The following is a 72089-nucleotide window of genomic DNA, read 5'->3' as shown; positions in this document are numbered from 1 at the left end:
TGGAATGACAGGCTGCAGGATGTAAGGATTGCCCTTGTCAATGCCACATCCCCCATGTTTTCCTGGACAGTGGACAGTCACTCAGCTAAATAACTAACACATGCATCAGTGTGCATTTTAATAGCTTTACTGTACTTAGAAACAGAACAAACATCATGCTGCTGCACACTCAGCACTTTTCAGGTTTCTCCATGCATGCAATGCATACACTGTTTCATATGTTACTCATACCACAGCTAGACTGACTGCCCAGTGCCCAAGAAAACAAAGGACAATGTGGTAAGAACTGGACAGCTATTTTCATTTCAATTAGCTGTGTGTGTGTTGAGTTCAGTTGTTTGTATTATGTATTGTACTAGTTACTCTAACTATAACTGGTGTTCTACTTCTTACTGTGTTCTGTACTACAGCTATAGCTGTAAAAATTAATGTAATATGACAGGCTGCAGGATGTCAGGATTGACTTTGTCAATGCCACATTCCCCATGTTTTTATGGACAGTCACTCAGCTAAATGACTAACACATGCAGCAGTGTGCTGCATTGTACTACCTTTACTTAGAAACACAAATCATGCAGCTGGAGCTGAATAGTCCTCAGTCAGCACTTTTCAGGTTTCTTTCTACATGCTGCACACACTGCTTCATATGTTACTCTTACCACAGGTAGACTGACTGCCCAAGAAAACATGGGCAATGTGGTAAGAACTGGCCAGCTAATTTAATTTAAATTAGCTTTGTTTGTATGTGTTGAGTTAACTTGTTATTTACTACTAACCTCCTGTATATAACTGTGTTGATGTGTTCTACTTCTTAGTGGTCTTTTATATAGATCTACTACTACAGAATAGCTGTGACTAGTGTGTGATGTATATGACAAGGCTGCAGGATGTCAGGATTGACCTTGTCAATGCCACATCCCTCATGTTTCCCTGGACAGTAACTCCTAAAATGTATAACACATGCAGCAGTGTGTGCATTCATTGTACTTACTTTACTGCATTTATATTTATTTACATACAGAACTTTACAAGTCATACTGCTGTTAAGACAGCAATTTTCAGGTTTCTCCATGCTTACACTGCTTCATATGTTAATCATACCACTGTGTCCACACTGTTAGAATGACTGTCCAATAAAACATGAAAATTTTATTGTAACTGTTTTTTGTTTTGTCTTTTTATGCTCAAATAGTGTATTGGACATTGATAAACATGTGCATTAAGATTCTGTAGTGTTAAATAAATTGTTTAATGAAGGTGTTATAGTCATTTTTAATAAAATCGCAATTAAATTTTTGGTTATATCACCCAGCCCTAATATATATATATATATATATATATATATATATATATATATATATATATATATATATATATATATATATACACAGTCATAGCCAAAAATATAATGCACCACTTCGCCCAAAAAATTGTTGCAATTACAACTGTTTAGGCATTCTCATGTTTATTTATTTTGTTTGTATTGATATGACACAAAAAAGGTTAGAAAAAATTCCAAATCTGACACATTCCACACAAAACTCCAAAAATGGACTGGACAAAATTATTGGCACCTTCTCAAAATTGCAAGAAATAATTGAATTCCAAGTTTGTGATGCTCCTGTAATTTGTAATTAAACTCACCTGTATCAATATAGAAATCACACCGGCAACCAGTTAAAATGGTGAAAAATTGTCTCAACCTTTCTGGTGCGTGTTTCTGTGTGCCACACTGAGCATGGAGAAGTGAAAGAGCAGCAAATAATTGTCTGAGGATCTGAGAACAAAAAATTGTAGAAAAGCATGGACAATCTTAAGGTTACAAGTCAATCTCCAGAGATCTTAATGTACCTGTGTCCACTGTGAGCAACATTGTCAAGAAGTTGGCACTGTAGCTAATCTCCCTGGACATGGACTAAAGAGAAAAATTGATCAAAGATTGCAAGGAAGGATTGTTCCAGTGGTGGATAAAGACCCTTGATCAACTTCCAGACAAATTCAAGCTGACCTTTAGGCACAGGGTACAAATGTGTCAGCTCACACTATACGTCGCTATCTGAATGAAAAGGGACGCTATGGTAGGAGACCCAGGAGGACCCCACTGCTGACACAGAAACATAAAAAAGCCAGATTGGAGTTTGCCAAAACTTACCTGAGGAAGCCAAAATCCTTTTGGGAGAATGTTCTGTGGACAGACAAAACAAAATTACAGCTTTTTGGTAAAGCCCATCATTCTACTGTTTTCAGAAAGAGACATAAGGCTTTAAAAGAAAAGTATACAGTCCCTACAGTTAAACATAGTGGAGGTTCAATGATGTTTTGGGGTTGCTTTGCTGCTTCAGGCACTGGATGTCTTGACTGTGTGCATGGCATTATTAAATCTGAAGACTACCAAAGAATTCTGTGGTGCAATTTAGGGCCCAGTGTCAGAAAGTTGGGTCTCCGTCAGAGGTCATGGGTCTTACAGCAGGACAATGACCCAAAGCACACGTCAAAAAGCACCCAGAAATGGTTTAAGACAAAGCACATGCTAGTTAGGTTTATTGGAATGACCTGTAAGTCGCCGCTTATATCTGCCAAATCTTCCATCCTGTAGTTGAAATACTCTGAGACCCTCTCCCAGGGATCATCCGCATCCCACGAGGTCAGGCCATTCCATGTTGGATCGATGTGCCTAAAAGCAAGCGTCTGCCTTTCCGTATGTATCAATACTGTTGGAGATGGCTTCAGTAGATCGGTTGTTTGCATCCTTTCAGATTGCGGTAGCAGTTTTAAGCGGTCAATGTTTCGGAGCATTCTCACCTCAAAACCAGCGAGAAGGGCTTGTAGCTTTTGCAGGAGATCCTCTATATCATTGACAACTAGTCCAACCATGCAGGCCGCACTGCCAGGAAGCTCTGTCTATGGCTGTAAAGTTTTGTTGAATGGCATATAGGTCGGGTAGGAGTTTGAAGAACAGGTTCCCCAATTCCTTTAGTATATTTATAATATAAAAGCTTCAGAAAGTTTGAGGAATTAGCATTAAAATAAACATTGAAGTCAGGAGCTTTTCTAAAGCACGTCTTGCCGCTTCAGCAACTTGCTCAGTCCCCCCTTTTATATTTTAATGCGCAATAGATACCTCCAACACAGGGCCTTGCAGCAAAGCGCTTGAAGTCTACTATGCATAACGACTACTGCCCTATATGAGTACATGATCCTCCTGAATGCAAACCTCTTTCACAGAATGAAGCATCTCTTAAAAGTGGCAAAAAAAGCGGAACTCATACTGCTAAATACATCATGGGATCATACCTCCCTAACAGACTACTCGGCACCATTATGTCATCACAGTAATCTTCAGCATTAACTTATGCTTAGCCAAGAATAACCCAGGTAGCTGAGGATCCCTAAAATACTAAATCGAAATATTTGAAACACACTCACCTAGATTTAGAGTTTTGCGTTAGAAGGGGTGCGTTAGCTACGCGTGTTTTTTTCCCCCGCACCTTTTAAATAACGCTGGTATTGAGAGTTCTCTGAAGGGCTGCGTTAGGCTCCTAAAAGGGAGCGTACAGGCATATTTACCGCCACTTCAACTCTCAATACCAGCGTTGCTTATGGACGCGGCCAGCTTCAAAAACGTGCTTGTGCACAATATCCCCATAGGAAACAATGGGGCATTTTGAGCTGAAAAAAAATCCTAACACCTGCAAAAAAGCAGCGTTCAGCTCCTAACGCAGCCCCATTGTTTCCTATGGGGAAACACTTCCTAAGTCTGCACCTAACACCCTAACATGTACCCTGAGTCTAAACACCCCTAACCTTACACTTATTAACCCCTAATCTGCTGCCCCCGCTATCGCTGACCCCTGCATATTATTTTTAACCCCTAATCTGCCGCTCCGGACACCGCCGCAACCTACATTATCCCTATGTACCCCTAATCTGCTGCCCACAACATCGCCGACACCTATATTATATTTATTACCCCCTAATCTGCCCCCCCAACGTCGCCACTACCTAACTACACTTATTAACCCCTAATCTGCCGACCGGACCTCGCCGCCACTATAATAAATGTATTAACCCCTAAACCGCCTCTCTCCCGACTCAAAAACCCTATAATAAATTTAATTAACCCCTAATCTGCCCTCCCTAACATCGCCGACACCTAACTTCAAGTATTAACCCCTAATCTGCCGACCGGACCTCGCCACTACTCTAATCTAATAAATGTATTAACCCCTAAAGCTAAGTCTAACCCTAACACTAACACCCCCCTAAATTAAATATAATTTTTATTTTACTAAATAAATTAACTCTTATTAAATAAATTATTCCTATTTAAAGTTAAATACTTACCTGTAAAATAAACCCTAATATAGCTACAATATAACAAATAATTATATTGTGGCTATTTTAGGATTTATATTTACAGGCAACTTTGTATTTATTTTAACTAGGTACAATAGCTATTAAATAGTTAATAACTATTTAATAGCTACCTAGTTAAAATAACTACAAAATTACCTGTAAAATAAATCCTAACCTAAGTTACAATTAAACCTAGCACTACACTATCAATAAATTAATTAACTAAACTATCTACAATTAAATCAACTAAACTAAATTACAAAAAAAACGAACACTAAATTACAAAAAATAAAAAAAGATTACAAGACTTTTAAACTAATTACACCTACTCTAAGCCCCCTTAAAAAAATAACAAAAGCCCCCCAAAATAAAAAAATGCCCTACCCTATTCTAAAATAAAAATTTAACAGCTCTTTTACCTTACCAGCCCTTAAAAGGGCCTTTTGCGAGGCATGCCCCAAAGAAAACAGCTCTTTTGCATTTAAATAAACATACAATACCCCCCCAACATTACAACCCACCACCCACATACCCCTAATCTAACCCAAACCCCCCTTAAAAAACCTAACACTAAGCCCCTGAAGATCTCCCTACCATATCTTGACCACGCCGGGTATCACCGAATCAGATTCAAGTTCAATCGGATTGGCTGATCCAATCAGCCAATCAGATTGAGCTCGCATTCTATTGGCTGATCGGAACAGCCAATAGAATGCGAGCTCAGTCTGATTGGCTGATTGGATCAGCCAATCCGATTGAACTTGAATCTGATTGGCTGATTCAATCAGCCAATCAGATTTTTCCTACCTTAATTCCGATTGGCTGATAGAATCCTATCAGCCAATCGGAATTTGAGGGACGCCATCTTGGATGATGTCACTTAAAGGAACCTTCATTCATCAGGAGTTGCCGGAAGAAGAGGATGGATCCGCGTCGGCTGCTTCAAGATGGTCCCGCTCCGCGCCGGATGGATGAAGATAGAAGACGCCGCCTGGATGAACATGTTTACCGGTCCGGATGTCCTCTTCTTGCCGGAGAGGATGAAGACTTCGAACCCTCTTCTGGACCTCTTCTTGCCGGATAGGATGAAGACTTCGGACCCTCTTCTGGACAGATCGGTGATACCCGGCGTGGTGAAGATAAGGTAGGGAGATCTTCAGGGGCTTAGTGTTAGGTTTTTTAAGGGGGGTTTGGGTTAGATTAGGGGTATGTGGGTGGTGGGTTGTAATGTTGGGGGGGGTATTGTATGTTTATTTAAATGCAAAAGAGCTGTTTTCTTTAGGGGCATGCCCCGCAAAAGGCCCTTTTAAGGGCTGGTAAGGTAAAAGAGCTGTTAATTTTTTATTTTAGAATAGGGTAGGGCATTTTTTTTATTTTGGGGGGCTTTGTTATTTTTTTAGGGGGCTTAGAGTAGGTGCAATTAGTTTAAAATTCTTGCAATCTTTTTTTATTTTTTGTAATTTAGTGGGGGTTTTTATTTTGTAATTTAGTTTAGTTGATTTAATTGTAGATAATTGTAGATAGTTTAGTTAATTAATTTATTGATAGTGTAGTGTTAGGTTTAATTGTAATTTAGTTTAGTTGATTTAATTGTAGATAATTGTAGATAGTTTAGTTAATTAATTTATTGATAGTGTAGTGTTAGGTTTAATTGTAACTTAGGTTAGGATTTATTTTACAGGTAATTTTGTAGTTATTTTAACTAGGTAGCTATTAAGTAGTTATTAACTATTTAATAGCTATTGTACCTGGTTAAAATAAATACAAAGTTGCCTGTAAAATAAATATAAATCCTAAAATAGCTACAATATAATTATTCGTTATATTGTAGCTATATTAGGGTTTATTTTACAGGTAAGTATTTAGCTTTAAATAGGAATACTTTAGTTAATAATCGTTAGAATAAAATTATATTTAACTTAGGGGGGTGTTAGTGTTAGGGTTAGACTTAGCTTTAGGGGTTAATACATTTATTATAGTAGCGGCGAGGTCCGGTCGGCAGATTAGGGGTTAATACTTGAAGTTAGGTGTCGGCGATGTTAGGGAGGGCAGATTAGGGGTTAATACTATTTATTATAGGGTTTTTGAGTCGGGAGTGAGGCGGTTTAGGGGTTAATACATTTATTATAGTGGTGGCGAGGTCCGGTCGGCAGATTAGGGGTTAATAAGTGTAGTTAGGTAGCAGCGACATTGGGGGGAGGCAGATTAGGGGTTAATAAATATAATATAGGGGTCGGCGATGTTAGGGGCAACAGATTAGGGGTACATAGGGATAATGTAGGTTGCGGCGGTGTGCGGTCGGCAGATTAGGGGTTAAAAAATTTTATTAGGGTGGCGGCGATGTGAGGGGACCTCGGTTTAGGGTTACATAGGTAGTTTATGGGTGTTAGTGTACTTTAGAGCACAGTAGTTAAGAGCTTTATGAACTGGCGTTAGCCCAGAAAGCTCTTAACTCCTGACTTTTTTCTGCGGCTGGAGTTTTGTCGTTAGAGTTCTAACGCTCACTTCAGCCAAGACTCTAAATACCAGCGTTAGGAAGATCCCATTGAAAAGATAGGATACACAATTGACGTAAGGGGATCTGCGGTATGGAAAAGTCGCGGCTGGAAAGTGAGCGTTAGACCCTTTCCTGACTGACTCTAAATACCAGCGGGCAGCCAAAACCAGCATTAGGAGCCCTTAACGCTGGTTTTGACGGCTAACGCAGAACTCTAAATCTAGGCGACTTTACCTACAACTTAACATTGCATGACTCACTATACAAAAGGTGTTCAAATATACACCATTTATTGTCATTGGTTTGGGACAGCAGTCACCAACCGGTGGCCCGTGGACGACTGGTGGTCCGCGAGAATATGTTGGTGGTCCGTGACACCATCAAGCAGGAATTTATCTTCTCCGATGGTGTCACCGCCGTCGCGCCGTAACTCCCTGCAGTGCCTGGCTGGACATCAGTGAAAACCGACGGAGGAGGAGTTAAATTACAATCTCCCTACGCACATGGTGTAGTACTGTGCAACTTGCGTAGCTAGATTGTATTTTTAACTCCTCCCACCCAGCGCACTGCTCAGAGGAAGATGCTTCCATTTTAAAGCCAGCAGAGGATGGTCTAATAATTTTCCCACGCACAAAGCCATTCCACCTGAATTACAGTAATTGCCAGTAGCATCAGTCGTGGTTAGCTCACATCCATATTGAGAGCTTTCTGATATAAACTTAATTTATGACTTCAATGTCTGTCCATGATCATAAGTAGATTTGCTATGAGATTTTTGCTATGAGAAAAGATGACAGCAGTAAGACACAGATCATAGAGGAAGCAAAAATCAAAGCTACATACTCCAAGAGGTGGTTGGCATATTCGAATATCCTGGGAGGAAACTACTGGATGTGAATTTCTCTCTACATACTTCAAGAGGTGGATGAGATCTTATAGGCACCCTTTGTCACTCCGGACCTACCTACATCAGTATTTGAGTACCCCTTTCAGTGCGGCAACTTACCTCATTAGATTGAGGTAAATTCTGGTAAGGGGATTCACCTCACTAAAGATTATTCAAGTGGACTTGTACTATTCTGACATTCTCCTTACAACTTATAATACTGTTTTATTACATCTTATCACTGTTCCGTATTTAAATTTTAATCATATCCATTTATTTATCTATTTATGCTTACTGTTAGAGATAAGGAATTTTTAGCGCTGTTAACCTCTTGCAAATATATACATATATATATATATATATATATATATATATATATATATATATATATATATATATATATACATACACACACACACATTATAGAGGTTTGTACCTTTTAAAAAAAAAAAATCATGTTAGTAAATTTGTGAGTCCAGTGGTCCCTGAGGTTGGCGACCCCTGATTTGGGAGACTCCAGCTACTCACTACACATACTGCAATTATCTCTACATGCAATCAATAAGATCAATTATTCTCACACAAAGAAATAGTAACCCACAAGTGGATTTTACCTATCTGCTAACTTTCTACACATGGCAGTAAGGAGGTCTAACAGACCTAATACTAAAATATTGACAAACATAAAAACTCCTCCTGTCCTGTAAGTTTCTTTTTTCATACTGCAGAACAAGACATCTACTGACCCAGATTCAGCTAAGCAGGCGGCCCAGATTCAGCTAAGCAGGCGGCCAAAATGGCAGCGCAACCTCCCACAGCTCTACCTCCGTCATCATTTGACCAACTATCAGAATATGATAGCTGCTCTTCCCTCAAAAACAGATATCGCCGACTTGAAAGTCTTTAATAAATCTGAAGATCGTCCACAGCACTCCAAAGTCTCTTTTAGCACTTTATTGTGATATGTAAAACAGCGACGTTTCGGGGTCACAGCCCCTTAGTCATGCTTGATACATTATACATTTTTACAAGACTTTTTTTTTTATTTTTGTAGTTGAACATAATTTAAAAAAAAAATACATGATACAGCTTTTGCTTTTTACAGTTTTACATTTACATTTGCATTACATTGCATATAACAATATTAAAACATCTATATGAATTTCAGTTCATCGTTTTCATCATTTTCCAGAGAAGGTTAAGCTTATCCTTCCACCCTTAGATCTAATACAAGTTATCAGGATAATTTAGGTGATGTAACTCCATTCTCCCAGAATTTGTAATTCTATGAAGTATTCTGTATTTTTAAAAACACTTAAAATAACTTTTTGATTAACTTCAGGCAAGGTTTTTATGTATAGAGACCATTTTTCCAAGAAAACTTCAATTCTATTATTAATATCTATTAACGCATCAATTTTTTCTATATTTATCTGGTGCCATATATTTCCCTTGAGTACACTAATCGTGGGCTTTTTTTTTATATCCAAAATTTAAATATAAGCTTTTTGGCCAATAAGATAATCATTATAATAAATCTTTTTTTGTGACTTCTCTCGGTAGATCGAAGAACATTTTAGCCTCGTAATGTTTGATAGCAAAGAGGATACCTGGCACCAGAATTGCCGTATTTTTAGACAAGACCATATGTAGTGTGTTATGTCAGGAGATAATTTACTGCATTTAACACATATTGGATTAATACTATTATCCCATTTTGCCCTTCTTGTAGGGGTTATATAGTCAGAATGAAGAAGTCTCATATTGCATTCCCTTAGTCCCATATTCAGGGTCGTATACTTTACGTTTTTAATGCAACTGAGGACCATGTCTTTAGTTATTTGTGTATCTATAGCTTTACCCCATCCATCTACTATTCCAATTAAGCATGTTTTGGATTCTTGTTTATTAGTTGTTTATATAATACTGCTAGTTTATATTTCACTTTTTGACTTATTTCAGTAATATTTAGCATTATATGTTCTGAATTTTGTTTATCTCTAATTAAGTTTTCAGATTGGATATAATGCTTGATCTGTAGATATGGTAAAATCTGTCCTTGAAAAGTTTCTTACTGGCTAGATAGTTCCATTTTTTTTAAAATTTTATTTTAGCTTTTCCCATATTAATTGCATCTTTTATATATTTAACTAGTCCTAAAGCCCGTTCACACGGGCCATTATTTGCAGTACAGCGGTCCCACCCCTTGCTCTCTCTCTCCTCCTCTCTTTTGTGCTCTCTCCCCCTCTCTTTTGCACTCTCTCCCCCTCTCTTTTGCACTCTCTCCCCCTCTCTTTTACTCTCTCTCTCCCCCCCTCTCTTTTGCTCTCTCTCTCCCCCCTCTCTTTTGCTCTCTCTCCTCCTCTCTTTTACGCTCTCTCCCCCTCTCTTTTGCGCTCTCTCTCGCTCCACCTCTCTTTTGCTCTCTCCCCCCTCTCTTTTGCTTTCTCCCCCCCCCCTCTTTTGCTTTCTCTCCCCCCTCTCTTTTGCGTTCTCTCTCTCTCTTTTGCGCTCTCTCTCTCCCCCCTCTTTTGCACGCTCTCTCTCCCCCCTCTTTTGTGCTCTCTCTCTCCCCCCTCTCTTTTATACTCTCTCTCTCCCCTCTCTTTTGCGCTCTCTCTCCCCCTCTTTTGCGCGCTCTCTCTCCCCCTCTCTTTGCGCTCTCTCTCTCCCCCTCTTTTGCGCACTCTCTCTCTCCCCCTCTTTTGTGCTCTCTCTCTCTCCCCATCTTTGGCGCTCTCTCTCTCCCCCCCCTCTTTTGCACTCTCTCTCTCCCCCTATCTTTTGCGCTCTCTCTCTCCCCCCTTTCTTTTGCGTTATCTCTCCCCCCTCTCTTTTGCACTCTCTCTCTCTCCCCATCTCTTTTGCTCTGTCTCTCCTTTTTTTGTTCTCTCTCTCCATCCCTCTCTTTTGCTCTCTCTCCATCCCTCTCTTTTGCTCTCTCTCCCCCTCTCTTTTGCTCTCTCTCTCCCCCCTCTCTCCCCCTCTCTCCCCCCTCTCTTTTGCTCTCTCCCCCCTCTTTTTTGCTCTCTCTCCCCCTCTCTTTTGCTCTCTCTTTTGCTCTCTCTCCCCCCTCTCTTTTGCTCTCTCTCTCTCTCTCTCTCTCTCTCTCTCCCCCCCTCTCTTTTGCTCTCTCTCTCCCCCCTCTCTTTTGCTCTCTCTCCCCCTCTCTTTTGCTCTCTCTCCTCCTCTCTTTTACGCTCTCTCCCCCTCTCTTTTGTGCTCTCTCCCCCTCTCTTTTGCTCTCTCTCTTGCTCCACCTCTCTTTTGCTTTCTCTCCCCCCTCTCTTTTGCTTTCTCTCCCCCCTCTCTTTTGCTTTCTCTCCCCCTCTCTTTTGCGTTCTCTCTCACTCTTTTGCGCTCTCTCTCTCCCCCCTCTTTTGCACGCTCTCTCTCCCCCCTCTTTTGTGCTCTCTCTCTCCCCCCCTCTTTTGTGCTCTCTCTCCCCCCTCTCTTTTACACTCTCTCTCTCCCCCTCTCTTTTGCGTGCTCTCTCTCCCCCTCTCTTTTGCGCTCTCTCTCTCCCCCTCTTTTGCGCACTCTCTCTCTCCCCCTCTTTTGTGCTCTCTCTCCCCATCTTTGGCGCTCTCTCTCTCCCCCCCTCTTTTGCACTCTCTCTCTCCCCTCTATCTTTTGCGCTCTCTCTCTCCCCCCCTTTCTTTTGCGTTATCTCTCCCCCTTCTCTTTTGCACTCTCTCTCCCCCTCTCTTTTGCTCTGTCTCTCTCTCCTTTTTTTGCTCTCTCTCTCTCCATCCCTCTCTTTTGCTCTCTCTCTCCATCCCTCTCTTTTGCTCTCTCTCCATCCCTCTCTTTTGCTCTCTCTCCCCCCTCTCTTTTGCTCTCTCTCTCCCCCTCTCTCTTTTGCTCTCTACCCCCCTCTCTTTCGCTCTCTCCCCCCTCTCTTTTGCTCTCTCTCTCCCCCCTCTCTTTTGCTCTGTCTCTCTCCCCCTCTCTTTTGCACTCTCTTTTGCTCTCTCTCCCCCTCTCTTTTACGCTCTCTCCCCTCTCTTTTGCTCTCTCTCCCCCTCTCTTTTGTGCTCTCTCTCGCTCCACCTCTCTTTTGCTCTCTCTCTCTCCCCCTTCTCTTTTGCTTTCTCTCCCCCTCTCTTTTGCTCTCTCTCCCCCTCTCTTTTACGCTCTCTCCCCATCTCTTTTGCGCTCTCTCCCCCTCTCTTTTGCGCTCTCTCTCGCTCCACCTCTCTTTTGCTCTCTCTCTCCCCCCTCTCTTTTGCTTTCTCTCCCCACTCTCTTTTGCTTTCTCTCACCCTCTCTTTTGAGCTTTCTCTCTCCCCCCTCTTTTGCGTTCTCTCTCTCTCTCTTTTGCACTCTTTCTCTCCCCCTTTTTTGGGCTCTCTCTCTCTCCCCCTCTTTTGCGCGCTCTCTCTCTCCCACTCTTTTGCGCTCTCTCTCCACCTCTTTTGGACTCTCTCTCTCCCACTATCTTTTGCGCTCTCTCTCTCCCCCTCTCTTTTGCTCTGTCTCTCTCTCCTTTTTTGCTCTCTCTCTCTCCATCCCTCTCTTTTGCTCTCTCTCTCCATCCCTCTCTTTTGCTCTCTCTCCCCCTCTCTTTTGCTCTCTCTCTCCCCCCTCTCTCCCCCCTTTCTTTTGCTCTCTCTCCCCCCTTTCTTTTGCTCTCTCTCCCCCCTCTCTTTCGCTCTCTCTCCCCCCTCTCTTTTGCTCTGTCTCTCTCCCCTCTCTTTTGCTCTCTCTCCCCCTCTCTTCTGCACTTTCCCCTCTCTTCTGCTCTTCCCCCTCTCTTTAGCTCTTTTTTTATCTCTTTTTGTCTCTCCCCCTCTCTTTCTGTTTCTCTCCCCTCTATCGTGCTGACCGTGCCCAGCCATGCCCCGTCACACCCCGCCACACCCACACACCCACCGGCCATGCCCACTTTTGCCGCAAACAGCATGGATTGTCAGGTAAGGCCAGCTGTGTTTGTCCTTGTGCTGTCTCTACTGCTCATGACAGCTTCGGACAAACACACTTGGCCTTTTATGTAATAGGATTATTGGGTTTCCTTCTCATTAGAGAAAGGGGAATTAATTCCCTGGCATAAAATTGGGGTTGCCTTGTATAGGGCATATAAAGCTTAAGCTCTGATCCTATTGTTATCTGTTTATTTACTTTTTTCCATGCCCATATTGTGTCATTTATAAGGACATTATTTTTTTGAACTTTAGTAAACTCCTTTTTTGTCTGCATATGGGAGATAAGACAAAGCTACCTGATCTGCCATTTTCTGTTCTAGCTCTTGCTAAATTGTCTGTCCACTTCCTGTGATCCATTCTATTACATTTTACAAGACTTTTAAATCTTTTTTTTGGCGCCAAAGAGCCTCTGGCTATACACATACTCCATCTACTGATCATTGTGTGAAATTACCTTGTTACTTACATTTACATTTGTTTTCTCATAGTGATACATTTAAAGGGACACTCAAGTCAAAAACTTTCATTATTCAGATAGAGCATGCAATTTTAAACAACTTCCCAATTTAATTCCATTAACAATATGTGCACAGTCTTTTTATATTTAAACTGTTTGATTCTTGTGTAAGAATTCACAGAATAAAACGTGTATGCTTTTGTGATTGACTGATGACTGTCACATGGTACGTGTATGCATTTGTTATTGGCTGATGGCTGTCACAAGGTACAGCGGGAGTGGAAATAGACATAACTTTTAAAATTGTCAGAAAAAAAAACTACTATTCATTTGAAGTTCAAACTAAGTGCTATTGCATTGTCTTGTTATCTTGCATTTGTTCATTATGCAAATCTACAGTAATGACTGGTCCTTTAGCTACATGTATGATACATTTATTAAAGATGCCACATCTCATTCTAATATCATTGTGGTTTATCCAAAACAGGAAACTGATGAGGATATTAAACACGGGAGTTGAATGAATACTATTTACAAAATGACTAAACATACATTTTAAAAGAAACAGGTCAGATCATATTCTTTAAAGGCCCCTTGGGGCCAGGGTCTCAAGTTTGTGTATCCACCACATTTCCTTTTGTCTCCGCAGTTTTTTCCCTGTCCATACCATTCCTGGGAGGCCTTATGTGGTCAATGACCTGCCATCTTAATTGGCTTATACCATGGCCTTTTTACAAGAAGTGTTTGGACAGGGGAGCCTCCAGGTTTTTGCATCTAATATTAGAGCTGTGTTGGCTAATTCTCTCGCTTTGCAAGTAGTTTCCCCTAAATATACCATGATACACCCCCCCCTTTCTAGAAAAATGGGAAGAACTAGGAATAATAATTTGACCACAAACTAGTATAACCCTCTTCCTTAATATAACCAAAACTTCAATCTCACTATCACTACAGGAAAATGTTTTTAAACTCCTGCACAGATGGTATCTCACCCCAACCAAAATCCATTGCCTTTTTCACAGCAAGTCTAACCATTGTTGGAGATGTTGACACGGATGTGGCAATATGGAGAAATATCATTGCAGAAATAGAAGTAATATTAAACACTCAATTCCCATTAGACCCTTTGATATGGCTTCTGAACAAACTCCCTAAAATTAAATCTAAACCTTGTCTAAAATTATTTCACGTCATGACAAACAGTGCTAAATATCTACTAGCAAGAAATTAGAAAAGTAAAGAGGCCCCATCTCTGATAATGTGGACACTACGTGTCTCAGAATTCCTAGAACTAGAAGAATACTTCTATATTAAAAACGCTAAAATGGATATATATGCATAAATACTGAACACATGGGAGCAATATCTTAAAAAAATAAAACCACACTTACACATGATAGATATAGGTCCTTATATTGAACATTTTATTAAGTAATATTAAATCAAATCGTACAGGTTTTTGTCAAACAATTAAACCATGGATTCGTAGCTAAATAGTCTCAAATATCAAATGAGGTTGAGTCGTCTTACATATTTAATTCATCAGTTTGTTATTGTATAATCAATGCAGCAACTTTACTTCTTTTCCTTTTCTTTCTCTTCTCTTACCTTCGTAAAACGAAAACATTTTGTATAATTATAGCACATTGACTTATACATTTCTTATACTATACAATTGGTATTAAATAACACGTCAATACAAAAGAAGGGTTCTCTATCTTCTCTGTTTTCTTCCAGATTTCATTATATGAAATTTACCGACCACTGTATGTTACTAACAGGGTGCAGCGCCTCCCACATTGTACTTGTACATGATTTCAATAAAGTTGGGACTTACATTTTTTTTATTTTTTTTTTTATTGCATGCTCAAGCTGAATCATGAAAGAAAACATTTGGGTTTAGTATTCCTTTAAGTATGAAGTAATTTAAAGGGACATTAAACCCAAAAAAATCCTTCATGATTCAGATGGAGAATACCATTTTAAATAACTTTCTAATTTACTTCTATTATCTAATTTGCTTCATTTTCTTGATATTCTTTCCTGAAAAGCATATCTAGATAGGCTCAGTAGCTTCTGATTGGTGGCTGCACATAGATGCCTCGTGTGATTTGCTCACCCATGTGCATTACTATTTCTTTAACAAAAGGTATCTAAATAATGAAGCAAATTAGATAATAGAAGTAAATTGGAATGTTGTTTAAAATTGTATTTTCTATCTGAACCATGAAAGAACATTTTTGGGTTTATTGTCCCTTTAATAATAACTGAAACATTTTCTGAAACCTTAATCTCAACTGGTCTTATAATAAGACTAAGGACTCCTGCAGTAAAGTTATAGTGGGGGATTCTTATAATGCAGAAATATTATCAGCAAGTGCAGGCTATAGGATGTGGATAAATGCTGGCTGCTAAAAGATCTATCACTTAAAAAAATACTTAAAGGGACATGACACTCCAAATATTTTTTCACGATTCAGATAGAGAATACATATTTAAACAACTTTCCAATTTACTTAAATGATCTAATTTGCTTAGTTTTCTATGTATCCTTTGTTGAAAAGCATATCTGGGTTTGCTTAGGTGCTGGGAGCAAGCTGCTGATTGGTGGCTGCACATTTATGCTTCTTTTTATTGACTTACACTTAGCTCCCAGTAGTACCTTGCTGCTACTTTAACAAACGATACCGACAAAATGATGAAAATATGATAATAGAATTAGAGCATAGCTTTTTAAACAACTTTGCAATTTATCTGAATCATGAAATATTTTTTTGGTTTTAACATCCCTTTAAATTGTGCAAACAGGCTAACTTAGGTTAATGCAACCTGTTGGATCACTGGTTAACTTAAAAGCACCTGGTTTTGACTAGATTAATGTCTAAATTACACAAAACATATAATTGATCTGTTTTTAAATTCACCTTTAATTTATTTAATCACACCCAGATTGTGCTCAATCCATGTCAGATTTATACACATTTTTAATTACTTATCTCATTAGAAATTTTACATAAGGTTATATGAATACCGTTTTATAACACTCTACTATAGTGAGGATTACAGTTTACCCTGTTCTAACAAACGTTCAGACACTTCAAGATTAAATAATTCATATTTATTTTAATGTATCTCTTACAATGTCAATGGGACTTACACTGGAAACCACACATCTAGTGAAACATACTGGGATGCTGCTGCACCCTCATAAATGATAGATTTTTATTTCACAAAGTCACTGCTGGGTGATTGATGATTGATACCTGGATTTACAATGTTAAACACGTTCTACAAATATAGCCTGAGACATAGTGACAGAACAGATTCTGTAATTATTTCCGCTACTACTCTATCTGCTTTTTCATTTCCATCTTCTAGCTGGTACTCTCTTTCTCTGCTCCTTCCTTTTCATCTTCGTCATCATTTTCTCCTTGCAGCTTCTGTCGAGCAAATTCTTCAATCACCACATCTTCAGCACTAGAAAAAATAAAAGACAAATTTGAGAGAAAACAGGAGTAAAAGTCAGTGGAGGGACAGCAAACTAAAATTATTAATATTTATGCAGTACATAAATTCCTCCACAAGTTTTTTTTTACTTTGAATAACTCAGGTTAAGAGAAAAATTTGAGATTAAACAAATGTAAAATTTGCCTTGCTACCTTTTACATTGAGTGGACTATTATCTTATCTCCCCGACTAATAAACTATAATAATATTTTTACACACACACCCTGTTGCCCCAACTAAGAAGTGTATAGGTGATGTCTTTTTATTGTAAATACATATTTATATGTATATATCTATATATACAGTGGGGCAAAAAAAGTATTTAGTCAGCCACCAATTGTGCAAGTTCTCCCACTTAAGAAGATGAGAGAGGCCTGTAATTTTCATCATAGGTATACCTCAACTATGAGAGACAAAATGTGGAATCAAATCCAGACAATCACATTGTCTGATTTGGAAATAATTTATTTGCATATTATGGTGGAAAATAAGTATTTGGTCACCTACAAACAAGCAAGATTTCTGGCTCTCACAGACCTGTATCTTCTTCTTTAAGAGGCTCCTCTGTCCTCCACTCATTACCTGTATTAATGGCACCTGTTTGAACTTGTTATCAGTATAAAAGACACCTGTCCACAACCTCAAACAGTCACACTCCAAACTCCACTATGGTGAAGACCAAAGAGCTGTCGAAGGACACCAGAAACAAAATTGTAGACCTACACCAGGCTGGGAAGACTGAATCTGCAATAGGCAAGCAGCTTGGTGTGAAGAAATCAACTGTGGGAGCAATAATTAGAAAATGGAAGACATACAAGACCACTGATAATCTCCCTCCATCTGGGGCTCCACGCAAGATCTCACCCTGTGGGGTCAAAATGATCACAAGAACGGTGAGCAAACATCCCAGAACCACACGGGGGACCTAGTGAATGACCTGCAGAGAGCTGGGACCACCGTAACAAAGGCTACCATCAGTAACACAATATGCCGCCAGGGACTCAGATCCTGTACTGCCAGACGTGTCCCCCTGCTTGAGCCAGTACATGTCTGGGCCCGTCTGAAGTATGCTAGAGAGCATTTGGATGATCCAGAAGTGGATTGGGAGAATGTCATATGGTCAGATGAAACCAAAGTAGAACTGTTTGGTAGAAACACAACTCATCGTGTTTGGAGGAGAGAGAATGCTGAGTTGCAACCAAAGAACACCATAGCTACTGTGAAGCATGGGGGTAGCAACATCATGCTTTTGGGCTGTTTCTCTGCAAAGGGAACAGGACGACTGATCCGTGTACATGAAAGAAGGAATGGGGCCATGTATCGTGAGATTTTGAGTGCAAACCTCCTTCCATCAGCAAGGGCATTGAAGATGAAACGTGGCTGGGTCTTTCAGCATGACAATGATCCCAAACACACCGCACGGGCAATGAAGGAGTGGCTTCATAAGAAGCATTTCAAGGTCCTGGAGTGGCCTAGCCAGTCTCTAGGGCCCCTATTTAAGAAAGTCTGGCGGACCTGATCCGACAGTGTGGATCAGGTCCGCCAGACCTCGCTGAATACGGAGAGCAATACGCTCGCCGTATTCAGCATTGCACCAGCAGCTCACAAGAGCTGCTGGTGCAACGCCGCCCCCTGCAGACTCGCGGCCAATGGGCCGCCAGCAGGGGGGTGTCAATCAACCCAATCGTACTCGATCGGGTTGATTTCCGGCAATGTCTGTCCGCCTGCTCAGAGCAGGCGGACAGATTATGGAGCGCTTCATAACTGCTGTTTCTGGCGAGCCTGCAGATAGGCCCCCAGATCTCAACCTCATAGAAAACCTTTGGAGGGAGTTGAAAGTCCGTGTTGCCCAGCAACAGCCCCAAAACATCACTGCTCTAGAGGAGATCTGCATGCAGGAATGGGCCAACATACCAGCAACAGTGTGTGACAGCCTTGTGAAGACTTACAGAAAACGTTTGACCTCTGTCATTGCCAACAAAGGATATATAACAAAGTATTGAGATGAACTTTTGCTATTGACCAAATACTTATTTCCCACCATAATTTGCAAATAAATTATTTCCAAATCAGACAATGTGATTGTCTGGATTTGTTGCCACATTTTGTCTCTCATAGTTTAGGTATACCTATGATGAAAATTACAGGCCTCTCTCATCTTCTTAAGTGGGAGAACTTGCACAATTGGTGGCTGACAAATACTTTTTTGCCCCACTGTACTTATACCTGTATATCTGGTCCAATAGGTATCTATTTTACATTATCACATATATATAGAAATATATATTTAATAATAAAAATTAAAGTATTATCTATGTGAAGAACATGGGGATGTAAAATATGCGTATTGTTCTTCATGTTTTGTTGTTATTTAGGTCTAACGCAGTGTCGGGTTAGCGCACATGAAGAATTGCTAACCTCATTGCACATTATTAAAATATTACATATAAAATATTAATAAAAATTATTATACATACTGTAAACAATTCTAAATAATCCATAGAATATACTGTGTGTGTGTATATATATATATATATATATATATATATATATACTGTATATATTATTTTTTATTTTTTTACAGTGTATATAATAATTGAAAAAAATATTTTATATTTAAATTTTTTTATAATGCGATGTAAGATTAGTAATTCTTCCTATGAGCTAACTCGCCACCGCGATAGACCTAAAGCGTGAACTCCTATGCATATTTTACGTTTCTGTTCTTCACGTAGAATTTTTATTTTTATTTATATAATTGAATATATATTTCTATATATATCTGTTAATGTAAAATAGATATCTATACCTGTTTATCTATAGATACCATAAAGAATACAATACAACTAATTGCAATAAAAAATACATTATCCTGTAAGTGAAGAGCATTGGAATGTTAAATATGCACAGTAAATATACAGTAAAAACACAAAAATACTTACATTTATCTGTACACACACACACATATATATATATATATATATATATATATATATATATATATATATATACACACACACATATTTAAACATTTATATGTATGTATATATACAATATAATCCTTTTCAGTCAAAAACCTTGTCATATACCATATACCTTGTAACCCTTATACCTTTTTTTAAATATTTAAATGAATATTTTTTTTATCAGATAGTGTTAATATAAGTATAACTGTAATTTTGAATGTATTTATGTTGTGTTTAGTGCAACTTTTTTTTTTATGCACTACCCTTTACACAAGGGTTTAAGATGAGCTAACCCGACGAGTGTAAACTACGTTTGCGCTCTCTCAATCCCATTTACTTTTAACTTGTAATACGATAATATGCTGCTGGAAATAACAGCAGTGCAGATAAGAAGCCACTTTATGGGCCCTAAACAATACTTTACCTGTAGTTTTTATAGGAGACAAGGGAGGTTTGCAGCCACATGGCAGATTCCAAAATGCCAATTTAAAACTGGCAGACCAGGCACATATTTAAAGAGACAGTAAATATAATAAATAACTGCAATACTTTAAGTATTAATGATATTTATTACATTTAATGTGAATAAAGTGAATCTAGCCTAGTGTTACTTTATTTACTCTGATACTGATATGTTATTTCCTAGAATCATGTATTTAATTTAGCACTTCAGAATCAAAACCCAAATCATAGACTGACCGGAAGTAATTTGGTTACTTACACTCTTCCTGTATTGGACAGATACATTAGTGCCTGGAAGTTAAGTCTTTGACACAGAAAAAAGCAAATAATCTCAGAACACCAGACAAGTGCTTCATATATAAAAAATAAAAGGCACATGATGGAAACAGACATTTGTAAAATGGTTTTTTTCTTAATAAATCTGTGGCTATTTTAACATTTGTAGTGGGGTTCATGATTTAACAAATAGCAAGGAAATGTACTTGAATTATATCTGCTTTAAGAATAAAAAAAAACAGCTGGTCCTATGTCATCTTAAAAACAGCATAGGTTGCTACATATTGAGATTAGATGTTTGATTATTGTATAATTTTAATATGAATTTATATCATCAGTAAAGCTTTGTCTTATTTTAAATATGTTAAATGTTATGTAAGGTGTATGGCTAAGATAACTCTTTTAAGAGGGCGATATTGGATGTAATAGTTTTTTGTTTACTATAGACAGTTCAATAAAGGGATATGAAACCCATTTTTTTTCTTTCATGATTCAGATAGAGTATGCAATTCTAAGATACTTTCTTATGAATTCCTATTATTACATTTTCTTTGTTCTCTTGGTATCTTTATTTGAAAAAGCTGTAATGTAAGCTTAGGAGCAAGCCCATTTTTGGTTCAGCACCCTGGGTAGCGCTTGCTGATTGGAGTCTAAATGTAGCCACCAATTTAGCAAGCGCTACCTAGGTGCTGAACCAAAAATGGGCCGGGTCCTAAGTTTACATTCTTTCTTTTTCAAATAAAGATACCAATATGCAAAGAAAAAATGATAATAGGAGTCAATTAGAAAGCTGCTTAAAATTGCATGCTCTTTCTGAATCATGAAAGTTTAATTTAGATTAGACGATCCCATTAAGATAGTGTAGGATGCACTAAGAGTTTTTGTTTTTCCTTACTTCAGACATTTTAAGATATCTGTCTCAGGATTTGATGGATGCACTAAGGTGTTCTCTTTTTTTTATTGGCACTAAGGCTTTGTTTTCACTCTGGACTGTTTGAATAACTAATTATTTTTATTATATATATATATATAATATTATTATTATTATTATTTATAATATTAGTGTTGGATGCAGTAAGAGTCTGTTTAGTTTTTTGCAATGACAGACATGCACATTATTTTGTTTTATCTTTTGCATAGTGTATCTGAATGTAAAGTTTATTTTAATTGTGAAATTATATATGCACTAAATTATGGTCGTCTGAAGTTGTTGTTTTTTTCTTTTTATGAACCCTTCCTTAATAAAATGAATAAATAAATGGCATAGAAAAAAATGCAGTTTAAGTGTAAGTCAGTGGCTATCAGTGTACACGTTTACTCCATATAGCTGCACCTGTATGCAACCTCTTGAGTAACAATATTGATAAAACTCAGATTTTTAGCATGCATCTTAAAAACTAAACCCACATAAGAAAGTACAAACATTACATTTGCTAATACGCTCCATGATGCAGTCATTTGTTTATTGCCACTTACCTGGCCAAGTCTGTAGAATTTGTTTTATTTGAAGCATGGAAAAGAGGAAAATGTATACAACATGAGTTTGAATGATGAACATTGCTTACGATTTTTTCAGACTACATTTAACGTTGTAAAAATTCTACATTACAGTAGTGTACACTTTGTAATAATCCTGGGCTAAATGACAAATCATTGCAAAACAATGAGTTCCAGGTAGATAGTATTAAGCAACAGTGTGGTCAGTAGTTTCGATTAAGATCTAGGTTAAAATGACATTCCAGTCAGTATTTAAATACACATAGATGAATTACATCTTTGAATAGAAACATGTTTGCAATATACATGTATTGGCAAAATGCCTCTAGTAAATGTAATCACTGTTTTAGGGGTCTATTTATATACAGTATGTGCGGACAGACATGATCCGCTATAGCGAACCATGTCCGCCGCACATCGATAAATGCCGACAGCATACGCTGTCGGCATTTATCATTGCACCAGCAGTTCTTGTGAACTGCTGGTGCAATACCACCCCTGCAGATTCGCAGCCGCTAGCAGGGGGTGTCAATTAGCCCGATCGTACATGATCGGGCTGATTGCTATACGCCGCCTCAGAGGCGGCATATGAGTTTAGGAGCAGCTGTCTTAAGACCGCTGCTTCTTAACTCACGTTTCCGGCAAGCCTGAAGTCTCGCGCGGAAACAAGGGGAACAGGGGCCATACGGCCCTTGTTAAATAGACCCCTTAGTGTTAACATTTTTCTCTGCACGTGCATGAGAAGTATAGTTAGATATTCTTAGTGCACCAGCATTCTAAATACTGTAGCTGCTTAGAGCACCAGTGGGGCTTGTATTATGTCAGCAATTAACAAATTGAGTTATTACCAGATGGTACAAACACCTTAGGCTCTCTGAGCAAGTGCTGTGTTTAAAATGCTGGTGCACGGTGGATACTTAAATACACATTTTAAGCATCTATAGCTTTTATTAGAAGCATTTTTGCTAATACGTTTATTACAAAATGCTTCTATTCAAAACTGAAATGCATCCATGTGGATTCCAGTTTTGGCTGGAATGTCTCTTTAATGTTAAAGTATAAAAAGTATAACTTTTATGCCACCAGTGTAAATATAAAAATGCTTGAAAATGCTTCATTCATAAGTAGTAGAATGTGATTTATGTTAATGACTCAAATTTCATATCCTTTTAAAGTGTAAGGAAATGGACATTAAACACTAAATATGTGCTAGACAGTAGTATCTATTCAAAGCAAAGATTAGCCTGAGAATATTATGCATTTAAAAAAAAACAAAAAAAAAACACATGATTAACCATTTTAGAGTATAGTCTCAAGGTTTTTAATGTCCCTTTTGAATATTTTTTTTTTTACAAGCATTTATTTTATGTGCATATATTTTGTAATGCAGTGATGAATATATGATGCACATATAAACATTACTTTTAATGTCCCTTTAAGCTACATACTACATTTTAGCAAGCCACAAGTACTTTCTGTTGCAATTCCAAGATGTACCATCTTATAGTAGCCAAACACATTACAATTTTCTTTTACTATTAACAAAATGTCTGCTTTGGCCTACCGCATGATAAGCCTGAGCTAAAGTGCTCACATTTTTTATAAGACTGGGAAAGACTTTATTATGATGTACTTGGTTTAAAGTAACATATGTCGACAGTAGTGTAGCAATTCACAGTGAAGACTTCAGCCTATAAAAATGTTTAGCGTACAATGTAACCGTAATGAACAACTTTGTGAGCAGCCCTGACTAGAATGATGGAACTGAAAGACAATAGTCTGGAATCACAGTCAGACTCTATCCCCTCAGCTACAGAAGAGATTAGCAAATCCAGTGCACTGTGATAACTCTAACTTGCAGTTATAGCGTCCTCTAAATTCTTGTAAGGATTTCTGGTTTATAGCAACAAACATATTTAGATAAGCTAAAATATTAGATCTAAATGACAGTGACAAGTCATGGTCACACTATTGGAAATGATCTGCAGTTAGAAAAGTTTAAGTTAAAGTAGATAAACCAAAGTTATAGAAACAAAGTTAAACTGTATAGAAATACAAGCAATAATTGTTTATCCCACACTGTCACATAAATGATAATTTATAAGTAACTATTGCTTAGGACTCAAAGACCTAAGGTGGAGATAGATTTTTTTTTTTTCATCCTTCTCATATTGTTATTCAAAAGAGTAAAAATGTATATTTGTACATTTCAGAATGAGTGTTTTATCATCTACGAGATGATGATTATAAGGATTAGATGGAGCTTGATGCCCCTGTTTCCGCGCAAGCCTATAGGAACTCAGTAAACAGCAGTTATGAAGCAGCTGTCTTAAGACCGCTGCTCCATAACTGATCCGCTGCCTCTGAGGCTACGGTCTGCAATCCGCCCGAGCCTATACGATCGTGCTGATTGACACCCCTGCTAGCGGCCAATTGGCCGCGAATCTGCAGGGGGCGGCATTGCACAAGCAGTTCTGGTGAACTGCTTGTGCAATGTTAAATGCTGACAGCGTATGCATCGGGATTCAGCGATGTCTGTCGGACATGATACCCTACAGCATATCATGTTGGACAGACATTAATAAATTGGCCCCAATGAATTAAACTCATTATGTAGTGTGCAGACTCACTCTCAGATGGTTTAGGATGCATCAACGTTAGTGGCAGTTCCACAGCAACATCACTAAGGCAAAGAAAAAAAATAGAGGGTTCTGTTAGACTGGACTTCTGAAGCTCCTCTAATGGAGAAATGAAAGGTAAGATACCTCACTAAACATCAAGGGGACATTGTGTTTTGAGGACCAATTGCGATATAGATTTTCAGCTGAGAAGCAGGGACGGAGATTATGGGTATGTAATCAATCAAAGAGCTAGATAATGTGGGGGCTGTTATACAGGGGTGTACCTAGGGGTAGGAGTGAGATCAATTTTGGTTATGTGGCTGCCTACAAGGAGTAGGAGTTTGTGCATAGTTGGGGTGACACTCCATTGTATATCATGATTGCCCCTTTTTCTTTACCTTGATGTCAAATCCCCCAGAATGCTGCAAAGAAATATTGAGGGTAAAAAAGTGAGTTTGTTGATTATTCAGAGCAGACATGTACAGTACTATAATTTTGGAGCTACAATAAAGATGGTTGGTGATTTGAGTCTCCTCCGCTCTGTAATCAGTGTCTTTGCCCAGCACCTCTGTACCCTATTGAGTTCAATATACCAACCAAGATCAATTCTCAATTTCTAAACTTTCAAAGTAATTGATTAACACCACCTGCTAGAGGCCGCAAATCTGCAGGGGGCGGCATTGCACAAGCAGTTCACCAGAACTGCTTGTGCAATGTTAAATGCCAACAGCGTATGCTGTCGGCATTCAGTGATGTCTGTCGGACATGATACACTACAGCGTATCATGTCGGACAGACATTGATAAAGCGTCCCCTCTGTCTGAATCATGAAAGAAAATTTTTGGGTTTCATGTCCCTTTAAAATCTAAGAAGTTGAAGTTCTTTGCTCATAGGGCAATCTACTCAAAGGGACATCACTCAATTTTAAACAACTTTCCATTTTACTTCTATTGTTGGCATTTGCTTAATTCTATTAGTATCCTTTGTTGAAGAAGCAGCAATGCACTTCTGTGCTCAGATGTTGACAGGCACTAACGTTCTTCTCCATTGCACTTTATTACTCAGTTGTTTAGATAGCAATATAGTGTGTGGGAGGAATAATTTATCAACCAAATGATTCTTACTTTCCCACAAAATCCATAATGACTAATAGTGGCTGGCCAAGTACTAAGTAATGGGTGCAGTCATATTTGCTATATAATTAAATCTCATTTGCATTTCTGCAGCTTACAGAACCTGTTGTAAGAACAAATATCTGAAATGCATCACAAATATCTGAAATATGCTTCACAACAGTAATACCTATGTATATGCACTAAATATGCTTCACAACAGTAATACCTATGTATATGCACTAAATATGCTACACAACAGTAATATCTATGTATATACACTAAATATGCTACACAACAGTAATATCTATGTATATGCACTAAATATGCTACACAACAGTAATATCTATGTATATGCACTAAATATGCTACACAACAGTAATATCTATGTATATACACTAAATATGCTACACAACAGTAATATCTATGTAAATGCACTAAATATGCTACACAACAAAAATATCTATGTATATGCACTAAATATGCTACACAACAGTAATATCAATGTATATACACTAAATATGCTACACAACAGTAATATCTATGTATATGCACTAAATATGCTACACAACAGTAATATCTATGTATATGCACTAAATATGCTACACAACAGTAATATCTATCTATATACACTAAATATGCTACACAACAGTAATATCTATGTATATGCACTAAATATGCTACACAACAGTAATATCTATGTATATGCACTAAATATGCTACACAACAGTAATAATGCTACACAACAGTAATATCTATGTATATGCACTAAATATGCTACACAACAGTAATATCTATGTATATGCACTAAATATGCTACACAACAGTAAAATCTATGTATATACACTAAATATGCTACACAACAGTAATATCTATGTATATGCACTAAATATGCTACACAACAGTAATATCTATGTATATGCACTAAATATGCTACACAACAGTAATATCTATGTATATGCACTAAATATGCTACACAACAGTAATATCTATGTATATACACTAAATATGCTACACAACAGTAATATCTATGTATATGCACTAAATATGCTACACAACAGTAATATCTATGTATATGCACTAAATATGCTACACAACAGTAATATCTATGTATATGCACTAAATATGCTACACAACAGTAATATCTATGTATATGCACTAAATATGCTACACAACAGTAATATCTATGTATATGCACTAAATATGCTACACAACAGTAATATCTATCTATATACACTAAATATGCTACACAACAGTAATATCTATGTATATGCACTAAATATGCTACACAACAGTAATATCTATGTATATGCACTAAATATGCTACACAACAGTAATATCTATGTTTATGCACTAAATATGCTACACAACAGTAATAATGCTACACAACAGTAATATCTATGTATATGCACTAAATATGCTACACAACAGTAATATCTATGTATATGCACTAAATATGCTACACAACAGTAATATCTATGTATATACACTAAATATGCTACACAACAGTAATATCTATGTATATGCACTAAATATGCTTCACAACAGTAATATCTATGTATATGCACTAAATATGCTACACAACAGTAATATCTATGTATATGCACTAAATATGCTACACAACAGTAATATCTATGTATATGCACTAAATATGCTACACAACAGTAATATCTATGTATATGCACTAAATATGCTACACAACAGTAATATCTATGTATATGCACTAAATATGCTACACAACAGTAATATCTATGTTTATGCACTAAATATGCTACACAACAGTAATAATGCTACACAACAGTAATATCTATGTATATGCACTAAATATGCTACACAACAGTAATATCTATGTATATGCACTAAATATGCTACACAACAGTAATATCTATGTATATACACTAAATATGCTACACAACAGTAATATCTATGTATATGCACTAAATATGCTTCACAACAGTAATATCTATGTATATGCACTAAATATGCTACACAACAGTAATATCTATGTATATGCACTAAATATGCTACACAACAGTAATATCTATGTATATGCACTAAATATGCTACACAACAGTAATATCTATGTATATGCACTAAATATGCTACACAACAGTAATATCTATGTATATGCACTAAATATGCTACATAACAGTAATATCTATGTATATGCACTAAATATGCTACACAACAGTAATATCTATGTATATGCACTAAATATGCTACACAACAGTAATATCTATGTATATGCACTAAATATGCTACATAACAGTAATATCTATGTATATGCACTAAATATGCTACAAATAACTAAGTACAAAAAAAATGTGTTGGCTACATAACCCATGGTTAACAGTAGTTAAAGGGACATGACACCCCATATTTTTCATGATTCGAATAGTGCATACAATTTTAAACAACTTGCGAATCTACTTATCAGATTTGCATCATTCTCTTGGTAAATGAACATATCTAGCAAGCCAATGACAAGAGGCATATATGTGCAGCCACCATTAAGCAGCTAGGAGCCTCTAAGTAGTGTAGACTGTGTACATATTTTTTTCAACAAAGGATACCAAGAGAACAACATATATATCAAAATAGAAGTGATTTTAAGAGTTCTCTATCTAAATCAAACAAGTTTTAATTTTAAGTTGGGCTGCTTTCACTGAGCCCTAATGAATTCCTGGATACCACGCACGATTATAGAAATGGTTTAGTTAATTTATGTATAAATATGTATTTACCCATATGTACAAACTGTACTTACCCTCCTCTAGACACCAGCAGACTTACTCTGACTTTATAAGATACCAAGATTCCCATCACCTCTTTATCCATTCCTGGACGCATTCTGAAAAGAGAGATGACCAGTATAAACATCATAAATCACTTTCATTTAGAACTATACAACTTTATACATGGGGCAAAATAAACTAAATAAAAGAATACCTAAGCACCATAGCAATTGCCAGAATATAATGGGAACAACACTCTGGTACAAAAAGACTTTATAGAAACAAGTAATAAAACAATTAGCAAAACATTGTATAAGTCGCTGCCAGCCTTCTGTGAATGTAGCCACAATAGACATGGATTATACACTGAGGGGCAGGAGTTAGACAGCAAAGTGGAATGGATGGTTCAGTGTTAGTGTAAGGCTAGATTACAAGTGGAGCGATATTTAGCACTTCCACTCGCGAGCTAACTGTGGTAGAAGTAAGCTTTTTGCTTGCATCGGGAAGCGCGCGTATTACAAGTTTAAAGTAAAAAGTTATCGCTTGCGCGCTAACCCGATAAGCGTAAGAAGAACTTAGAATATTGCGCACGCGTTAATGAATTCCCCCATAGTAGTCAATGGAGTAAAAAAAGTGGAAAAAACCTAACACCCTACTCGAGCGCTAACCCAATCGCATATTCTCAAGTGCGCTAGCTTGACATGAAAATTTTAATATTTCATTATCCAATGTTCTTCTCATAGAAGAATATGTTCTATTTTTTCATAAATACATATTTCTACATATAGGTGATGGCATTTTTTTTACAATATAAAGTTATACCTATACTGTGTGTATGTATGTATGTATGTATATATATGTATATATATATATATATATATATATATATATATATATGTATGATTATATATACAGGTGGCCCTCGGTTTACAACGGTTCAATTTATACCGTTTCAGAATAACAACCTTTTTTTTCAGTCATGTGACTGCTATTAAAAAGCATTGAGAAGCAGTGCATTGATTAAAATAGCCAGTAGGTGGAGCTGTCCGCTTGTGTTGCAGCAAAGTTATGCAAGCCAAGCAATCTGAAATTAATCAGTTTAACCAGATCTGAGCTATTGAGCAGCTTGCAAAGGAACAAGATCTTCCTGTCTATAAATCAGTCCAGATTGGAATGCATAGAAAGAACTGTTTGCAGAAAAATGCAAGTAAAGTCTGCGTTGTGTGATTATTTTATTAAGTTTATAATGCTGTTTAGCAAATGTTTTTGTTCATTTAACTTAGTTTAATTATATATTCTGTGTTGTGTGATTATTTTATTAGGTTTATAATGCTGTTTAGCATTTAAAGTCATCATTTCAAAGCTTTAAAAATAATGTATTAGGTGTTACTTATGCCAATTTTGAGAGGGGCCTGGAACCTAACTACCTCACTTCCCATTGACTTACATTATAAACTGGGTTTCAATTTACAAAGGTTTCGATTTACAACCATTCCTTCTGGAACCTAACCCTGGCGTAAACTGAGGGCTACCTCTATATATATATGAATATCTATTTAAAAATACATAGAACATATTCTGCTATGTGCAGAACATTGAAATGTGAAATATTTATACACAGTATAACACTTCTTTCATGTTTTCATCTACTTGACTGCAAAGGGCTCCATTATATATGTATAGATGGGTGTACATTTTTGTGTATGTGTATATACAGTATATATATATATGTCTGTAAAATCATACATACACATATAAATACATATGTACACACACACACTTTTATATATATATTTATATACACATACATATTTAGACATGTACAGTATATGAATGTATCTCTATGTTAAAGCCCTTTTTTTTTTGAGACCTCATATCTTTTTATGTAATATTTGTTTTTTAAATATTTTTTATCAGATGGTGTTGTTGTAAGTGTAACAATACTTTACATGTAATTTTGATGTGTTTGGTGCAACTTTTTATTCAAATGTACCAGTTAACCAGAGCTCTGAGGTCAATGTAACCTGACGCACGTTAACTTCTATTGCGCTCAAGTGATCGCGTTTACTTTCAATTTGTAATACACACACTATTTCCGACGCGTGCCAACAGGGTCAATAAACCCAATATCGCTTGCATGCAACTGTTAGTGTGTCACTTGCAATCTAGCCCATAGTTAATAATATTGTGTTGTTAATAGCTAGCACAAGCAGAATAGATAAATATTTTGGGAAACTGATTACTATATGAAACATAAAGGTTACATTGTAGATGATGCCAGGTTGGTATCTTCATGTTTCAGTCGACCATCCAATGCCAGACCACGTTTCTCACGATTATTGGCCAGAATCGGTGTTACTGAGTAGGTTCTACATAGTGCAGAATTTGCTGCTACATTGTCACTAAGGAAGTGAAAACAGAGAGAAAATGAGGTGGGTGGACAAAGAAACAAAAACAATACAAAACAGTTTTGGGGTTGACAGTGTGAGTGGGTGTTAGGGACTAGAAAAGGAACCAGTGGTGGAAACTGTGGTGTGAAACTTTGATGTGGAATGTTTAAAGGGACACTAAACCCAAATTTTTTCTTTCATGATTCAGATAGAGAATACAATTTTAAACAACTTTCCAATTTACTTCCATTATCTAATTTGCTTCATTTTTTAGATATCCTTTGTTGAAGAAAGAGCAATGCACATGGGAGAGTCAATCACAGGAGGTATCTATGTGCAGCAACCAATCAGCAGCTACTGAGCCTATCTAGATATGCTTTTCAGCTAAGAATATCAAGAGAATAAAGCAAATGAGATAATATAAATAAATTAGAAAGTTGTTTAAAACTGCATGCTCTTTCTAAATCATGAAAAAACATTTTTTAGGTTTCATGTCCCTTTAACCCCTTAATGACCACAGCACTTTTCCATTTTCTGTCCGTTTGGGACCAATGCTATTTTTACATTTTTGCGGTGTTTGTGTTTAGCTGTAATTTTCCTCTTACTCATTTACTGTAACCACACATATTATACACCGTTTTTCTCGCCATTAAATGGACTTTCTAGAGATACCATTATTTTCATCATATCTTATAATTTACTATAAAAAAAATTATAAAATATGAGAAAAAAATGGAAAAAACACACTTTTTCTAACTTTGACCCTCAAAATCTGCTACACATCTACAACCACCAAAAAACACCCATGCTAAATAGTTTCTAAATTTTGTCCTGAGTTTAGAAATACCCAATGTTTACATGTTCTTTGCTTTTTTTTGCAAGTTATAGGGCCATAAATACAAGTAGCACTTTGCTATTTCCAAACCATTTTTTTCCAAAATTAGCGCTAGTTACATTAGAACACTAATATCTTTCAGGAATCCCTGAATATCCATTGACATGTATATATTTTATTTTAGTAGACATCCCAAAGTATTGATCTAGGCCAATTTTGGTATATTTCATGCCACCATTTCACCGCCAAATGCGATCAAATACAAAAAATAGTTCACTTTTTCACAATTTTTTTTACAAACTTTCGGTTTCTCACTGAAATTATTTACAAACAGCTTGTGCAATTATGGCACAAATGGTTGTAAATGCTTATCTGGGATCCCCTTTGTTCAGAAATAGCAGACATATATGGCTTTGGCGTTGCTTTTTGGTAATTAAAAGGCCGCTAAATGCCACTGTGCACCACACGTGTATTATGCCCAGCAGTGAAGGGGTTAATTAGGGAGCATGTAGGGAGCTTGCAGGGTTAATTTTAGCTTTAGTGTAGAGCTCAGCCTCCCACCTGAAACATCAGACCCCCTGATCCCTCCCAAACAGCTCTCTTCCCTCCCCCACCCCACAATTGTCCCCGCCATCTTAAGTACTGGCAGCAACTCTGCCAGTACTAAAATAAAAGGTATATTTAGGCTTTTTTTTTTTTTAAAAAAAAAAAAGCATATTTACATATGCTGATGTGTAGGACCCCCCTTAGCCCCCAACCTGACTGATCCCCCACCAAAAAGCTCTCTAACCCTCCCCCTCTGCCTTAATGGGCGCCATCTTGGGTACTGGCAGCTGTCTGCCAGTACCCAGTTTAGAATAATTTTTTTTTATTTTTTATTTTTCCCATTTTCTGTAGTGTAGCTCCCCCCCTACCAAAGACCAACTCCCCACCCCCTCCTAGATACCTTAGATTGTTTTTTTTTTAAACAATGAAATACCCCTTTCTCCCACTTATACAACCAAAACTTTTCTGTAGTGTAGCGGTTCCCACCCACTCACGCCACGTGCATGCCCCCGCCGCCCCCGTGCACGCGCGCGCGCCCCCGTGCACACCCCCATCGGCCCCGCCCCCGATCCCGCCCCCCTCTGCATTACCGGCCCATCGATGGCCGCCCACCCACCTCCCAAGTCGGCTCCCACCCACCAACGATACAGGCCATCGATGTCCGGTGCAGAGAGGGCCACAGAGTGGCTCTCTCTGCATCAGATGGCCAAGGGGTGTTATTGCAGGATGCCTCGATATCGAGGCATCCTGCAATAACCGGAAAGCGGCTGGAAGCGAGCAGGATTGCTTCCAGCCGCTTTAAACCCCTAATGTCGTACAGGGTACGTCGCTGGTCTTTTAAGACCAGGTTGTGTGCGATGTACCCTGTACGACATGCGTCGTTAAGGGGTAAAGGTAAAAATCATTCTTTTGGCATAAGGTACGAAGGTAAAGGTAATAATTATTTTTTCTATCTTCCTACATCATTCTATAGAGCTGGAACGTTTCTGAAAGTGGTACATTTATATGTCAAACCCCTAGGGAATAACCTTCCATGTAATCATTCTAAAAGAAAAACAAATCTGTGATGGCAGGAAAAAGTTATAGAAATGAATAAAAGTTACTTTTGCATATTTTATTAAAGAGATATGAAACCCAATCTATTATTTTTTGTTATTCATACAAAGCATACAATTTAATTTATTCTTTGTTGAAGAGATACCTAGGTAAGTGTCTGAAGTACTATATGGCAGGTAATAGTGCTGCCATTTCATGTTTTTGCAAATGGTTAACATTATTGCAAAACTGCTGCCATATAGTGCTCCAGACACGTGCACGCTCCTGAGCTTATGTCCCTGCTTTTCAACACAAAATACCAAAAGCACAAAGAAAATGTGACAATAGAAGTAAATTAGAAAGTTGTTTAAAATATTCGGTTTCATGTCCCTTTAAACACTGAATAAATGCTAAATAGAATGATGTATTCAAATCAAAGATTAGCCTGAAACTGGCAATAATATGCAGATGCATACTTTAAAATGTTATCAGTTTAAATATTAAAAAAATAAGTATAACGGGGGCGGAGTTAACCGCTAACGAGGACAGTCGCACTAAAGAAGAGCTCTGCTGTTTATTAAGTTAAATAAGTTTATTATTATTTCAATTTATCTTACTAATCTCCACTTAAAATCCTACCAATTGGGAAGTAAGTTAGTGGAGCCGAGTCTTATCTATAGTAACCTCCTGAATTTGCACTTTGAACAGCTCTGGGTTTCAGGACTGTAGCGGCCTATTGGCGGGAAATCACCTGTAACAGCGACACCTTGGATCTTATACTCTGCTGCTCCGGAGGGTCGGGGCTCCGCTCCGGACCGGGTGAGTCCATCGACTAGTGAGCTCTACCACCTATCTATAAACTGGAAATTGGACATTTACAGCCTAACTGAGAACCGGATCCAACACTTTGTTCAGCCTACCGACCTCCCGCAAGTGCCTGTAATTACTGGAGCAGCTACGGAGGGTCGGGGCTCCACTCCAGAGCTGAGGTGCACCAGACCAGTGTCGTCCCATAACATATCAGGTACTGATGGTGGAGTGCGGGTGGTAGAGGGCCCATATAACCTGTGTGACACACTTAGTAGCGGGGGGCCGCCATCTTGGGCCATATCACGCGTGACACTTCTAAAGTAATATCCGATCACAACAAGACTAAATAAAACCATATGGAACGGCAAAGTCAGTGACTGTGACTGGGTATTAAGTACGATAGGTCATTGATAATTCTTTGAGAACCTGTCATTGAGGTTTTTTTTTTAAATCGCTCTCAGCTGGGCCTACATTACTTTACTTGTGAATTTTACCTATAGACTTCCAAAAAGTACATGCGCATACTGCAATCCTACTAACACTTCACCATATTTGGTTTTGAGAAAAAGTAGGACCTCCATATACATTACTACTGCCCGGAGCGGGCCCTGTCCCCCGGTTAACAATACTTTCACTTTGCAGCTTGAGAAGTGGGGATCTAATTAGTATTCTGTCAGAGACTTTCTTTTTTTGTTCTTCAAGATTTCATAGGCCCGTGGGTGCTAGGCCCAGGTTAAACCTGACCTGCTTCTACCTATTTTGCTAAGGTTTTGGCCCATACAGCAGGGGACCGGGCTGCAATCAACCCAGCAGAGGAAACTCAGAGACACTATAACGGCCTAATAACTTAAGCCCTCTTCATCACTGCATATTATAGGCCTAAGGACTGCTTTCACTGGTGACTCTGTCCATATATTTGGCTAGCAGTAACAAGCCATAGGGACTACATCAGGTTTTAAGCCACTCAAGCACTATCTCCTGTTTTCAACACTATTACCCCAAGCTCTGAGGCTGCATTAGATGTGGGGGAAATTATAGAAGACTAATAGTTGGCGTAAATACTGTGTTATCCCTGTTATAGCCTCTGCTACATTTTGGGACAGATCTATTGCCATATTGAGAGTGTTTGGTGCGTGGCCTACTGCATACAAGTGACATTGCACATACTACCATTTTTCAACGGCAGCATATAGCACCATAAGGATTCAAGACCTACTCAGTGCTAGATTGTTCTCCATCCCCTCCATTTCCTGCTGACCAGGGTCAGCAGGTCATATCCCATTACCCCTCTCCAACATCGTCCAGTGGTGACATTTCCCCGGGGAGAAGAACTCATATGGCAGCTGCTCCTCAGTATTAGGTCTGAACATATCTAGCAGGTCTCCCCATAGGCTTTAATAGAAAGCCCAACTGCGTCACCCTTATAACAATTGTGCAAGGGTCTGAAGATAAAGAATAATTTATGGGACAAAAACCAGGGTTACCAGTCCCTTAACAGTGGTGACTGACTGAGTCTTTCTGAGGACGTTTTTTTCCTGCTCTTTAATATAGGAGAGAGTTACTGTCAGCAGAAATTACTACCAAGTTCTATTTTGAGCCTCCTTTCCTTGATGAACTTATGCTAAGGTAACTATGTGAACCTCTACCTATTCTGGCGGTCGGGGGAAAAATAAGGTTTTTTTTATCCCTCTTCAACTTTGCTATGTCCTAAACTCCTACACCTGGCAAATAATTCTGTCCTGGGATTCCGTTCACTTGTAGCTGTACCTACTTCACCTAACCAGAGCAGGATTAGGCCGCAATTGCCTCCTTATCATGCAACAGGGCTCTAGAAGAAAGACTGTACACCATGCGGAATATAAAAAATCTATGTCCGATCATTTTAAACCAAAATCTCAGATAGACAAACAGTTGGGCTCAGAGGCCTCTAACATCCCTTCACCTATGGAGAGTGACCTGTTGGACCAGTACTCTCAGACAGCTTGTGACCTCCCATCCAATATGGCGGCTGAAATTGTTAATACAATTACCCAGAAAATTACTAACCTGCAGGACTCTCTTACTAAAACCTTTAAAAGTTCAATAGCAGACCTAAGGCCTAGATTTAGAGTTTGGCGGTAGCCGTGAAAACCAGCATTAGAGGCTCCTAACGCTGGTTTTAGGCTACCGCCGGTATTTGGAGTCAGTCAGGAAAGGGTCTAACGCTCACTTTCCAGCCGCGACTTTTCCATACCGCAGATCCCCTTACGTCAATTGCGTATCCTATCTTTTCAATGGGATCTTTCTAACTCCGGTATTTAGAGTCGTGGCTGAAGTGAGCGTTAGAATTCTAACAACAAAACTCCAGCCGCAGAAAAAAGTCAGTAGTTAAGAGCTTTCTGGGCTAACGCCGGTTCATAAAGCTCTTAACTACTGTGCTCTAAAGTACACTAACACCCATAAACTACCTATGTACCCCTAAACCGAGGTCCCCCCACATCGCCGCCACTCGATTAAATTTTTTTAACCCCTAATCTGCCGACCGCCACCTACGTTATACTTATGTACCCCTAATCTGCTGCCCCTAACACTGCCGACCCCTATATTATATTTATTAACCCCTAACCTGCCCCCCACAACGTCGCCGCCAGCTACCTACAATAATTAACCCCTAATCTGCCGACCGCAAAGAACCGCCACCTACATTATAGCTATGTACCCCTAATCTGCTGCCCCTAACACCGCCGACCCCTATATTATATTTATTAACCCCTAATCTGCCCCCCTCAACGTCGCCTCCACCTGCCTACACTTATTAACCCCTAATCTGCCGAGCGGATCTCACCGCTACTATAATAAAGTTATTAACCCCTAATCCGCCTCAGCCAATAGAATGCGAGCTCAATCTGATTGGCTGATGGGATCGGCCAATCGGATTGAACTTGATTCTGATTGGCTGATGGAATCAGCCAATCAGAATATTCCTACCTTAATTCCGATTGGCTGATAGAATCCTATCAGCCAATCGGAATTCGAGGGACGCCATCTTGGATGACGTCCCTTAAAGGAACCGTCATTCGTCGGGAAGTCGTCGGTGAAGATGGATGTTCCGCGTCGGCGGGATGAACACGGATCCTGAAGAAAGAAGATTGAAGATGCCGTTGATAGAAGACTTCAGCCGGATCATGGACCTCTTCAGCTCCCGCTTGGATGAAGACTTCAGCCGGATCATGGACCTCTTCAGCCCCCCGCTTGGGCTTGGATCAAGACATCGGAGGAGCTCTTCTGGATCGATCGGTGAACCTGGTATGGTGAAGATAAGGTAGGAAGATCTTCAGGGGCTTAGTGTTAGGTTTATTTAAGGGGGGTTTGGGTTAGATTAGGGGTATGTGGGTGGTGGGTTGTAATGTTGGGGGGGGGTATTGTATGTGTTTTTTTTACAGGCAAAAGAGCTGAATTCTTTGGGGCATGCCCCGCAAAGGGCCCTGTTCAGGGCTGGTAAGGTAAAAGAGCTTTGAATTTTTGTAATTTAGAATAGGGTAGGGCATTTTTTTATTTTGGGGGTCTTTGTTATTTTATTAGGGGGCTTAGAGTAGGTGTAATTAGTTTAAAATTGTTGTAATTTTTTTCTAATGTTTGTAAATATTTTTTTATTTTTTGTAACTTAGTTCTTTTTTATTTTTTGTACTTTAGTTAGTTTATTTAATTGTATTTATTTGTAGGAATTGTATTTAATTAATTTATTGATAGTGTAGTGTTAGGTTTAATTGTAGGTAATTGTAGGTATTTTATTTAATTTATTTATTGATAGTATAGTGTTAGGTTTAATTGTAACTTAGGTTAGGATTTATTTTACAGGTAATTTTGTAATTATTTTAACTATTTTAGCTATTAAATAGTTCTTAACTATTTAATAGCTATTGTACCTGGTTAAAATAAATACAAAGTTACCTGTAAAATAAATATTAATCCTAAAATAGCTATAATATAATTATAATTTATATTGTAGCTATATTAGGGTTTATTTTACAGGTAAGTATTTAGCTTTAAATAGGAATAATTTATTTAATAATAGTTAATTTATTTCGTTAGATTTAAATTATATTTAATTTAGGGGGGTGTTAGTATTAGGGTTAGACTTAGCTTTAGGGGTTAATACATTTATTAGAATAGCGGTGAGCTCCAGTCGGCAGATTAGGGGTTAATGTTTGAAGTTAGGTGTCGGTGATGTTAGGGAGGGCAGATTAGGGGTTAATACTATTTATTATAGGGTTATTGAGGCGGGAGTGAGGCGGATTAGGGGTTAATACATTTATTATAGTAGCACTCAGGTCCGGTCGGTAGATTAGGGGTTAATAAGTGTAGTTAGGTGGAGGCGACGTTGGGGGCGGCAGATTAGGGGTTAATAAATATAATATAGGGGTCGGCGATGTTAGGGCAGCAGATTAGGGGTACATAGGGATAATGTAGGTGGCGGGGGTGTACGGAGCGGCAGATTAGGGGTTAAAAATAATATGCAGGGGTCAGCGATAGCGGGGGCGGCAGATTAGGGGTTAATAAGTGTAAGGTTAGGGGTGTTTAGACTAGGGGTACATGTTAGAGTGTTAGGTGCAGACGTAGGAAGTGTTTCCCCATAGCAAACAATGGGGCTGCGTTAGGAGCTGAACGCGGCTTTTTTGCAGGTGTTTTTTCAGCTCAAACAGCCCCATTGTTTTCTATGGGGGAATTGTGCACGAGCACGTTTTTGAAGCTGGCCGTGTTCGTAAGCAACTCTGGTATCGAGAGTTGCAGTGGCGGTAAATATGCCTGTACGCTCCCTTTTTGGAGCCTAACGCAGCCATTCGGTGAACTCTCAATACCAGAGGTATTTAAAAGGTGCGGCCAGAAAAAAGCCAGCGTTAGCTACGCGGGTCGTTACCGACAAAACTCTAAATCTAGGCGTAAGAAAAGATATTGGTACAATAAGCGAGAGAGTTGAAGTTTTGGAGCAGAAGCAGGAGGATCTGGCAGTAGAGCAGGTCAACCTCTCAAACCACTCTCAAATAGTGGTTGATATGCTTGATTCAGTAGAAGCGGACATCGAAGATCGCTACCGCCGCAACAACCTCAGATTTCGAGGGATCTCTGAAGAAGTCTCTGTTTCTGATCTGGAGGCTTTTTTAACTGAGTTTTGTGGCCTTCTCAAGGCGCCACAGCTGCCCAGTGAAAACTTATTGGATAGAGTCCATAGACTGCCCAGAGGGCGGAATGTCCCATCTGAAAAGCCTAGAGATGTGATTGCACGCTTTCATTTTTTTACATATAAGGAACAGATTGCTAAAGCAATGTTTTCTAGTCCTGCTTTGCCTGATCGATTCCAGAACATTCAAGTTTTTCCTGACCTTTCACAGTTTAACATCCAAAAGCGAGCCACATTTAGGGAAACTACTAAAGTTCTCCGGCAACATGGAATTAAATACAGATGGGGGTACCCAACGAAGCTCCTTATCCACAAAGACGGTCATCTCTTTGCAGCCAATACTCCAGACAGAGCCCGACAGTATCTTAAGGAATGGGACCTACTCCACACATTGGGGCCCAGAGTCCGTCCTTCATCTCCAGTGGTGAAACCTTCTGCAACCCCAGTAGCTACTCCGCTCAGTTTGCAGGCCACCCTTAGCATGTCTGCCTCTGAGTGGCAGCCTCTGCCACAGAGACCACCCAATCACAAGTTGCTGTCTCCTATTCGAAGTCTCTCTTCAGGCCCTGGTCCATCATCTTCTGCTGGATTGCCTTCATCTATTCCGCTTGTCCCAGATCCTGAGTGACCGATTAACCCAGGACGATAAGTAATTTAATTTGGGGGGGGGGGGGGGAGGGTTGGGTTTAATCTTACCGTTTTTTTTTTCTTTTTGGCAGGTTAGTTTAATTTATTATAGAATGTCTCTACCTGGAGATAGAAAGCTCTTCCTGGACTTTTATATGTAAACACTGATTTGTCTAGTTTATATGTTATAACCTTGTTTGACCTTTATGAAATAATATGCATAGAGTCATGATCAAAGTAATATATGAGTATTGACCAATGAGGTTTATTTGTTTCAGTACCCTGGGGTAAATACTAAGGTTGCATTCTAGCGTTAATGTGATTACATGTCTAATATCTCTAGGTTCCCTAAGTAGGATAGTGGAATCTGGGAGATATATTCTCTGTTCTGCCCCGTCACCACAACACAATATGGAGTCAGCAGGGGATTTTTCCCTAGTTGATAATGTGGCTCCTTTCTGAAGCACCGAGACTGTGCGATGTGGCGAATCAGATCAGATGCTTCACTGTAATTTTGATTGTGACTATTATTCCCTTACTTTATCACCCGCTAGCTTTTACTTAGACCCAATGTCCTGTGACCATGTAATAGGGGCTTGAGGATACACGGCTGTACTATGTTACAATGGTATGGTAATTTCAGGTTCTGCTCTGTCCCATTACTATGGCATGCCATAGACTATAAAAGGGGTGCTTTTTCGAGGCCGACCCATGACTGATTTCGGCTACATGGAGGCTGTGTGATGAGAAAGATCAGAGGAGTTCCTCCAGAGACTTTTTACTATTCAGTGTGTATATAACAGCGGTTACTGTTTGAATATTCCCCATGGTGATCCTGAGCAAAAATGTCATTGTTTGATTGTATTGTATATTCTGTTGCTGTGTACTCAATTGTATACCTATATGTTTAGCCGCTAGCTTTTACTTAGTCCCAATGTTCTGTGACCATGCAACAGGGGCTTGAGGACACACGGCTGTACTATATTATAATGGTATGGTAATTTCAGGTTCTGCTCTGTCCCATTACTATGGCATGTCATAGACTATAAAAGGGGTGCTTTTCCCAGGCTGACTCATGACCGATTTCGGCTATATGGAGGCTGTGCGATGAGACAGATCAGAGGAGTTCCTTTAGAGACATTTACTATTCAATGTAAATATGATAGTTGTTGCTACTTTAATATCCCTTATGGTGGTCCTGAGCAAAAATGATATTGTTTGATTGTATTGTATATTGTGTTGCTGTGTACTCAAATGTATATCATTGAAATCTCAAGTAAGACTGTTAGTGATATAATGTTTGCACCTATTCTACTATGCACTGATCCAAAAGGGTGAGGGCTGGTTTTAAGTGCCTACGGATCAAGGACTACTCCGAATTATATTGCAATTAATGACATATATTGTACATAAGACAATCGCTGTGGTGTTAATGCTCCTTATTACGGCCCTGATTACACAGGTTATCTATATGCTCACATATATCCACGCACATTATGATGTCTCAATATAGTCATCCCCTTAAGGCAGCCAAATACACCCTGGCAAGTTTTCTAGTTTTTGTTTATAAGAGTTTTAGGATCAAACAAACCTGCTTATACTTTCCTCCCCCCCCCCCTACCCCTCTCTTTTAGCATTTCTGCCTATAGGTAGTGTTTGTGTAGGTGTTTTACTTTTGTTTCCTGTTAGTACCCCCTATGACCCGCTGGTTCTACCGGCTGTTCTTTTACAATTTAAGAAAACTCTACCATCTGATTTCCGCCCCCCCTTAAGAATGTAGTTTACATTGTAAACACCTGAACACAGATTCCATTTCTTTATTTCCTTTCCTCGCACGATAGTCTCTAGATTTGGTTAGATAATTATTGAGAGTCCTAGTTGTTGGTCACTCAAGTTGCTTGGGTGCTTATTTTACTGACAACACATCTCCCTTCTTACCTAAATTTTCCCCTATTTCCTGCCCCTTTCTCCTTCCCCCCTTTTTTTTTTTTTTTTAAAGGAAGGGCACATAAAATGGCTTTGACCTTCCTCACTTTGAATGTGAAGGGGCTTAACTCCCCTAATAAGCGCAGTCTGCTTAGAAACTTTCTCAAGTCGCAAAACCCTGACGTGGTTTTCCTACAGGAGACCCATTGGTTGACCTTGCACATGCCAGTACTCAAGTTCTCTCATTATCCAGAAATATTTCACTCCACTTACAAAGATAAGGCGAGAGGTGCCTCAATCCTGATTAACAAAAATGTAGCGTTTCACTTAGTACATGTTGAAAGAGATGAGGAAGGCTGCTTCCTCATTTTAATTGGGAAACAATGATCAGCTGTTTACCCTAGTTAATATATACAGTCCCAACCAAGGAAAGGTCTCCTTTCTTAAAAAGACCCTCCTCCTAGTTGATAGATTAAAACAAGGGCACCTTGATCTTGGGAGGTGACTTTAATTTGGTTTGGGACCTGCTCCTTGATAAGAGAATCCCTTCTCATAAGAAGGTGGACTCATACTACTTCTGTGGCCCCCAAGTTTCAGCACTTGATCGCCCAATATTCGCTCTTTGACATATGGCGGGCATGCCACCCTGACTCGAAGGACTTTACTTACTTCTCGGCCTCACACAGGTCTTATTCCAGACTCGATTATTTTTTTGTTAGTTCATGGACCTTGAATTCTGTTGGCAGGTCGGCTATACATCATTGTGTCTGGTCTGACCATGATGCTGTTACATTTCAGATACAAGGCACACAAGCTTCTAGTGTGAGACCACCCTGGAAGTTCCCACGGTTTTTGTGGAAAGATACTTCTTTCCTACTGGGACTTGGGGAGGATATCACCAGATTCTTACAGGATAACCAAGAGGGACAAACCTCTCATCAAATCAGATTTGCGGCCTTGAAAGCCTATTTAAGAGGTGTATGTATCGCTAAGGTAGCAAAATTATGCAGGCTCGCCGGCGCTCCCTTAGGCAAATTGCATTGTGACTTGCGATCAGCGGAAATTTTAAATAGAAAAGCTCCTTCCCAGCCACTCACGGTGAAGGTACATGGGGCCTGATTAAAGAACTGGAACTCCAGAGGGTTCAAAAAGCTCTCTCCACTTTTAAGCAGCTTTTATACCACAAAAGCAATAAGGCGGACTCACTCTTAGCCGGTAAACTTAAGAACTGCGTTGCTGCAGCGAGAATACCTTTTATCGTCCATGAGGGCAAGAAAGTGTGTGCTCCGGCTGATATTGGGAAAGCTTTTGCGATGTTTTATGACAAGCTATATAATATAGCCAAAAGTGAACCTTCCAGTTCGGCCTCGGTTGAGGAGATCGTTAATTTTCTTCGGGGACTGCGTCTACCGGTGCTCTCGGAAAGAAGACAAGGACACTCTTCTAAAACCGTTCAGCGACAGGGAAATTGCACTGCTTCTTAAAATTCTTCAAAATAATAAGGACCCGGGACCGGATGGTTTCCCCGGCATTTTTTATAAGAGATTTTCGAAGCTATTGATCCCGGTGCTAGGACCACTCTTTAACGAGATCAAAATGGAAGGCCAAATATTGAGAGAGAACCTTGAGGCGTCAATTGTCGCTATCCCCTAACCAAATTAGGATATGACACTATGCAGTAGCTACCGTCCAATTTCATTAATTAATGTTGATACGAAGCTATACTCTAAGCTCCTAGCCGATAGGCTAGTTAATCTACTACCTGCTCTTATACAGTCGGACCAGGTCGGCTTTATTAAAGGCCGTCAAGGCCCAGACAATACGAGATGCCTGATTACGATATTCTCGGATGCCCTTAAAAATAAAACCCCACTGGTAGCCCTGTCTCTCGATGCCAAAAAGGCTTTTGACAGGGTCCGGTGGGAGTACATTTGGGAAGTCCTTGGAGTGTTTAATTTCCCTCCACAAATTATTTTGGCCACCCGGGCTCTTTACTCATGCCCCCATGCGTGAATTAGAGGTCCAGGTTTTTGTTCACCGGAAATAAATATCTCTAATGGCACCAGGCAAGGGTGCCCCCTATCTCCTCTAATCTTTTCCCTAGTAATGGAACCTTTTGCTCAAGCGATTCGGCAATCAGACCAAATTACTGGGGTTGCGTACTCATCCCATGAGGAGAGAATCGCCCTTTTCGCGGATGACGTGACCTTGTTGTTGACTAATCCTGAATCCTCGATTCCGGCGGTCTTTGGCCTAATTGAGAAGTTCAGTGAACTCAGTTATTATAAATCCAATGTTGCTAAGACTGAAGCTTATGCTATGAACCTCTCGGCAGAGCGTTTGCTTAATTTGCGTGACACATTCGATTTTCAGTGGTCTACAGAATATTTAACTCACTTAGGTGTAATGCTTAGTGGTAATGTGGATACCATGATTAAATCCAACTTTGACAAGCTGCTGGCCGATATTCGATCTTTGACAATGGCATGGGACCACCAGGAAATTTCCTGGCTTGGGCGAGTTGCCACACTTAAGATGTCACTTCTCCCAAAGGCTTTATATCTCTTTCATTGCCTCCCGCTTAATGTGCCTCACCGAAATTCTTCAACAGATACACAGAATCTTCCTCCATTATGTTTGGAGGAATAAAGTCCCAAGAATAGCATACAAAATCCTACAGAGGCCTTTCTCTAAAGGTGGTATTGCATTTCCCAACATTTATCTCTATTACGAAGCGACAAGGCTCACGCATGTTTCTGCATGGGGATTGGAGGTTGATAGACCAGGCTGGTATCAATTAGAGCAACTAGCCTTACCTGTAGGCTTGGACTTACGGGACGCCATTTGGGTCCCTAAACACGCAAATCTCTCTGCTCAGGTCGCTAATCCCATTATCAGTCAGTCGCTGCGCATCTGGCATGATCTTAGTCACCGGTTGGGTGTCTCACCCTATCCTCCCCCTATTCAGAGTCTGAAGGGGCTGTTGTGGAACTCATCAGAGATCCACTTTGATTTTTGGAAAAGTAAAGGCATTGTTTGTATTTCTGATCTCTACCATTCAGGGGTCCTTGTAACTGCTTCCCAATTAGCTGGATCCAGTGGGTAAAATCCATTGTGGTTCAGATTTGAGAGCTATAGAGTGCTGAGTATTGTTAAGGCCAGGGGTTTTCCAACAACATCCTTGCGAGAAAGGACAAAGTGGGAGATGAGGTGGTGTCAAGGTGGGTCGTTACTCAGACCCATATCTTTTCATTATGGCACCCTCCTCAATGATTATATGTCGAGTCTACCATGGCAAATACGAGCTTGGAGTAGAGAACTAAATACGACTATTTCGGAACGTGACATTTCATATGCGATTACTCAAAAAAGACGCTTCACTGTGTCACAGTTTTTGAAACATACATGAAAGTTGTGTTGAAATGGCATAGAGTTCCAGTACGATTAGCGGCAATGTTTCCGTCAACCACCAGGAAATGTTGGAGACAGTGTGATCTCGAGGGTTCCGACCTCCATGTATGGTGGGCTTGCCTGAAGGTGGCTCCTCTGTGGAGAGAGGTTAAAACGTTGCTTGGCTCCATTAATCTGGATGTTCATTTGACCCCCAAGATTGCTTTGCTTCATATCTTCCCGAAAGTTTTCTCCCAGAATGCCAAGAGGTTTTTAATCTATGTTCTAGCGGCTACCAAATTGTGCATAGCCCGTGCTTGGAAGCAGACTGAACCTCCAAGCCTAAACGAGGTCTGTGAGGTGGTAAACCATTTTGCAACTATAGAAAGGTATGTAGCTGGAGAAACCAGTACTTTGGACTCTTATTGGGAGACGTGGTCTGATTGGCTTGAGATCTGATAGGCATGGTCTTTTTTCCTTTATCCATCACATCTGAATATTGAGGAGTGTGTCTGTGTGCCCCCCCCTTTTTTTTTTCTCCCCCCCCCCTCCTTCCCTGTTACCCTAATCCCATTTCTTCTGCCCCTTCTTTGAGGGAGATGTTCATTTCTGTTCGATTTTAATTTATCAGTTGTCTGGAAAACCAATCTATGGGCTCTGCTGGCCCATTCTCTACTAGTTTCTCTAATCAGGTCTAATGAATGCCCTGTGTCTTTCTTTGATTGAAACGTTTGCTATTTTCTTACATGTTTAAATGTTTTTGAACGTAACAGTATGTGAACTGTATGTGACCATCAAGCTGTACTTTACGTATATAATTGTTGAATGTATTTCATGCTGCTATGATGATTTACTGTCATTGTACTGTGAACTTCTCTTCGATAAAAAGTTGAATAAAAAAATAAATAAAAAAAATAAGTATAACATTTTAGTGTCCATAAAGTAACAAGTGCCACCATGTTTTAACCTGAAATTTCTTCTCTGCTGAGCCCATTTAGGAACAGTTATGAATGGGTCACTAGAGTGTGTAACCAATATCACGCCGCGCCACTCTAGCCGTTGCTAGGGGTCCAGCGTCTCCTTCCCTGATCGTTGCCAGGGGCTGTGTCGGGTCCGGATGACGTCATCGCTGCACGCTCCTCTCCCTCTCCCTCTCTGATGGCGGTCGCACGCCTGTGGTGCGAATCCTGCGCCTATGTAAGTTTCCCTAATAGAATCTATCACTGCCCAAGTATAGGTGTTACTTTGTGTGCTCCTGGGTGTGATAGATCGTTACTTCTCTAATTGCTAAATTGATATACTACTGCTGAACTCTGCCTGCCTGACTACTCTGCCTCTTAACCCCTAAATTGCTGGATTGATATACTACTGCTGAACTCTGCCTGTCTGACTACTCTGCCTCTTCACCCCTAAATTGCTGGATTGCTATACTGCTGCTGAACTCTGCCTGTCTGACCACTCTGCCTGTTAACCCCTATTGTGCTGGATTGCCTCTGTTGCCAAACCCTACCTGCCTGACCATTCTAATGGTTTACCCTTGGACTGCTTTACTGTTGCCAAACCCTGCCTGCCTGACTATTCTAATGGTTTATGCTTAGACTGCTTTCCTGTTGCCGCTGAAGACAATCCTGCCTGTGGTGAATGCCGCTTACCTCATCTTACAAACTTTCTCTGCTCTGGGATATTCCCTATTCCCTCGACGCCGGGATAAGAAGACTACTGGCCAAGTTTGGTTTGATAGTGGAGTATCCCATGAGCATTACATACTCTGTGGATTAAAGCTGTCCTAAAGGGAAAATTTATCAAGATTGCAGGCAAGATATCGAATAGAGAACCTGTCCGCCTGTAATCGCCACATGCGATGCAGCATTGCGTGGCAACATTTAACATTGCACAATAGCTCTCTTGTGTAGTGTTTCCCTTGCTCAACCAATTATGTATAAGCAGGGGATGTCAATGACCCAAAACCAGCAAGTGTTGGGTTGTGTTATGTGACGGAGAGGCTAAAGAAACAGTGTTTGCTCCTTAAATTTGTAGTTGCAATATCATTTATGTGAACCTGCTCCAGGAAGCCTTAAAAGCTGTGAATGCAGCTTGATAAATCTTCCCCTAAATCTTCTGCAGTCTACACTTCCCCTTTAAACAGGAATTGGAAAGCACACAATTTTCATAAAGAAATTACAAAAAAAGTTGAAAAAGAAAAAAAAATGTATTGCAGAGTATTTTTTTGCTACATAGAATTAAATAACAGGAAAAAGGGAAAAATATTTAAAATATACTGGGATTTGTTTTACTACATATAAACATTTTAAACAGTTTAATTTATTTAATAAGCATTGATATCATTTTAACAATAGAATAAAAAGACAGGAAAGTCAAAATTAAACATTCATGATTCAGACAGAGCATGCAGTTTTAAACAATTTTCCAATTTACTTCTATTATCAGATTTGCTTTGTTCTTTTGGTATTCTTTGTTGAAGACCAAACCTAGGTAGGTTTATAGGAGCTTAGGAGCATGCATGTGTCTTTAGTAGTAGCTGCATATGCAGCTTTGGAGGCCCTTTTCTGCAGCCGAAAGTTAAGAAGCAGCGGTCATCAGACCACTGCTTCTGAACCTTTATGCCAGCTGTAGGACTAAAATCACCCTGGAAACACTCACTCAAGGTGATTGACAGCCCCTACTTGTGCGCTGTTGGGCTAGCTTGAGCAGGGGGTGGCATTTGTTAAATCGGCCCCATGTATAACATTGCAATAAACAATGTTGCACTCAGGATTAATGTTTAACAAAGGATGCCAAGATAACTAAGCAAAATTGATATTAGAAGTATATTGGAAAGATGTCTAAATTTTTATGCTCTAATTTTAACTTTGTCCCTTTAATGTTTCCAATGTGATGCACTTACTTTATTTCTTCGTTGCATACAATCTTGGAGTACTTGTCCAAGGAATACAAAACTACATCTGTCACCTGCTCCACTGTAAAGGAAAAAATAAGGCTTAGAAAATAAAACCTAGAGCACTTCCATCTGCTATACACTTTCCTAGCATTGTTATGTTCTTCTTACACACCTGAAATTCTAATCTTTTTCACAATCTTGTTCGTTGTGTTGTTAATTTTCACATTTACATTGATAGGCTCCCCATGATAATATATCTAAAGATACAGTGAAAAAATGATAATGGTGAGTGAATATAGCAAGGAGTGAAATACTTGTGTGTTACAATAAAAGGGAAATCAAATAACTCTGGAAAAAGAAACAGACTGAAATAAAGGAGATAGGAGAAAATGGCAATGTTTAAGAGAAATACAGAAAGTTCATCAGACAGAGATCTCAAATATAAATGTCATTGCTGTAGAAGTCAGAGAAGAACCCAGGATTCTCTCCACTCAGTCATTTTTGTTGTGTTTTGAGAAGTTTCATGGAATTCTCTCATTTTTGTGAATCTAGTTCTTGTGTTTACCTTGATATGCTCAATTGGTGGATGGCTTGGGCATAAACCTGAGTTTTATTTTGCCATTGTGAAATGAATAATTAATAATTAAAACAGTGTGCAAGAATGTTCAACAAGATGAGGACGGTGCAATGTGAAGTAGAGATAACAAATGTTTAAATGATATATGAGATAAAGAGACAAGGTTGAAATGTAGTAATGAAGAAACACTAGCTCATCATTTTAATATTGAGTCCCTATGAGACAGCACTCCCATCAAACTAAGCTTTCAGGATCACTCTGTGTAAGATCAGGTAGACAATTCATATAACTGCCATTATGACACACCTATATTCAAGGCAAAGTTATCTTTAAATCCTAGCCTGTTGGTGTGCCCTGAGGACTGAAGATATGAAAACTGTTCATCAGAGAATAAGGAAAACATACTTTTATAGGAATACAGGTAGCCCTCAGTTTACGCCGGGGTTAGGTTCCAGAAGGAATGGTTGTAAATCAAAAACCGTTGTAAATTAAAACCAAGTTTATAATGTAAGTCAACGGGAAGTGAGGGATTTATGTCAATTTTGAGAGGGGCCTGGAACCTAAGTAACCTATAATACATTATTTTTAAAGCTTTGAAATGAAGACTATAAATTCTTAACAACATTATAAACAGTATCAAATATTCAAACAACACAGAATATATCATCAAACTAAGTTTAATGAACAAAAACATTTTTCTACTTGCATTTTTCTGAAAACAAAGCAGTAAGGTCTCTGCATTGAAACAGTAGCATACACTGTTAGCTAATATTCGGTCTGCAGATATTCTATGCATTCCAGCCTGGACTGATTTTTTAGGCACTCCGACCTTCAAGCAGCTGGGCAGGAAGATGTAAAGTTTCCCTCATGGCTGCTAGATCTTATTCCTTTGACAGCTCGATAGGTCTGGTCTGTGTACATTAATTTCAGGCCTGTTAAGCTTGCATATCTTTGCTGTAACACAAGCGGACAGCTCCACCTACTGGCCTGTCCTTATTTTAATCAATGCACCCTGCTTCTCAATGCTTTTCAATAGCAGTCACATGACTGAAAAAACAGGCGCTATTCTGAAACTGTGCAAATTGAACTGGCACAAACTGAGGGCCACCTGTATAACATTGAGGAGTACCTCTTTGTCAAGTGAAGCTTCTAGCTGCAATGGTTTGTCGGACAACATAAACTGGCGTGTAATGTCCTGCACGTGGAGCAGGTCCTGTTAATTCCGGAGCATACTGGACCTTCCGAATTACGAGGCGTACAGAGTTTCTTGTTGGATGAAGATGACAGGTTTTTAATTATTACTGATCAATAAAGGTAGCATAGATTTCTAAAAAGACATTTTAATAATATAAACATTTTAAAGTCAATTAATTTTTAAACCTCATTGATTTATTCAATAAGAGTCCCAGCCAGGGTCATAATTTATATGAAAAGTCTAACAAACTTTTAGAAACGTTCACAGTAATTTTTCATGTGGAATGAATATGTGCATGCATTTGGTCCATTTTCTTTGTATGTATTTTGACTATGATGCAAGCATGTTTTTTTGGAAAGTAATTAAAATTGATGAAAAAAATTATTAATGTAAAAACTAGTACTGGTAGGTCATGTTGATGTGTTTTGTGACATTGGAATGTTTTGGAATTCTTAGTTTCGAGATCCTAGTTTGAAGATAACAAATATGAAATACTGGCCTCTAGTTATCAAGCTCCAAACGTACCTGCCATCGATGGCCCCAATACGCCCGCCTAAGATTGCCTCACATCGCCGCCGCGGATCTGAATACGCTCGCCAAAGTTATCAAAAAAGCTGTCAAAAAGCAGCGCACCAAGTACGGGGCGATGAGCAGTGGACTGTGATAGTTATCACTCATCCGATCTTGCTGCTCTTCAGCTTTTTCACAGCTTTATTGATAAGCTGTCACTAAGCACTCATACTATACTATACTGTTCTACCCCCTATACCGGCGCCCCCGGAGCCCCCCGCAACTAAATAAAGTTATTAACCCCTAAACCGCCGCTCCTAGACCCCTCCAAAACTATATTAAACATGTTAACCCCTAAACCGCCGCTCCCGGAGCCCACCGCCACTCTAATAAACTTATTAACCCCTAAACCTCCGCACCCGGACCCCGCCGCAACTATAATAAATATTTTAACCCCTAAACCGCCACTCCCGGACCCCGCCGCCACCTACATAATACCTATTAACCCCTATCCTGCCCCCTATACTGCCGCCACCTATAATAAATTTATTAACCCCTATCCTGCGGATCCCGTACCCCGCCGCAACTAAATAAATTGTTTAACCCCTAAACCGCCACTCCCGGACCCCGCCGCCACATATATTAAACTTATTAACCCCTAATCTGCCCCCCCTATACCGCCGCCATCTATATTAAACTAATTAACCCCGAAACCTAAGTCTAACACTAACCCTAACACCCCCCTAACTTTAGTTAATAAGAGTAAATTTTATTTAGATTTATTAAAATAATATTTTTTAATAAATCTAAATAAAAATTACTCTTATTAACTAAATTAATCCTATTTAAAACTAAATACTTACCTGTAAAATAAACCCTAATATAGCTACAATATAACTAATAATTATATTGTAGCTATTTTAGGATTTATTTTTATTTTACAGGCAACTTTGTATTTATTTTTACTAGGTACAATAGTTATTAAATAGTTATTAACTATTTAATAACTACCTAGCTAAAAGAAATACAAAATTGCCTGTAAAATAAATCCTAACCTAAGTTACAATTAAACCTAACACTACACTATCATTAAATAAATTAAATAAATTACCTACAAGTAGCTACAATTAAATTCAATTAAATAAACTAACTAAAGTACAAAAAAAAAGAAACACTAAATTACAGAAAATGAAAAAAGATTTCAAGAATGTTAAACTAATTACACCTAATCTAAGCCCCCTAATAAAATAATAATAAAAGTCCCTACCCTATACTACTACAAAGTAACCAGCTCTTTTACCATCCCTTAAAAGGGCTTTTTGCGGGGCATGCCCCAAAGTAATCAGCTCTTTTGCCTGTAAAAAAAAATACAACTCCCCCAACATTAAAACCCACCACCCACATACCCCTACTTTAACCCAAACCCCCCTTAAATAAACCTAACACTACCCCCCTGAAGTTCTCCCTACCTTGAGTCGTGTTCACCCAGCCGGGCCGAAGTCTTCATCCAAGGGGCGCTGAAGATGTCTTCCATCCGATAGAAGTCTTCATCCAAGGGGCGCTGAAGAGATCTTCCATCCGACAGAAGTCTTCATCCAGGCGGCGTCTTCAATCTTCATTCATCCGGAGCGGAGCCATCTTCAAAGCAGCTGACGCGGAGCCATCCTTCTTCACCGATGCCTACCTCGCTGAATGAATATTCCTTTAAGTGACGTCATCCAAGATGGCGTCCCTCGAATTCCGATTGGCTGATAGGATTCTATCAGCCAATTGGAATTAAGGTAGTAAAAATCTGATTGGCTGATTCAATCAGCCAATCAGATTGAAGTTCAATCCGATTGGCTAATCCAATCAGCCAATCAGATTTAGCTCGCATTCTATTGGCTGATCGGAACAGCCAATAGAATGTGAGCTCAATCTGATTGGCTGATTGGCTCAGCCAATCAGATTTTTCCTACCTTAATTCCGATTGGCTGATAGAATCCTATTAGCCAATAGGAATTCGAGGGATGCCATCTTGGATGACGTCACTTAAAGGAATATTTATTTGGCGAGTAGGCGTCGGTTAAGAAGGATGGCTCCGCGTCGGCTGCTTTGAAGATGGCTCTGCTCCGCTCTAGATGGATGAAGATTGAAGACGCCGCCTGGATGAAGACTTCTATCGGATGGAAGACCTCTTCAGCGCCCCTTGGATGAAGACTTCTATTGGATGGAAGACATCTTCAGCGCCCCTTGGATGAAGACTTTGGCCCGGCTGGGTGAATACGACTCAAGGTAGGGAGAACTTCAGGGGGGTAGTGTTAGGTTTATTTAAGGGGGTTTGGGTTAGAGTAGGGGTATGTGCGTGGTGGGTTTTAATGTTGGGGGGGTTGTATTACTTTGGGGCATGCCCCGCAAAAAGCCCTTTTAAGGGCTGGTAAAAGAGCCGATTACCTTGTAATTTAGAATAGGGTAGGGACTTTTATTTTGTTTATTTTAATTTTATTAGGGGGCTTAGATTAGGTGTAATTAGTTTAAAATTCTTGTAATCTTTTTTTATTTTCTGTAATTTAGTGGGTTTTTTTGTACTTTAGTTTAGTTTATTTAATTGTATTTAATTGTAGCTACTTGTAGTTAATTAATTTAATTTATTTATTGATAGTGTAGTGTTAGGTTTAATTGTAACTTAGGTTAGGATTTTTTTTACAGGTAATTTGGATTTATTTTAGCTAGGTGGTTATTAAATAGTTAATAACTATTTAATAACTATTGTACCTAGTTAAAATAAATACAAAGTTGCCTGTAAAATAAATATAAATCCTTAGATAGCTATTATATAATTATTAATTACATTGTAGCTATCTTAGGGTTTATTTTATAGGTAAGTATTTAGTTTTAAATATGATTAATTTAGTTAATAAGAGTAATTTTTATTTAGATCTATTAAAATAATATTTAAGTTAGGGGGGTGTTAGGGTTAGTGTTAGACTTCGGTTTAGGGGTTAATTAGTTTAATATAGATGGCGGGGGTATAGGGGGGGCAGGATAAGGGTTAATAAATTTATTATAGGTGGCGGCAGTATAGGGGGGCAAAATAGGGGTTAATAGGTATTATGTAGGTGGCGGCGGGGTCCGGGAGCGGCGGTTTAGGGGGTAATACATTTATTTAGTTGCGGCGGTGTAGGGGGGGCAGATTAGGGATGTTTAGACTCGGGGTACATGTTAGGGTGTTAGGTGTAGACAGCTCCCATAGGAATCAATGGGATATCGGGCAGCAGCGAACATGAACTTTCGCTATGGTCAGACTCCCATTGATTCCTATGGGATCCGCCGCCTCCAGGGCGGCGGATTGAAAACCAGGTACGCTGGGCCAGAAAAGTGCCGAGCGTATCTGGTAGTCATTTGATAACTTCCAAAAGTAGTCAGATTGTGCTGAACTTGCGTTCGGAACATCTGGAGTGATGAAAGAATCGATCTGTGTCGGACTGAGTCCGGCGGATCGAAGCTTACGTCACTGTATTCTACTTTTGCCAGTGTGTAGGGCTTGATAACTTAGGCGAATCAGCTTTGCCACACATACCGTTACGCTGCGGAATTCCAGCGTATTTGAGGTTGACGGCTTGATAACTAGAGGCCACTGTATGTAGTTTGAAAACCTACATGGACCTGGAGAAAAGGCTTTGAAGACTGTTTACACAAAACAAGTGACACATCAAAATGCCAGGAATCATAAATGTATCAATAATCAACAATTGATGGAGAAAGATATCTGGTACGAATAGGGTGAGGCAAGCATAAAAAGTATTATACATCAATTACAAATCTGTCATACATATTTTGTCTTACTTCTTGTGAACTTTCTCTTCTAAATTGTCTGCCCAAAATCCTTTTATTTCAAAATCCACTCCGCAGGACTACAGGACAGATGATGTGTTTCAATGGAACAAACAATGGTAGATTAGAAGTGGTGGCAAATGAATAAGTAACTTAGCAAATGATAAAATAGAAGTTTAAGTGAATCAACTGATAAGAATTTAGATAAATAATAAGTGAGATGGTCAGTGAGAGATTTGAGTAGAATATGGAACAATGAAATGGTGGTATGTTTGGTTATAATGAATTAGCTGAATATTAACAAAAATATTAATGCCAAGCTTGCTGGTTGATATCTAACTGCTATACAATGGCTGCGTAGTATATACTGCTATATATTTCCATTTTTAGGGATAGAAATAAAAAATATGTATGTTCATGTTCTTCCCATCTTGTCATAGATATAAATATTTTACAAATTATTTGCCATACTTTTGATCTCATTCTTCACCATTGCTTACCTTTCCAGCATCTTCTGGCCCTGGTTGTAGAGTTACAGAACATGGCAAGTTCGTGGCCATCTGCAAAATAGGAAAGAATAATGTATTGCTAATGCTTCTATTATGTAGCTTTCCATGGGAGCTGACCTTTCCATGGGCACTATATGTAGAGGCTCCTTACATTGAAGCAGAACGGAAAGGCATTGGCCCCTAGCTTCTTAGTCAGTTTATCCTGTAGGGGAGTCATGGGTTTCTTATCCTCAGGTAGAGGTGGATACACCTGGCATGAAAGACAGTATATATCCTTCCTATAACTGAGGCCAATGAGTTCCATGTCATCTCGACCATATCGGAAAGCACAGGTCAGTGTCACAAAGACTGCAGAATGAAAGAAATAAGAGGAAGGGAAAAGTAAACAGCATGAAGGTGATGAAGTAAAAAGAGAAACACCAAGCATAAGAAAAAAGAGAGGATAGAAAATTTAAGAGACGAACATTGGAGGGAAAGAATAGAAAATGCTAATAATTAAATAACATTTTTTTAGAGATTTAAAGAAAATGTCAAGAGAGAAGCACATCAAACATATAGAAACTGAGGAAATTACAAAAATATACTTTTAAAGAAAAGCAATTATAACTTACAAAATGTGCTACTGAAGGAATTTATAATGTTCATTATGCCCTTATAATGGACATAAAACTCAAAATTGAAAAGCACACATATTTCATTTTTTTTTTTTTTTTTAAAAAAAGCAACCATTTTTCTAAGTTGTCACTGCTTTATTTGATGACTTATACTATGCCCTGTGGACTCTTATTCAAACACCATGACATATTCAAGGGAGAATTGGACACCAGCAATGGATTTTACCAGCAGGGTACTAGTGTTAATCACCCATTTTCTATACAAAGTCATCATCTGGATCCTACTATTATTAAATTTTAAGAGTCTTAAGAATTTGGTCATTTAGATTTGTTTTTTATCAAAATGGGTCAAATATATGGATTTCACTCTTACCAGTCTTTAAGAATTGTTAATTTCTCCAACAGTATGCTATCCCTATGTGCCATCCCTGTGAAATGCTGCCTGGTCATATGTCCCACCTGGTTCAATCATAGAGCTAACCCTATCGAGAAATATTCCTTTTTTACTGAACCTCACTTTACTAGATAAGTTTGGTTTCTGTATTTCTACCCACACCCTGTATGATGGTAAGGAGAAACTTGCACTGGACTTTGACAATCTCAGGGACACTGAAACCAAATTTTTTCTTTTGTGATTCAGACATAGCATGCAATTTTAAGCAACTTTCTAATTTACTTCTAATTTACTCCTATTTACAAATTCTATTCATTCACTTGGTATCTTTATTTGAAAAGCAAGAATGTAAGTTTAGATGTTGGCCCATTTTTGGTGAACAACCCGGGTTGTTCTTGCTGATTGGTGGATAAATTCACCCACCAATGAACAAGTGCTGTTTAGGGTCTGAACCAAAAAATGGCTGGCTACTTAGCTTAGATGCCTTCTTTTTTCAAATAAAGATAGCAAGAGAACAAAGAAAAATTGATAATAGGAGATAATTAGAAAGTTGCTTAAAATTGTATGCTCTATCTGAATCACAAAATAATTTTTTTTTGGTTCAGTGTCCCTTTAACCATTGAAAAGAGCAGGTGGCTAAATTTTGGCAGCCTGCTCATGCACAATCCTGTCGGCATTTATCATTGCACAAGCATTTCTAGTGAAATGCTTATGCAATGCAGCTCCCTGCTCACCGCTAGCAGGGGCCGTCAATCATCCCGATCAGATCGGGATGATTTCAATCTGCCATCTAAAAGCTGCTTCTTAACTTCCATTTCAGACAGAAGCCGATTTATTTGAAACAAGCTGATGTCTAAATATAAAGATATAGAGACACTAAGGGCTGATTCTGTAAAGCATTCTGGTCTGGCAAGATTCTATAAGATGCCTTGTCATAATTACGAGGCCCCTCAGGGATTGTTTTATAGGCAATTTTTTACTTGGGAACTGAGTATCTCATTAAAGGGATACTTTAAGCAAAATGGGCCGGCTCGTAAGCTTACATTCCTGTTTTTTCAAATAAAGATACCAAGAGAACGAAGAAAAATATGATAATAGGAGTTAATTATAAAGTTGCTTAAAATGGCATGCTCTATCTGAATCATGAAAGAAAATTTTTTGGGTTCAGTATCTCTTTAAGGGGAGCTAACCAAAATTATTCATGCAAAGGAGATACACTTACTTTACAATATAGTGCTCAGTAAAATAAGCTGATGAGTTCTCTTGATGCGGTTAGTGCATGTGTATGAGTGTACTGGTGCATAAATAGTGGCATCTAATGTAATGGTTTGTATTTTGTAACAATAGGTTAGAAACCAGGTAACAAAGCAATTAATGTAATTAGGTGCAAACAAGATGGTAGCTGAGGGAGCGGCATGATTTGTAACTTTCAGTGAGATATTGCATTGATTATTACATTTACTGTCTTGTCCCTAGGAATGTAAAGGCTTATGACCGTAGGTTCTAAAGGTACTATTAGCAGGCAAGTATGACTAATACAGGTAGTATAAGTACTACAGGCAAGCAGGTACAATAGATATTCGCCAGACAGTTAAACTGACAAACATCTGGCAAATGCAGTAGGCAGGTATTGACCTGGCAGATACAGAAGGTACATACAAGCCAGGTAGTTTGAAAATGCATGTGTTGTCCAGGTAGGTACAGTAGGCAGGTTATGTTAAACAGGAACAATAGCCAAGTTATGGCCAGCAATTACTGTATGCAAGTCATGACCAGTAACATAGTAGATGAGGTTGAAAAAAAGACCATCGAGTTCAACCTATACAAATCTAATATACTTACAAAAAAGCTTCAGTTAAAATTAAATCAATCCCATTAAAAGGTGACTCATTTAACACACGCAATCATATCCATGCATTCTGTTTCTAGCCAGAAATGTATCCAAATCATTTTTAAATGTATCTAAGGTTTTGACATTCACTACCTCCTTTGGTAATGAGTTCCACAATTTTATTGATCTTACATTGAAAAAACATTTCCATTGTAGGAGATTAAATCTCCTTTCCTCCATCCTTAAATTGTGACCTCTTGCCACAAACTATTTTCTTGGAATAAAACAAGCTTCTGCCTTCTCTGTTTATGGGCTTTGAATATATTTATATAAAGTAATCATGTCACCTCTCAAGCACCTTTTTTCTAGAGAAAGTTTGGTTAACCTCTCATAGCTACGGAATTTGGCGCGCTATACAAATAAATGATAATAATAGCTTAAATTCTCCATAACCCTTATTAGCTTTGTGGCCCTTTTCTGAACCTTTTCAAGGTCTGCAATGTCTTTTTTTTTAGATTGGTCCCCAGAACTGTACTCCATACTCAAGGTGAGGTCTTACCAGCTATTTATATAGTGACATAATTATGCTTTCCTTCCTTGAATCAATGTCTCTTTTAATACATGCAAGTAGACAGAGGAACAACTAGCAGATTAGAATGGCAACCCACTGATCACTATTACAAATTAGATTTTCCATTTAAACCTTGTTTTGTTCCAAAGTATAATGTAGCCCCACTTGTTACGTAGTACCACTTATTTGCCTCCCTCAAGCAATATTTATTTACCTTTCTTCTCTTTCTGGTATTCTGGATCAATCAGAATGACTCCATCTGCAAAAAGAGAACACAGTACTTTTGCTGGGGATATGAAATGAGTGACAGGGTTGTAAGTGTAATTTAAAATATTTACTAACCTACTGGCTCCACAAAATCTGTGTGATCAACAAAGTCTCGTTTTCCCAGGTAAATAGATAACTGGAAGGAGCAAAGAACCGCGTTACAAGACATATGACACAATGGTAATGGTGTTACACAAATCTAGTGACTTTGTTTACATCCTGTTTGAGAGATTGAAAGATTTGTGCTACCTACATTAGTTTTAGGAATTATTAGGAAATCTTTGTATAGACAAAATCATTGCTACTTTAACAGTTAAGTTAATTTAGCTATCTGTTATACCATAAGGGTGGCAGTCTTCAATCATTTATCAGTTATAGAAAATAAAAGTAAATCATTTTTAAAGTTATTTGTAAAGTTATGATTCCCAATGTTATCTTTATTTGTATTTTTTCTCTCAGAGCCTTCCCGAAAAGACTGTAGCAAGCTCACCTGTTAATACCTTGTGATAAACAGAATGACAAGGTTTTAACAGTATTTTAGAAATAAACTGTGTTCTGTACTGTTTGCACTGCCAATTAATATCAATTATTTAATTAACCTGCTGTACATGCACTTGTTCAATGCGTAGAATTATGTTCTGTTCCCGAGCACTATTATATAGTGGTCCTTGGCAGCCACCTCAAATATTGTGAAAATACAGTAGATCTATGATGTTTAAAAAAAACAAACAAAAAATAACTGTCCTTTTATTTTAGTGTTTTAAACATGTATTGCAAAACATACGAATTACAGTGGTTTATAAGCCGTGGCAGTTTTGCTTGTGATATATATACCGTATATGAGTGAGAGCAGTAGTAAAGTATATAGTTGTTAAAGTTTAATTTATACATGGAAAACTCACCTTCCCATCAGAGCTGGCCTTCTTAAATACTCTGAAAAACAAACAGGATATGATTCAGAGACACATTTGCCACAAACCTAGGAAATGCTTTGTTTTAAGGGTGCAGTACTAGATAGCTGGTAGCAACAACAGAGCTAATCTAGATCTAAGAGATTGGTGACAAATTATCACCACAGACATTGTGCTGTTTGTGAGAGAAGATGCTTACGGTAATAAAGATCTACAAGGCTGGCAGTAGGCCACAAACATTTAGCGTGGCAGCAGTAGGCAGACTAACAGCAGAATGGTGTGTATGCATGTTCTTTTGGAAGTGTTTTAAAGCCATAATTGTTCTGCACTGGGTGAGACAATATTGTGGAAACCCTGCATTAAATCTTGGCAATATAGTATGGATAAGAAATGATTGCAGTTCTGTACAAAGGTGGTTAGTGAATGGTGATTAAATAATAAGAGGTTGATGGTTGTCCTGGAGTGTTATGTTATATTTAAAAGCTCTGTTTAGATTTACCAGTTATGTGAAATAAACGGGACTCGAATTTCTATAGTCAGCTATATCATGTGGTGAAATTAATGGATTTCAGGAACTGAATACATTTATAATCACATGAGCTGCAAACAAGTAGAAAGCAATTAGCTCAGACTTACTTGGAACCGTCTGCCATATTGACTGCCACAACCTGTAAAAAGAAAAATATTAAATTTAGAAACCTAGATGGTGTGACATAGGTTACCTGACCAGGGTCCTGACAGTTTTGTGTCACTGACAAAGAAAATGAGTGCCATTCAGAGCTGGATTACAAGTGGCGTGCTAAATCTTGCGCTCGAGCGATATATGTTTTTTGGACGCAACGGAAATAGCACAAGTATTACAAGTTAAAAGAAAACCCTATCATGAGAGTGCAATCACATTTTATGCTCGTTGGGTAAGCGTGACTAAAACCCTCACATAAAGGGTAGTGTGTTAAAATAGTTGAACTAAGCACAACATAAATAAATTCAAAATTGCAGTTACACTCATATAAACACTATCTGATAAAAATTATTTAAAGAAATATTTAAAAAAGTTATAAGGGGTTAAAAGGGTATATGATCAAATTCTGTTTAATAGCACCAAAAATATTATCTTAAAAAATGGAAGAACGAAGTCTATACCCACACTTGAGGAATAGATAGATAAAGTAAATGATAACCTAATAAATGAAGAATACCATTTTATTAGAAATAGCAAAAGGGACCAGTATATAGAAAAAAAGATATGAGAAAAGATGATAGAAGAAAGAACACCCTAAGAGCCAAATAAATTAAGACGAGAATATGTATGCTTGTCAATTTTGAATTCGAGTAGCAGAAGTAATATTCATTATTATTTTTGCTTGTGTAGACTAAAAATAAGGTGGAATATTGATATTTAAGTATATCTGTATTTATTTCAAGATATGTTATGTTTTTTTTTTTTTTTTTTTTTTTTTTTAAATATATTTTTTATTGAAGTTTTCAACAAACAAGGAAATTCAAAATACAACATTTGCCCATGCATAAAATAGACATCTGAGTATAACACACAATGATATAACATATGGGTTATCTATGTGGCTGGTAAGGGAATGATTATACCAGGTAGTGATTGAATCCAGCATTTTAGGATTTACAGAGATATTCTTACAGTAATGATATTTAAAGGTTGGCTTGAACTGATAGGAACCCATGCTATGTCTAGAGAGGTATTTAAATATAAGTCTGGGCAGATAGTAATGAGACTTCATTTTATATTTTAGTGATTAGGATCTAATCTCCACCTTTATGTAATGAATAAGATAGAAAGTCCTGACTTGATGTGGGGAATTAGTATTGAGGATGACCACAAAGGGGTCACAGAGAACCTGAAGGGAAGAGGGGTTGCAGTGGGCCAGAGCCACTTGAAATAAGGGGGGGGGGAGGGGAGGGGGAGGAAAAAGCAGGGAGGCGGAGCCTATTATGATGGGGCAGCAGAATGAGGTTAGCCATGGGAGAGAAAGTATCTTTCAGTAACGTTATGTGGGGAGAGGGGCATCAGTACATAGTGTATGCCGTGAAGACGGGTATCTTCTGAACCCCATATATATATAAATAACCTCAGCCCATTAACGAGACTACTGAACCAACTATAGAGGTAGAGGGATATGGCTATTAAAGCATAGCTATAGTTGAACCCTATATATCTTTTGGTGATAAAAAAAAATAATAACTAGCCTGATAGATTAGCATTGCAGCTGTGGGAAACTGTAGGCTTATAGGAGTTGATATAGGGTATGTCTAGGGAAGGGACCTTGAGAAGCTATAGGGTTGAGTTTATAAATTAATCCAGTTTTTTTATTTTTTTTATTTAACATGACAGGCAGAAAATATGGGGAGACTAGACGTTGGATACTAGCCAAATCTTAAGGCATATTATATATATTGCTATGCACAAGTGGGTGCTGTGATTGGGTGCTATGTCTTGCAGCCTTAGGGGCACTAATGCCTGGAGCTTTTCACATCCACAAGCACAGCAACCAGTATACCCATTTTCACGCAGTTTCAAGTACTAAGTTGTAGAGGATTATCTAGTTTGTACCATCCTTTACAGTTATGGAAAACAAGGAATACATAACACGAACAATGGCCTGTGATAGTGTGAGCTGTGTCACAGTGCGTTAACTAAGCTGGTATATCAATATTAATTAGTCAGCATGCACTATTGTTTGTCAGTGGGGGTTAGAGCTGACAGTCTTTGCTTATGATGTTACGTGCGTGAAATTTTATGCTCACACATACACACATGCCTAAGAAACAACTAAAAACTTTTGAGTACAAATCTAAAAGGTTCAGTTACATTAAAATAACTCAGCTCAAGTTTTCTAATAAGGTTAAAGTAACGGTTGTATCATTTTATATATATAGAATTACGTGCCAGCAAGAAGATAACTGGAAGAGGGAAGCATTATCTTTTGTTTCAGCCTAATAGCGTCAAATCGATAAGTGTCCCATGTTAAATACTCCTTGTTAAAAGCCAAGTAAACTGGGGTAGTAGTTCAGTATGGAGAGCTATATTCCGGCTCGGCCCCTAGAATTTTTCACCAAGCGGATGGGAGTGGGATCATTAGTTAAGAAAAGTTATCCAACTCCTGTGTCGGCTACCTCATCTCCTGTATATGTCCTAGATTCAGGTGACATCTTCTCTGGTGAGCCTCTCTTAGTGACATAGACACAGCAAACTGTAAAACTGTTGGATTTCAGTCTGATCTCTGCTGTTGCGCCGCGGTAACCAAAAAGTGAGACTCTCCGTCTTCTTAGGGCTATTTTTAGGTCTCCTGGCAAAGCTTCTCTCTGGGTCCCCGGCGGCTGCTGCTCCAGGGACACTTTCTTTCGACCGCTCTCATTACTTCTTTGTTCTCCCAGTATAGGTTTGGGAATAGGAGGGTCGTTCACGGTGACAGCTGCTACAGTAGATAATTGCAGGTTTGCAGCATCTCCATGCGGCCTGCTCTCGGACCCGATCAGATGTTCTGGCGGCGACTCATCTGCCTGTAGCTTGGAATCGCGTAACTGCTGCGCTCACTTGGTTCTGGGGCTTGCAGCTGTCCCGGCAATGGGTAGTTTGTATTTCTGGCTCCTGATGTTGCACGCAAGTAAGGCATGGGAGAGATGTATAAAGCGCCATTATGCTGAGGAGGTCTTGCTTCATATCTGAAAAGGTTGCTTCTGATTTGGAACTAAACCTCTCCATGCCTGCTAGTGTAGTCTCCGGAGCTGTCTTAGCAGGGGGTATAATAGGAGTAGATGTCATACCACAGAAATGTTGGAAAAGGCGGCTGGGCTATGCCATGAGAAGAGGAAAATGGCTGCTTTCATAGAGCTTCAGGCCTAGGCGGCCTGCTAACATGAGATATAACTAGGTTGTTGCAAGAGTTTCTAGGTGCAGGCCGTGTTACCATTCGGCTCTAGTTACCCCATATTGTAATCCTGTTTTTGAGGCATTAGGTAACCTGCTTGGAAGTCCTTTTTCTCAAGATATAGGAAAGTCTATGAAGAGCTCTAGAGAAGTGCGACCATGCTGTTACAAGGCTAGCTCCGCCCCCTGATATGTTATGTTTTTATAATTTTCAATCAATAAAAATAAGGTATATGGTATATGACAAGGTGCCCCCCCGCACCTAAATAAAGTTATTACCCCCTAAAACCACCGCTCCTGGACCCCGCCGCAACTATAATAAATGTATTAACCCCTAATCCGCCGCTCCCTATACCGCCGCCCCCTATATTAAAGTTATTAACCCCTATCCTGCGGATCCCGGACCCCACCGCAACTAAATAAATTGTTTAACCCCTAATCCACCGCACCCGGAGCCCACCGCCACCTACATTACATTTATTAACCCCTATCCTGCCCCCCCACTACACCGCCGCCACCTACATTAAACTCATTAACCCCTAAACCGCTGCTCCCGGACCCCGCGACTACTAAATTAAATGTTTAACCCCTAAACCACCGCTCCCGGACCCCGCCGCCACCTATATTAAACTTATTAACCCCTAAACCTATGTCTAACACTAACACTAACACCCCGCTAACTTTAATATTATTTTAATAAATCTAAATAAAACTTACTATTATTAACTAAATTATTCCGATTTAAAAATAAATACTTACCTATAAAATAAACCCTAATATAGCTACAATATAACTAATAATTATATTGTAGCTATTTTAGGATTTATTTTTATTTTACAGGCAACTTTGTATTTATTTTAACTAGGTACAATAGCTATTAAATAGTTAATAACTATTTAATAGCTACCTAGCTAAAATACATACAGAATTACCTGTAAAATAAATCCTAACCTAAGTTACAATTAAACCTAACACTACATTATCATTATATTAATTAAATAAATTAACTACAATTACCTAAAATTAAATTAAATAAACTAAACTATAGTACAAAAACAAACAAACACTAAATTACAGAAAATAAAAAAGAATTACAAGAAGTTTAAACTAATTACACCTAATCTACAGGCCCCCTAATAAAATAATAAAGCCCCCCAAAATAAAAAAAATGCCCTACCCTATTCTAAATTACAAAGTAATCAGCTCTTTTACCAGCCCTTAAAATGGCTTTTTTGCGGGGCATTGCCCCAAAGTAATCAGCTCTTTTACCTGTAAAAAAAAATACAACTCCCCAACATTAAAACCCACCACCCACACACCCCTACTCTAACCCACCCAAACCCCCCTTAAAAAAACCTAACATTAACCCCCTGAAGATCTCCCTACCTTGAGTCGTCTACACCCAGCTGAGCCGAATTCTTCATCCAATCGAAGCAAGAAGAGGTCCTCCATCCGGTAGAAGTCTTCATCCAAGCGGTGTCTTCTATCTTCATCTAACCGCGGCTCCATCTTCCAGACCTCTGACGTGGAACATCCTGCTGGCCCGACAGACTAACGACGAATGAAGGTTCCTTTAAGGGACGTCATCCAAGATGGCGTCCCTCGAATTCCGATTGGCTGATAAGATTCTATCAGCCAATAGGAATTAAGGTAGGAAAAATCTGATTGGCTGATTCAATCAGCTAATCGGATTGACCTCACATTCTATTGGCTGTTCCGATCAGCCAATAGAATGCAAGGTCAATCCGATTGGCTGATTAGATCAGCCAATCGGATTGAGGCTTCCATCCGATTGGCTGATTGAATCAGCCAATCAGATTTTTCCTACCTTAATTCCGATTGGCTGATAGAATCCTATCAGCCAATCGGAATTCGAGGGACGCCATCTTGGATGACATCCGTTAAAGGAACCTTCATTCATCGTTAGTCCGTCGGGTCAGCAGGATGTTCCGCGTCAGAGGTCTGGAAGATGGAGCCGCGGTTGGATGAAGATAGAAGACCCTGCTTGGATGAAGACTTCTACCGGATGGAGGACCTCTTCTTGCCCCGCTTGGATGAAGAATTCGGCTCGGCTGAGTGAAGATGACTCAAGGTAGGGAGATCTTCAGGGGGTTAGTGTTATTTTTTTTGAGGGGGTTTGGGTGGGTTAGAGTAGGGATATGTGGATGGTGGGTTTTATAGGGACACTCAGGTTTTATTAAATTTTCATGATTCAGATAGAGCATGTAATTTTAAACAACTTTCCAATTTACTTCCATTAAAAAAAATGTGCACAGTCTTTTATATTTACACTTTTTTTGAGTCACCAGCTCCTACTGAGCATGTGCAAGAACTCAGACTATACGTATATGCATTTGTGATTGGCTGATTGCTATCACATGGTACAGGGGGAGTGGAAATATACATAACTTTAAAATGTATTAGAAAAGAATCTACTACTCATTTGAAATTCAAAGTAAATGCTATTGTATTGTCTTGTTATCTTGCATTTGTTGATTATGCAAATCTGCTGTGTTTACTGGTCCTTTAATGTTGGGGGGGGTTGTATTTTTTTTTACAGGTAAAAGAGCTGATTACTTTAGGGCAATGCCCCGCAAGAAGCCCTTTTAAGGGCTGGTAAAAGAGCTGATTACTTTGTAATTTAGAATAGGGTAGGGCATTTTATTATTTTGGGGGGCTTTATTATTTTATTAGGGAGCTTAGATTAGGTGTAATTAGTTTTAACTTCTTGTAATTCTTTTTTTATTTTCTGTAATTTAGTGTTTGTTTGTTTGTTTTTGTACTATAGTTTAGTTTATTTAATTGAATATAATTTTAGGTAATTGTAGTAAATTTATTGAATTAATTTAATGATAGTGTAGTGATAGGTTTAATTGTAACTTAGGTTAGGATTTATTTTACAGGTACAAGTATTTTAGCTAGGTAGCTATTAAATAGTTATTAACTATGTAATAACTATTGTACCTAGTTAAAATAAATACAAAGTTGCCTGTAAAATAAATATAAACCCTAAAATAGCTACAATATAATTATTAGTTATATTGTAGCTATCTTAGGGTTTATTTTACAGGTAAGTATTTATTTTTAAATAGGAATAATTTTGTTAATAATAGTAATTTTTATTTAGATTTATTAAAATAATATTTGTTAGGGTTAGACTTAGGTTTAGGGGTTAATAAGTTTAATATAGGTGGCGGCGGTATAGAGGGGGGCAGGATAGGGGTTAATAAATTTAATATAAGTGGCGGCGGTATAGGGGACGGCAGATTAGGGGTTAATACGTATTATGTAGGTGGAGGTGGGGTCCGGGAGCGGCGGGTTAGGGGTTAATATATTTATTATAGTTGCGGCGGGGGGTCCGGGAGCGGCGGTTTTAGGGGTTAGTAAGTTTAGTTAGTTGCGGCGGCGTCCAGGAGCGGCGGTTTAGGGGTTAATATGTATAAAGTAGGTGGCGGCGGTGTTGGGGGGACAGATTAGGGGTGTTTAGACTCGGGGTACATGTTAGGGTGTTAGGTGCAGACATCTCCCATAGGAATCAATGGGATATCGGGCAGCAGCGAACATAAGCTCTCGCTGCTGTCAGACTCCCATTGATTCCTATGGGATCCGCCGCCTCCAGGGTGGCGGATTGAAATCCAGGTACGTTGGCCCGGAATAGTGGTGAGCGTACCTGGTAGTAGTTTGATATCTACCAAAAGTAGTCAGATTGTGCCGAACTTGTGTTCGGAACATCTGTAGTGACGTAACCATCGATCTGTGTCGGACTGAGTCTGGCAGATCGTAGGTTACGTCACTATATTCTACTTTTGCTGGGCAGTAGGGCTTGATAACTAAGGCGAATCAGCCTCGCCATAAATACGCTGCGGAATTCCAGCGTATTTGTGGTTGACGGCTTGATAACTAGAGGCCATAGACTTTAATGGAGCTAACTTTTTAAAAAACAACTAAAATAAACTTATCACTCGTACACTAACCCGACACCACGTTAGACCAACTGCGCTAAACCTGAATATTTCAAAATCCAATGTTATTCACATAAAAGAGCATTTTCTTGTTCTTTTTAAATATATATATATATATATATATATATATGATTAATTTTTTTGTAAAATATATAGCTATTAACAATATATATTCAGGGAGTGCAGAATTATTAGGCAAATGAGTATTTTGACCACATCATCCTCTTTATGCATGTTGTCTTCTCCAAGCTGTATAGGCTCGAAAGTCTACTACCAATTAAGCATATTAGGTGATGTGCATCTCTGTAATGAGAAGGGGTGTGGTCTAATGACATCAACACCCTATATCAGGTGTGCATAATTATTAGGCAACTTCCTTTCCTTTGGCAAAATGGGTCAAAGAAGGACTTGACAGGCTCAGAAAAGTCAAAACTAGTGAGATATCTTGCAGAGGCATGCAGCACTCTTAAAATTGCAAAGCTTCTGAAGCGTGATCATCTGAACAATCAAGCGTTTCATTCAAAATAGTCAACAGGGTCGCAAGAAAGCGTGTGGAAAAAACCAAGGCGCAAAATAACTGCCCATGAACTGAGAAAAGTCAAGCGTGCAGCTGCCCAAGATGCCACTTGCCACCAGTTTGGCCATATTTCAGAGCTGCAACATCACTGGAGTGCCCAAAAGCACAAGGTGTGCAATACTCAGAGACATGGCCAAGGTAAGAAAGGCTGAAAGACGACCCACCACTGAACAAGACACACAAGCTGAAACGTCAAGACTGGGCCAAGAAATATTTCAAGACTGATTTTTCTAAGGTTTTATGGAATGAAGAAATGAGAGTGAGTCTTGATGGGCCAGATGGATGGGCCCATGGCTGGATTGGTAAAGGGCAGAGAGCTCCAGTCCGACTCAGACGCCAGCAAGGTGGAGGTGGAGTACTGGTTTGGGCTGGTATCATCAAAGATGAGCTTGTGGGGCCTTTTCGGGTTGAGGATGGAGTCAAGCTCAACTCCCAGTCCTACTGCCAGTTTCTGGAAGACACCTTCTTCAAGCAGTGGTACAGGAAGAAGTCTGCATCCTTCAAGAAAAACATGATTTTCATGCAGGACAATGCTCCATCACACGCGTCCAAGTACTCCCACAGCGTGGCTGGCAAGAAAGGGTATAAAAGAAGAAAATCTAATGACATGGCCTCCTTGTTCACCTGATCTGAACCCCATTGAGAACCTGTGGTCCCATCATCAAATCTGAGATTTACAAGGAGGGAAAACAGTACACCTCTCTGAACAGTGTCTGGGAGGCTGTGGTTGCTGCTGCACGCAATGTTGATGGTGAACAGATCAAAACACTGACAGAATCCATGGATGGCAGGCTTTTGAGTGTCCTTGCAAAGAAAGGGTGGCTATATTGGTCACTGTTTTGTTTTTGTTTTGTTTTTGAATGTCAGAAATGTATATTTGTGAATGTTGAGATGTTATATTGGTTTCACTGGTAAAAATAAATAATTGAAATGGGTATATATTTGTTTTTTGTTAAGTTGCCTAATAATTATGCACAGTAATAGTCACCTGCACACACAGATATCCCCCCTAAAATAGCTATAACTAAAAACAAACTAAAAACTACTTCCAAAACTATTCAGCTTTGATATTAATTAGTTTTTTGGGTTCATTGAGAACATGGTTGTTGTTCAATAATAAAATTAATCCTCAAAAATACAACTTGCCTAATAAATACTAAGAACATTTTCTTCTATGTTAAGAACATTGGAATGTGAAATATTTACATTAAAAACAAAGTAAAACATAATACAAAATATTAAAGTTTGATATCAATTTTTATGTTTCAAAGTATTTGTCTGGGAAGGGCTCCAAAGTGTATATATGAGTGCAACCACTTTATTCTTATGTACTTATGATGTGCAAGGTGCAACTTTTTTTTTACCCCTTATAGTTTACGCTGGGTCACTAACCTGACAAACGCAAATTTTGTTTGTGTTCGAGCGCAACCCATTAACTTTCAACTTGTAATACACGTGGAATTTAGTCATGATATTGCTTATCGCAGCCCACACTAACGTTAGAGCGTCACCTGTAATCTAGCAAGTTTTGAAAAAGGCTTTAAACGCTGCATTAGCAGCTGCTACTCAGTAATATGTTAGGGCTTTTCCTTTAATGAAGTTGTACACATGTCTTACGGATCTGTCTCCTCGGTTTCTCTTTGCTATCTTGTTTCAGAATACTATATTATGTTAAAGGGACCTAAAATATGAAAAAGGACATTTGAAAATGTATTTATATGTACTTTTGTTTTTGATGTTCCTGTGCTAAAAGATTTTGTTTTGTTATTATACTTGTGGGGCACTGTCTGCCATAGAACTGGGGGAGTCTAATCAGCCCAGTTAGCATTTATCCTATAAACCAGATGGAAACAGACATGCCCATTCTGTTAGTTTTCAAACTAAGCAGCTTTAACAAAATCCTTTTCATGCAAAAATATTATCTTTCATATACATAATGGAAATTGTTTGGTTTAATGTCACTTTAAAGTAACTAGAAGAAAACCATGCTTGCAATGGTGCATTTTTATTTGTACTGGATTTAGACTGAGAACATGTTGCAGTGTCAGGTTTCTTCTGTAGTATGCATCTTTCCAAAGAATCCCTTTACCTTCGGTGAGGAAGCAACTTACAAGAAGTTTATAGTCCAGTCCATTTTCTTAAGTGTAAAGAAACAGTCTACTCCAGAATTTGTATTGTTTAAAAAGATAGATAATCCCATTATTACCTATTAGTCAGTTTTGCACAGCCGACATGGTTATATTAATATACGTTTTACCTGTGAGTACCTTGTATCTAAGCCTCTGTAGACTGCTGCCTTATCTCAATTCTTTTTACAGACTTGCCTTTTAGCCAATCATTGGTGAATCATAAATAACTCTACGAAAGTGAGCACAATGTCATCTATATGGCACACATGAACTAGTGCTGTCTAGCTTTGAAAAACTGTCAAAATGCACTGAGATAAGAGGTGGCTTTCAAGGGCATAGAAATTAGCATTATGAGCCCTACCTAGGTCTAGCTTTCAACAAGAATACCAAGTTTGCTTAAATTTAAATTTGCTTAAAAAAAGTTGCTTAAAATTGCATGCCCTAACTGAATCATAAAAGTTTAATTTTGACTATACTAATGCTAGATTGTGAACTTGTTTCTTTTACTGCTGCTCTCTCTTCCCTATCATTATCTAACCCCACCCTGACTAACTCAACCTCTGGGCTACCAACACTCCACTCCCCCTGCTTCATCAGTCCTGTACACAAGCCAGAAGATTTTGGGAGGGTTGCTGCTGTGTGTGACGCTCAGATACAGAATCCTTTTAAGTATTTTACATGTTATTTAAAGATTTATACTGAACATCATGTTCCTGGTCAAATAAGATTATTGTTAGCCGGGTGAATTCTTAACAGGATTACCATGACATTAGCACTAGATGAGGCATCTGGTCTACAACAAACATGCATATGCTGAGGGTGTAAATACTAACGATAACATTTAAAAAGGTTTTAGATATTTGGACTACTCATTCTGGCACTCCTCAAATCTAATCTTCATTTATTAATGTTTGTAATGGCTGGTTATTTATCGCGCACCTGTAATTTGCCAGTTTGAGGGTGGGCAATAAATTAGTGCTCCACTTGTAATCTAGCCCTATATCAGAGTAAGGAAAAATGTATGCAGCTTGTTATGCATATTATGTATACATTAACCCCTTAATGACAACTGACGTACCAGGTACGTCATGCATTAACAAGCAGTTAATGACAATGGACGTACCTGGTACGTCAGTTGTCTAACAGAGTGCTGGAAGCGATCGCAATCACTTCCAGCAGCTCTCCAGGGTATTGCAGTGATGCCTCTATATGGAGGCATCCCTGCAATACCTTTTTAGAAGACTCCGATGCAGAGAGAGCCACTCTGTGGCCCTCTCTGCACCGTAGCGATGGTGCCGGGTTCGTTGATGGATGGGAGCGTAACAGGGAGGCGGTGTGTGCGGCCCATCGCTACCCGGGCATCCGGTTCCTAGAAGTGCAATGTGCACGCCGGGTGCCGGGAGCGTGCGGGGGGCGCCGGTGCATGTGCGCGCGTGCGCGCGCATTAGCTGCCCACTGACACCCAATGAGGAGGGAAGAGGGGGGGGGAAAAGATTTAAAAAAATAATAATATAAAAGGATCTGGGAGGGGGAGGGGGATAGGGGTATTGTGGGGGGCTGCTACACTAAAGAAAACATAAAAAAATTCCAAAAGAGGAAAAAATACTTTTGTTTTTGGGGCAAATTGGGTACTGGCAGACAGCTGCCAGTACCCAAGATGGCCGCAATTAGATAGGGGAGAGGGTTAGAGAGCTGGGGGGGATCATGGAGGTTGGGGCTAAGGCAGGAGTCCATCACAGCTAAAATATTTTATTTTTTTTATAAAAAAAAAAAAAAAAAACTCCTTTATTTAGTACTGGCAGACTTTCTGCCAGTACTTAAGATGTCGGGGGACATTTGTGGGGTGGGGGAGGGAAGAGAGCTGTTTGGGAGGGATCAGGGGGTGGGATGTATCAGGTGGGAGGCTGATCTCTACCCCTAAAGCTAAAATTAACCCTGCAAGCTCCCTACAACCTACCTAATTAACCCCTTCACTGCTGGGCATAATTACGTGTGGTGCGCAGCAGCATTTAGCGGCCTTCTAATTACCAAAAAGCAATGCCAAAGCCATATAAGTCTGCTATTTCTGAACAAAGGGAATCCCAAAGAAGCTTTTACAACAATTTGTGCCATAATAGCACAAGCTGTTTGTAAATAATTTCAGTGAGAAACCTAAATTGTGAAAAATGTAAAGTTTTTTTTTATTTGCTCCGCATTTGGCGGTGAAATGGTGGCATAAAATATACCAAAAATGTGACTAGATCAATACTTTGGGTTGTCTTCTAACAAAAGATATATATACATGTCAAGGGATATTCAGGTATTCCTGACAGATATCAGGGTTCCAATGTAACTAGCGCTAATTTTGAAAAAGAAGTGGTTTGGAAATAGCGAAGTGCTACTTGTATTTATGGCCCTATAACTTGCAAAAAAAGC

At 38.8% G+C, this 72089-nt stretch overlaps 1 protein-coding gene across 1 annotated transcript; it reads right to left on the bottom strand.

The window, feature by feature from the left end:
- Positions 1 to 16112: 16112 nt before the first annotated feature.
- On the bottom strand, positions 16113 to 59758 carry ARR3 (arrestin 3). The gene is given in 16 exon segments (XM_053691294.1): positions 16113 to 16598; positions 24456 to 24512; positions 24849 to 24872; positions 28330 to 28413; positions 30562 to 30699; positions 47920 to 47992; positions 48086 to 48170; positions 49620 to 49685; positions 49687 to 49756; positions 54021 to 54088; positions 54509 to 54568; positions 54669 to 54865; positions 58142 to 58186; positions 58270 to 58330; positions 59097 to 59127; positions 59742 to 59758. Coding segments are annotated over 16 exon segments (1179 nt in total). The 3' UTR covers positions 16113 to 16495.
- Positions 59759 to 72089: the final 12331 nt, after the last annotated feature.

Source organism: Bombina bombina, chromosome 1, assembly GCF_027579735.1.
Source record: "Bombina bombina isolate aBomBom1 chromosome 1, aBomBom1.pri, whole genome shotgun sequence".
NCBI classification, from domain to species: Eukaryota; Metazoa; Chordata; class Amphibia; order Anura; family Bombinatoridae; genus Bombina; species Bombina bombina.
The sequence above is the reverse complement of the archived record's forward strand: the minus strand, read 5'-3'. Positions and strand labels throughout refer to the sequence as shown.